Below are 72,089 nucleotides of genomic sequence, written 5' to 3'. Positions count from 1 at the left end.
CGGACAGACAGACGGAAATGGGAGACCTATTTCTTCGTCTTCTAGGGGTCATGAAAGATCGAGAAAACGTAAAAGTAGAGAGTCGGCCGACGGACTCGATTACAATACTTCCTTTGCTTACGCTGGGGAAGTAATAAATTGACTCAGTGATTAATTTTTTTGAGACACCCCCTATAAGCAAAACTAAAAAATATGAATGGAATGATAAAATCACAAGTATAGTCTCATCCTATTCTGAATATTTTAGATAGGACTTATTTGGCAAAATTTTGGGCTGATGTCATCAATTTTTTGGAGGGGATAAGTAAATATATTTTGAATAAAAATTTATTATGCTTATCATGTGTTTAAAACACCTGCAAGATTTCAAAGCATTCGGTTTTGCAGATTCAAAATTAAATTGTAGGTGAAACGAAGTTCACGAGGTCAGCTAGTACTAAATAAATCACGAACAAAATAAATAAATACGAAGTCCCAAAACAACAATAAAACATTCTTCACGAGCTAGATTATGAAAAAAAAAATTGTTTATTTGGCCCCCAAAAAATTTTGACATTTTTACTTCCCGAGCGTAAGCAAAGGAAGTATTGTAATCGAGTCCGTCGGCCGACTCTCTACTTTTACGTTTTCTCGATCTTTCATGACCCCTAGAAGACGAAGAAATAGGTCTCCCATTTCCGTCTGTCTGTCCGTCTGTCCGTCTGTCCGTCTGTCCGTCCGTCTGTCCGTCCGTCTGTCCGTCCGTCTGTCCGTCCGTCTGTCCGTCCGTCTGTCCGTCCGTCTGTCCGTCTGCCGTCCCGGATTTTTATTAGACAGATAATCTCCGAAAGTACTCGACCGATTGTTGTGAAATTTTGTACTTATATTAAGAATATCATGTAGATGGTAAAACGCTAACCAAAATTTGTCTAATCATCCCCACCACTAATGCGATGACGTCACTTCAAAATTGTACATAGTAAATGGTTTTTCAATTGTATAAAATAACATAGTCCTACACATGTAGTTTACAACTCTGAATCGACTTTTCACCCGAAACGTCCAGATTTTTGGAAAAAAAATCAAAATTATAAAACAACATTTTGAAATTTAATTTTTAATCTGCTAACCAGAATGCTTTGAAATGTTGCAGATGTTTTAAGGCTATAAAGAGCATCATAAATCTTTAGTCAAAAAATATTTGCTTATCCCCTCCAAAAACTTGATGACGTCAGCTCAAAAGTTTGTGGAATGAATCATATCTAAAATGTACAAAATATGATCAGTCTGTACTTGTGATCTATCACTCCACTCATATTTTTTGGATTTGCATATACAGGGTGATTCAAGAAAATAAATGAAAGCGTAAATTTATTTTACTGATTTACTCAGGAACTACAAAACCGAATGCTTCGAAATCTTGAAGATATTTTAAAATTATCATAAGCATGGTAAATTTTTGATCAAAACGTATTTGGTCGTCCCCTCTAAAAAATTTATGATGTCACCACAAAATTTTGCTGAATAAATCCTATCTAAAATGTACAAAATATGATGAGCCTCTTCTTGTGATTTATCATTCCATTCAAATTTTTTCGATTTGCATATACAGGGTGACTCAAAAAAATTAATGAATGCGTAAATTTATTTTATTGATTTAATCAGGAACTACAAAACCAAATGCTTTGAAATCTTGCAGATGTTTTAAGGTTATAAAGAGCATAATAAATTTTTAGTCGAAATATATTTGGTTATCTTCTACAAAAAACTGATGACGTCAGCTCAAAAGTTTGCCGAATAAATCGTATCTAAAATGTACAAAATATAATGAGTCTGTACTTGTGATTTATCATTCCATTCATATTTTTGGATTTGCATATGCAGGGTGACTCAAAAAAATTAATGAAGGCGTGAATTTATTTTATCGATTTAATCAGGAATTACAAAACCGAATGCTTTGAAATCTTGGGAATATTTTAAAGTTATTATAAGCATGGTAAACTTTTGTTCAAAATGTATTTGTTCATCCCTCCTAAAAAAATTGATGACGTCACCCTTAAATTTTGCTGAATAAATCCTATCTAAAATGCAAAAAATATGATGAGTTTGTACTTGTGATTTATCATTCCATTCATATTTTTTAGATTTTCTTGAGAGGTGGTTCAAAAAAATTAATGAAGTCAATTTATTTTATTGATTAAATTAAAGGCAACACTTATTATTAGTATTACACCCGAACCAACCCAATTTGGTAGACACAAAATTTGTTAAAGGAAAAACTCGGTTGAAACATAAGGGTAGCACGCTTATTTACATCGACTTTAACATTACAGACCTGCATTTGTTTTATGCGCTCACTTGGTTCCGCGAATGTGGAATAGACATGTTTATAATCAACCAATTGTGAATTTCACCGTCAAGAATTAAAATAAAACCCAATGTTTTATATAATAAGCGGAAGTCGAAGCAATAAAACCGATGGTCGTTTTGTTTACAGTTTCTCTGTTTGACTCTCACGTATGCTGTTACGCCTGTCATCTTAAATTAAGAATGTTTATACATACAGGATTTTCAGTTGCCTCTGATACGTATACGTGAGTAAATTGTTTCGTTATTTTATTGATTATTACAAATCAATAATCAAAACGACCCAATTCATTTTCCCGAAAATTTGAGAATATAATAATTTTATTATTAGTATTACACTACATCTATCCTAACTGGTATAGGTGTCCTTGCAAAAATGTTGATGACGTCATCGCAATTTTTTTTTAAATTCCCACTACAAAAATGTAATGAGAAAAAAAACACAATAGGCATGCAGTCGTCAAGTTTCCGACAGCGAGGGAAGTACTGTCTAAACTCTTTAGACCAATTTTTTAACTAACAACTGCTATAAAAGTATACAATGGTATGGAGAGAGAAGGATTATGTCTATATACCTATTGCATCATGGAATAGGGACAGAAATACGCAAGAAAATGGTACCGTGTTTGTCGTTTCTGTCGATTTAAAAGCCGCATTCGACGATGTAGATAGAGAAAAAAATAGTCAGAATCAAAGAACTGTACTACGTAAAACAGGACGACCAATGTAGGACAGAATGGGAAAAACAGTGAACATTTTGATACGATTTCTTTGGTCTACCTCTTCCTCTTTTAGTTTGAACTTTAGCGTCCCATACGTTCTTTTGTATTATGTTACTCATTGGTTCAATTTGCAGTTCCTCCCTGATTGTGTTATTTCTTACTCTGTCAGATTTTGTAATTACCTTTTTTTTCTTAGGTATTTCATATCTATCGCGTTTATTTTGCTTTCCACCGACCGTGTTAATACCCAATTCTCGCTACCATATGTCAGAACCGGCCTGAAGATAGTTTTGTACACTGTCATCTTTGTTTTTTCGGATACTTCTTTCTTGTTTATAAACGTTCTGCTTAAGCTGTGATATACATGTGATGCATTAGATATTCTTCGATAACTTCATCTTCTATGTTTGTATACATCCACTTGTTCGAGTTTTTGATTCCTAAATTCTATGTTTAGTTCTTTATTATTGTTTCCGACGGCCATTACTTTGACTTTGTTGGATTTATTTTCATCTTCCGTTTTTCCAGTTCTTCTTCACAAATAGACAAGTTTCTTTGTAGGTCGCTATCTTTTTCCGCCAATATTACTAGGTCGTCTGCAAATGCACATTCGGAACATTTTTATTGGTTGCAATTTATTGTATCCTACTTGAAGACTTTTTAGCCTCTTTTGCGTTGCTTTTAGCATTATTATTATAAACAAAAGAGGGCTCAAAACACGTCCCTGTTTCAATCCATCTTTTATTTCGAACATCTGAGACTGCGCCTTCTTTTCGGATATAACATTTGTTCTGCTCGTATAGACTTTTTATTGCTTTTTGTAACTTTGATTTATTTTTCTCTGTTCCATGCTTCTCCAAACTTCTTTTTGTGACACTCGGTCAAACGGTTTTTCAAGATGTAGAAAAGCAATATATGTGTATCTTGGATGCTTTTGGCTTTTCTAAACCCACTTTGAGATTCAGCTAGTGTGTTTTCTACTATAGTTATTAGCTTTTTGTTTAGTATATATTCATATGCTTTGGAGACAAAACTTGTGTGATACCTCGGTAGTTTGAACAGTCTCTTTTGTCTCTTTTCTTGAATATTGGCATGATAATACCAATTTTCCATTCTTCTGGTATTCTCCCTGTATTTCAAGCTCAGTTGAAAATTTCTTTTATTAGTTGTAAGCCTCTTGGGCTTAGATTTTGCAGCATTTCTGATGTTATTTTGTCGTGGCTGATTTTCCCTTTTTAATTTGTGCTACAGATTCAATCACATCGTTCATACCGATTTCACTGTTTTCTTTTTTTCGGTGCAATTTTCGTCATCATATGATTTCCCATGCTTTATTAGTTTTTTGAAACCATTTTTTCTAGATGGCAGTTGACTTTGTTCCACTCCCAGGTGTCTTCGTTTATTGTTAGTTTGTTGTACCCAATTTTTACGGTTTTTCCTTTTCCTTTTTCTTCCTTTGCCCTTAGTCGAATCTGTCTGTTCTTTATTCTTTCTTCTGGAGTTTGGTCGTCGTTTATTATTCTTTTTTCTTTAACGTTCTTTAATTTGTACTTGTTTTGCATGATTACTGTTTTGTCCTGCTCTTCTTCTATTTGTATTAAAAGTAATGAGTAACTGTAATGAATTCCTTTAAAAAAAAGTAATTTGTAATTGCAATGAGTTACTATTGGTACTGAATAATGAGTAATTTTAATGCATTACTTAAAAGTAATTGTTCCAATCACTGACTATAACACAGCCTTAACGTGCAGCTCAACTTAACTTTTATTAACTCATTTCTTCTGGAGAGTTCGTAATCGCTGCTTCGAGGATGTTCTGGAGCCCTCCACCGAGACTTCCGGCGAACCGCTTCTAGGCTTTTCTATATTCGAACCCGCTCTCGCATCTTGACAATAACAAAGTGTAATTTTTGACTCTCATAACGCCTAAATGTAACGACGATATAACTTACATTTTTCATTTCCATGGATTTACAAAATTTAGATAACAAAACTTGTTGAATAATTCAGTAGTTTTTTTTTTTCAATATTAACAATAGAATTTACCTCCAAAATTAGACCCACATTTCATTAAATAATGCGTGGCAACTTGTAAGATTTTTTAGGAATCACTATTACGTCCTTATAGTCGCAAAAAAAATCGGCTTTACTATGCTGGAATAAATACCTTTTTAAAATTGTTCCAGGAACATAAGAAACCGGGTGTTGAAGCCCTCGAGTGTCACTGTTTCTGTTGTTAAAATTCTGCATTTCTTTCAGGTTCGGTATCGCAACAAGCCGTATCGTAGTGGACGCTGGTAGCGTACATCTCTCCAACCTCAATGGCTCCCGATACAAAATTGCCGAATATGTGATACACCCAAACCAGTCTGAATCGATCCTAATCTATAAGCACGATTTATGTTTAGTTAAACTAGAAGAACCCCTCAAATTCACAGAAAACATCCAACCTTCCCATTTAGGCACAATCGAAGACCAAAAAGAAGTACCCGTCCTCGGTGGTGGGTGGGGCCGGGTTTCCCAGCATGGATCCCTAAACAGAAAACTACGTTTTCAGAATTTAAAAACCATGGCATACGACGAATGTCAAAGGATACATAAAAAACGCAAGAACATTGTGGATAGGGTGTTCCATATTTGTGGTTATGGAGGTATCGGAAAGACTCTCTGTTTTGGAGATTCTGGCGGTCCTTTGGTTGATCCTAGCACGGGGTATCAAGTGGGTGTTTTTTCCGCACTGGAGGACTGTTCCGGGGAGTATCCGGTTTTGTTTATGAGGGTTGAAACGTATCTGGATTGGATCAACGACGTTACGAAACTGAATCTCAGTTTAAATTAATGTGATTAACTATTGATGTCAATAACATATTTTAACGTTAGTTTAAAGAAATGCCAAAAATGATCCATATGTTAAATATTTATTTTTATAATTTTTCACGAAGATGTTTCAAATAATAAATACTCCATTCGTAGTATTATTGATATGCGCATGGATTAAAACCGTACTATGACGAAACGGTGAGAGAACTTTAATTAGGTATAAGTAGTTGTGTTTAAAAGCCATGAAACATATTTGTGATAATAATTGTTACTTTATATGAACATTTTATGTAAAAGTAAGTAATAAAAGATATGTGAAATTTCATGCTTTTACGGTTATTTGAATCTCCAGCACAATGGTAATTAGGGTTACAATATATTACGTGACTAAGTTTTTATGGGGATATTTCACTTTTGATTTATTTTCTAATGCTTGAGTGGTATTCGTTACGATTATATAACGAATATCAACATAATTTTTTTATTATTTATAAAAATTGGACGAACAATTATTACAATACACATTGTTTGCATACAAAGATTCCTGCTGGTACAAAGAAGAAGTAGATGGTTCTGATGATGACGAAGTATCTGAATGCTTTCGAATCTGATTTATGATTTTAGCATGATGTTGTTTAATTAATTTTAAGTAATTTTGTTAAATTAAATTTAATTCTGCGTTTATTTGTCTTCTTTTTTTGCTAGTTTATACATCATGTGTCAATAGTGAATGGTTCATAAATAAAATAACGATCGCTAGTTAAATTAATAATTTTTAAAGTTGAGTTTTGGGAAATTTTTCAGGGTGGCCGGTTTTTTTTGACGGTCAGTGTATAATCTATATCAATTTCAGCAGTTAACGACTTATGCACTAAATTAGATAGAATGCGTTATGCTCTAGCAATAATAATTATTACCACACGGAAGTATGCACTGGGGACTCTCAGTGAAGGCCAGTAGAGCTTTTAAATGCAATTATTATTTCTGGAGTACATTTTCGACAGACGTGTAGGTCAAACTGCAGAAATAATTACAATGTATTGTACCTACATTTGTGATGGTTATGTTGTGTCCACCACGGGGTGTTCAATTGAAAAAGTCATCAAGTTGACGTTGTGTCAACGTTATGAAGTCTGTTTGAAATGAATTTAAAATTAAATCGATGACAGGTAGCGTGGAATGGTACAACCTAACCTGGTTATTATTTAGTTACAAAACAACGCGTAAATACAATATAACCTACACCAACAACACGTCACTCACGATTACTCACAATAACACTCGATAGCTTGACATTGACCTGTTGCATATGAATAGGTGCTGCATCCCACTGGCATAAAGTAAACATGACTACATAAATCTTTCATTGTAAAACTGAACACTCGCATCCTCAAAATTTCAGAAATAGTAGAACGACGATAACTTTATAACAGTGGGGGGCATATGTGAATTTGAAGTAGTACCAACAAACATAGACTTACTTCCACACTGCACAGGCGGCCCACATTCGGATAGTTCCCTTGTTTGTTTTGTTGAAGTAGAGGTGCATCCTTGGAGTCTCTTCGCGAGGTCAACTTTAGAGGAAGGTGAATCTTCTATGTAGCCTTCTGCAACTGAAGTCGATTTCCAACCTCCCAGTTCTTTCATTTTTATCATGTCGCCACCAGCATTAGCCAAAAGCGTGGCAGAAGAGCGTCTCATATTTACAGTAACCGGTATAAGAGTCTGCCTCTGGCAGTTGCAAAAACCTAGCAATTGAACGAAGTATTTCTGTCAGTTTATTTATTCCAGCAGGCTGCACATTTTTCAAACTGATAATTCTAAAAAAATCTGTGATGGGGTGTTTTTTCCGACCTCAAAGACAAATATTTTTTTATTAAATCCAAGGGATTCACGGGATACCCTTCTTCAATAATGGTAAATCTTCGAGAAGTGTAGGTTTTCCTATCTAGGATACAAACATAAAATTCCTACCCTTTTCTTGTACATTATCAATAGTTAATTTAAACAGCTCGTCACAACGACAAGCTCCAGAAATTCCCATAATTACTGCCACCTAATAACAATAATAAATATTTATTATTCAGATATTAAACTATGAAATACCATACTTTGATCATCTACAGTTCCCTTTGTAGAACTTTAGTTTTCTTGGGTTTATAACCCTTTGATATACTTTTAAAATATGCATTGAGTCGACCATACTTTGATATATCGATCCTTTTATATTGCTTCATTATTAATTTAAGCATTGAATACTTGGTCCACGTTGAAGAAAGAGCGACTCTTTGTGAAACATCAAGAAAATACGCCAATAAAACGTCCTCTTCCCGGTCATTTATGTTCACTTTTTTCTCTCTGCACCATACAATGAATTCATTAAATTCTTTATCGTACACTGTTTTGGATTTTGCAGGAATAATCTTCGAAGATGCTATGACAGCTTCTTAGCGAATTTTCTCCATTATAACTTAAGAAACAGAAACACAGTTTTTTCACAACAAATATGGCAACAAACAAGCTTAGCGACCATTCCAATACCTTCTCACTAATTCCAGTCCATTCATAACTTTGACACAAAGTGTCAAAATAATTTAATTAAACTGTCAAAATCAGTGTTTTGCGAAGTAATTAATGTCTTCGATAAAATAGTCCATAAAAGTCGCGTGTTAGGGCTTTAAGTCACTCGAGAAAATTAGATATAGGGTTAATGCGCCCGAAAGTGTTACGTGGGACACCCGGTATAATAAAAGTTATCATTTATAAATGGGCCATAAAAATGCGTTCCCACACTCCCTTTGGTTTCAATTAGTTGTAACACAGAAACTGACTATTGTAACTTACCATTATTTATAGTCATACTTACCACCTCTTTCTCTTTCACAACCGTACCTCCTTGAACTCTACCTTAAAACAAAGGCTTTAGTTACAATTTTATGAAGTTTTGAGAAGTATGTACAAAAAAAAAAAGGAATTGGAAATGGTGGTATTTGGGAAGAAAGTAAGAAAGAAGAAGGAAGAGTGGGCATGGAGAGGGAAGAAGATTGAACAGAATTCCAGTACTTAGGATATACATAGTAATAACTCAGATAGAGAGCATATTCAAGAAATGGATGAATAGGAGAGAGAAAATTTGGACATGATTATAAGAGAAGAATGATGATGTTTGATAGTTTGATCAAAAGTGCATTTATGTACGGAACTGAGATTTGGGGATGAAGGGAATATGAAGAAATAGAGAGAGTGCAAGAAAAATACTTAAAATGGACATTGGGATTGGAAAAGTATACGCCGGGGTAGGTATATAGTGAGAGAAGAAACAAAAAGGTAGAAAATGAGAGTGGAAGCGGGTAAAAAGGCGGTTGGATTTGAAGAGAAGTTCTGTGAGACAGGTGATTGGAAAATATTGCAAGAATGTTGGAAAGAAATAAGAAAAGAAGCGGAAAATCATGTTTGGAAGGAAAGAGACAAGTATTATGAAGGAAAGGGATATGCATGTGACGAAATAGAGTGAATGAGAGAAATGGGGAGGAGTATGAAAGAAGAACTGAGTGTAAGAGATAGGGATATAGATAAGTAAGAACGCAGATCGAGAATATCGGAGTCTAGATATAATGCAGAGTGTAGAAAAATGCTTAGTAAAGGAGGAAGTACAAAAGTATACACAGAGAGAGAGTTTAAAGGAGAAAAGAGTGATGGCGACATTTAGGTGTGGAAATGAAGAAAAAGAGAATAATTTCTGGATGGATGAAACTGACAGAAGGTGTAGGATATGTTGGAGAGAGGGAGAAACAATAGAGCATATGCTGGAAAGATGTGAATGATTTAGAGAATCGCAGGAAAATAGGGAAGAAGTGCAAAACGAGGATGGAAGAGGACTGGACTGGATGAAATTAGTACGGAAGATAAGGGAGCTATGGCAAGGGGTGGGCAAGCAGAAAGAATAGGACAATTATTATTAGATAAAACTCAAATATTTATTTTATTTATTTATTTATTTTATTGATTTACTAGCTGAACTTCGTTTCACCTACAATTTAATTTTGAATCTGCAAAACCGAATGCTTTGAAATCATTCAAATATTTTTAACATATGATAAGCATAATAAATTTTTATTCAAAATATATTTACTTATCGCCTCCAAAAAATTGATAACGTCAGCCCAAAATTTTGCCAAATGAATCCTATCTAAAATGTCCAAAATAGGATGATTCATATTTTTTAGTTTTACTTATAGGGGGTGTCTCAAAAAAATTAATCACTGAGTCAATTTATTTTATTGATTGAATCAAGAATTGCAAAACTGAATTTTGAAATATTGCAGACGTTTTGAAGTTACTGTTTGACATGGTAGTTAGGTATTTAATCAAAATATCTGTTTATCAAGCCCAAAAACTTGATGACGTCATCGCAAGATTTTGCCGAATAAATCCTATCTAAAATGTGCAAAATATCATCAATATATTTTCGTAATTTATCATTGTATTCATATTTTTTAGATTTACTTTGACAGTGACTCATAAAAATGTATGGATCAGTCAATTTATTTTAGTGAATAACTCAAGAATTGCATAAATGAATACTTTGAGATATTCCAGAAGTTTTTAAGTTATTGCAAGCATGGTAAATTGTTAAAAATATTTATTTATCCCCCCCAAAAAATTCATGAAACGGCTCACTCGATTTTCGCAGATAATTTTGGGAATACAATACAGTTATTTTTATTATTACACTGCACCAATCCAAGGTGGTATACGTGTTGATCGTAAATGTTGATTCGGACATCACAAAATTGTGTGAAGAAAAGACTCAACCCGAAAATGCTGAATATGTTTCATTATACTTTTGGTGTGAAGGAAGTTCTGTCCAAACAACGTTCGATCAATTTTTTGACAATGGTTGATATAAATAAAACTCAGTAGATGCTCATACTCGAAATACGAAGTATCTACTCGAATATCAAATCAAAATATTTCTATTTTTTCTAGATGATGCTAATATTTTAGTAGGTAACAGTTGATGGTCAAGTAGCATCTCGATACAACAAAAAAGGAAAACAGTGCCAGTGTTCAACCATCAAGACAAAAATCGAGTCACCAAAATATAAGTTAGTATGGGGTAAACACCTTGAGATCGGAATCTCTATGGCCAGTGTTAGAAAAAACGCACTGCACAATTTATGCATAAATAAAAGTTAATTACCTGAAAAGTTTTCGATATTCCCACTCCTAATGTGTTTTTCAAACTGAATGCACCTTTTGACGACGTTCCACGTTCATGAAAGTCGCCATGTTTAGTCAAAATTCACTCTTACAACGATTCTATTCGTTTTCTAAACTGCTTTATAGACAGCTCAGTCATTTGCCACGCCGATGCTCATTTTCAGATTAAATAAATGCTCACAAAACGCGTAGATGTTCAATTTGTGTCCGGGGAGATACAATGTTTCCAAGTAGGTACTCAGTACATAGAGTAGATGCTCAGGTATATAAGAGTAATAATGAAGTAGGTACTTCGTACTTCGAATATGAGTATCTACTCACTTTTATTCATACCACCCAATGTCTCGCTTCAATGTTTGATTATGTTGATTCTGAGCACAACGCTGATCAAGTTCCATATCCGAATTACCCATGAAATAAATTATTGCGGTTTGCACCTGAGGTAGTTTGTCGTACATTTGATTGACTTCGTGGACCTATGTCAGCTTGTCATCTTCTCGGCATTGTAATGAATTTCATAAAACGACACAGAATTATTTTCACAGTCAATCAAATCTGTAAATTTTGTCTTGAGAATTTTAAAATGTTGAAAACTTCATTTTAAATCCTCGAATAACGGAAAAGTTTGAGGTTTTGTCGAAACCAACAAAGTGAATATAGGTAAATAGAATCGCAGATCAAAATTAATAAAAAACTTTCGCAATATGTAACTAAATTCACTTTAACCAAGACTTTTCTTAAAATAAACGACGTTTTTTTTTACGAAAAAACAAAGAACGATTTGAAATGCAATATACTTTTCACAATCCCACGGAAGAAATAGTTTTGTATGACACGTCAGTTAGACGAGAGGACCGTCAGGAACGCCGACTATTGAGATTAATTCGAAGTGGCGATTCCCATACAAAATTTTTAGAATTTTTTTATTTTTTAGCTGTTCTTTTACGTTTTCCCTATTTTTTTATTTATAAACCATCCCCGTAATATAAAAAATTCTTCAAATCGGTCAAGCCATTTTTGAGTTTTAGCGAGACTAACAGGAACAGCAACTGATTTTGATTATATAGGAAATTAAAAAATGGGGGTTGGTGGTAGAAAGGTGAAAATTTAGGGTTATATGTATTATTTGATGCCAAATCTTAAAAAAATAAAAATAAAAAATTTTGTCCAAAAATAAACAAACATTTTTTAGGGTGGGTCACCCTTATCACTTAGGGGTATAAAAAATAGATTGCCACCTATTCTCAGACCTACTGAATATACATAAAAAATTTCATACAAATCGGTCAACCCATTTCGGAGGAGTTCGGTTACAAACACTGTGACGCGAGAATTTTATACATAATGCATTATTTTAGAACAAATTTCATTACCATAAAAAAGGTTATACTGAGTCGACCTTAAACGATAGACATATGCTGTCGCGGACTTTTCTTTAGAACTTTTAGAGGGGAACAATTTCGTCACACATGATTTTTACGTAACTTTAACCGCTTAAGCAGCGTAAGTAACGGAAGCTGTCAAAGGAGGAATAATTTTCTCGTTTTTCCGAATTTTTCATTGCTACTTCGCTCCTATTGATCGTAGCGTGATGTTATATAGCCTATATGTAGATACGATAAATGGACTATCCAACACAAAAAGATTTTTGAATTCGAACTAGTAGTTTCTGAGATTAGCGCGTTCAATTAAACAATCACTTCATGGGATCGACATCCGAAAGATTGTCTGTAATAAATTCGCAAATACGATGCAGTCCATAAGATAGACAAATAATCTTAAGTAAGTTTTTTTTATCGCTCCTTCAAAATTCTGCCTGCTTTTTTCATATACTGGGCTGTATCACTAACACATAAAAGAACTCTGTTATATTTATTTTTTCTTCCGCATCGTTAAAAATGTCGTTTTAACAATTGTCAGTTACCGAGGAAATAATTTGAGTATTTACAGATGTGGATATATGGCATTCAATGACGAATTGTGTGTATGCTATTGTAGGACGTAGTATACCGAAAACCACATTAACTACACAACGCCCTAAAATATCTGTAGTTTCGTCCGATGAAACCCATACATAGTTATCGGCAGTCTGCGATTTGATTTGTCCCATGATTGCTGTATAACATTTAGGCAAATGAATTTTACGCAATGTCTACTGGTCTAATACATGCCTGCTTGTATACTTTTCTAAAAACTGCTTAAATACAGGATTTTGAAGTTTCTGCAAAGGTGTATTAGCAGCGGCAAAAGCACGGCATAAATCCGTATTAATAGTAATTTACGCAACTAGTTCGGGATAGCCTGCTTCCCGCATGAACGCTTGTTTGAGGCACGACCGAAGGGAGTGCCGCATTTGCGTGAATGCGGGAAGCAGGCTCACGAACGTGTTGTGTACAATATTTTTTGCGACGAATAAACCTTTAAACTGAAGAGATTAACGGTGAGTTATTTATAAACAACGCCATTGACAGCGCCGTCAACACGTCACAATGTTGACACTACCCGAGTATTTTAAGGTTACCATGGCAACGGGAAGTTAAATGCACGTGTGCGGGAAGTTCGACGTCCCGCACTCTGGTGAATGCGCGAAAGCTATCAAAAAAGGTCATGAGTGCAAAAAATCGCTTCCCGTGGCTTGTTCATCGCATTTACATGTTTTTTACAGCTCACGTATTGCGTAATATGTCCTTTGTTTGAGCAATGTAAATTTACATTGCAAATGGTACAATACGCTATTTCGTTCTCTATCCAGGAAAATGTATCGCCAAAGTCGGCGATCCGCCCAAGTTTGGTTGCTGAAGGCATTATAACGTAATTCAGAATTCATTTCCAATAATAACTTTCTAAATACAAATTAAACTTTTAAATAAAAATGAAAAAATGGGAACAATCAAATAGCTGAACCCCTTTAACAATACAATAAATACACTTAAACTCGACTTCTTTAATTAATAAAAAATTAAAACCGGAAATACAAATTCTTTTCAATTAACAAAAAACAATTTATAACGTAAAGCGTAAATAATGCCAAACCTTCATGTACTGATGAATCAAACACTTCGATTACGCTGCTTGCTATCTCAATCACCAATAATGAAAACCGAACATGTAGCGATTGGTGAAGCGAAACGATGTTATCGCGCGCTACTGAAGGAAAGTGGTGGGAGTGCCATTAACTGCACGTCTCTACACATAACGTTAAAAGACTCAATGATGACTGACCAGTGGCGTAACAACCAAAGTACGGGTGTGTGTTCTACGACACTGTGGGGCCCCTGATGAACAGCGAAATAAAAATTATTCAAAAATACGAGTACATATAATGAGTAAAGTATGAATAGGTATATTGCAATTAGGGCTTACATTTTTTTCATAATATAAATACAAAATTTGGCAACAATCGGCCCAGTACTTTTGGAGATCCGTGACGGCAGGCAGACGGACAGACAGATAGACGGAAACGGGAAACCTATTTCTTCATACTCTAGGGGTCATGAAACATCGAGAAAACGTAAAACTAGATAGTCGGCCATTGTACTACTGTCCACCTCGTTATTGTCAATAAAATTAGGGTAGAATGAAATTTCCAAAATTATAAAATAGGTGAAAAAGTTTTTCCGAAATTTAAGTCGGTTTTAGAAAAAAATGTAGGTTTTAATACCTTGTCACTTGTGAGTAAAATTTTGGGAGGAGAATTTGTAAATGTGGATGGACATCCAGATAATAATAGAGAATTTAAAATTTGCTCCAATAACCTCGATATTGAAAGATCGTAGTTTCTAATGGAAAATTTTGAAAAACATTTAATAATAATCAATTGGTATAATAAAAATAAAAGCTAAAATACAAAAAAGCATTTTCTTACATACCTACTTCATTTAGCGATAATTTTTATTTTTATATTGCAAATAAACGTGACAAGATATACTTTAACAATAAATTAATAAAAATATCATTTTTTTTTATTAAACATATTTAAATTAAGTATTTGCATATGCATATTTTGGATATAACTAGTAACTACAGGGCTTTTATAAATGATTCTAAGGGCGTATTTGGCCATGGATTACAAAAATCCCGCTTCGCTGAAATTATGCCCGTGATTATGCATCATTGTGACAGTTTTCACTTGTCACATTAATGTCTAATGTCATTTGTAACCTGTCATTTAAAGTCGTCATTTTTATTGTTTTAATGTTTTTCAATGGGACTTCGTAAACGAAGAGTGAGTGTATTCTTTAACCGCTTGTAAGCAAGACTATCTGGCCAAATACCGTGATTTCATAATTCAAGAAACATCGTTAAAGGCGCACATTCGAGATAAAATCAACAGATTTCAAAGACTTCATCTGAGGAAATTGTTGATGATTTGAGACGACTTGAGCAGAACTGAATAATTGAACAACAGGTCGAAAGTATTAACGAAAGGATGTTACAGAACATTTTTAAAATTAAAATAGAGTGAACATGTGCCTTGAACAGAATGATGAACCTTTTCAACATTGACTGTGATGTTTAACCGCAATAAATTTGTTTCTTTTTATCATAATAAATTAGTTTTATTTTTTAAAAACATATGAAGCAACCAGTTATACACATGTGTAATCTTTGTCCTACGTCCTTGAGCATTTAGTACGGATCTCCGTACAATTAAATCTGAGAGGCGGCACGTTTGCATGACTTACTGGGACTTATAGTCATGAAACATAGAAAAAACATGAAAGTAACTAGTCGGCCGATGGACCCTCTATTACAATACTTCCTTAGTTTACGCTCAGTAAGTAAAAGTAAATATAAAACTTTCTGATTAAATGGTCCTCATTCATTCTCACATTCCCTCATGAAATATAAATTCTTAATATGATAACTAATCGATACCTTGTAAAATCGGAACATCCACAATTTACAGCGCGATTTCATTCAGTATCTCACAAAAATTTAAATCTATTTATTTTGTCTATTACTTTAGGAAAAACTTATCACAATTCCCTGTATGTTTTTATTAATGAACAATAAGATAAGATTAAACATAGGACTATGATGTAGCCAATATTACTCTTTTCTAAGAATTTTGGAGAAATTAGATGGACCGTTTCTGAGTTAACAAAAAAAAAATTAAACATACTAACTCTGCTTATAGACCGAACCGACAATGAAATAATGATAAAAAATAAATTAACTATTACTCATTGTGTAAAAGATATTCGATAATAAATGGTGATTTTTAATTGTGTAATCTATAGATATTATAATGATTTCTATAAAAAAAGCAGTAGCGATTGTATGAATTTGTTATAAATAGACAACAAATATCGTGTTTTATTTTAAAATCAGGACTCAAATTCATCTATTTTAAAACAAACCGAAAATTCAGCAATTATCCTCGTTTCTCCTCCGACACCAAAATCTAATAATTATTCAATACCACAAAATAATACCCTCCTCCACATCCTAGTTTATTTGTGACTACAAGGAAATAGAATTTGGGCCACCCCTAATCGATGTCCTCATTACTAATTATCCCTTTTCATGAAAGAGTGATGTTTTCACACATAAAAAATTCATTCTTTCGAAAAACACCAAATTCGTTCAGACCACCCGATCAGATAAACAGGTGCTGACGTGTCGAAAAAAATCCTAAAAGTAAATATCTCCATAACGATGAAGCCATTCGATACCATACCATTTGACAACCATACGATTTTTCCGATAGCATCGATGCTAATGTCCGTTAGAAAATTGATTTTGCCCAATGTTGATATCTAACGTTTCTATGGCGTTACTTTATTTATTATTAACTTGTCTTTCCGATAGAATCACCATTAGACGTCAGGGCTGATATACACAGATAAGTGTTTAATTCATGTACGGGTGCTAAGCAACGTCATACATGACTGACCGAATTCTTCGGGAAAAACGTGACCAGAGATGTCGGATGGCGGTGGCAGTGCATGTGTTTTTGAGTGTATGCGAATGTGAGATTTAGAAGAGGCAGATGGATAATAAGGATTTTATTAACACGGTTTTTCTTGAGGAGGAACGCAGGAATAATGCATCGAACGGTGAGTTTGAATAAACTAAAATGAGTGAAAATATTATCTGCTTCCTAGTATTAGCAAATTTGTTACACTAATATGAAGGTGTCAAAACGTATTTACATCTAAAATTTTAATTATCTAAAAATTAAATTGAATTAATCGAATTACTGGAAAGTACTTCAAGCTTGTAAAACTGAGTTTCAGTTAGTGAATTTTTAATTCAGGGTGATTAAATTTTTACATTCCATGCCTCCTATTACTTTTTTTAGTGTTTAAAATTTACAAATTATACATATATTTTGACGTTTTTACAGAATTTTCAAATATTTCAGGAGACTAGAAACCCACATACATCTCAAATATTATTATATTTTTTGCAATTACATTATTAATTGCCTCAAGAGACGACTACTGAACTTTGACACACTATTGTTTTTTTGTAAAGCAACCAGTCTTTATATTTTTATCAATTAATATTTGACTCATTCATCGTTCAAATAAAAACGATATTCTGAAATGTCATGAGGATTACATATTTATACTTGTAGTGGTCAATATTGATTAACAGTGATAAAAAGTCCCCGTTTTTAATAAAAACTCGAGGATCAAAGAATGAAACATCATAAAATTTTGTATTATTTTTCTTTCTATAAATAATTTACATATTTGTATATTTGAACTTAAATTTGTTTACCAAGTCATAGATTATTTGTTGACTGATAACAACGATACAGATAAACAGTGAAAACCAATTTTAATAACAATAGTTGCTCCTCGTAATTATTTGACGTCAGATAGTTTCTTAGCTTGTAAAACCCGAAAATCTTCTGTTTCCGTATGAAGATTATTTCCATAGAACTTCCTTCGCTCATAAAGTACAAGACATCAAATCTAGTTGTTATAAGATTTGATTTCGCGAATTTTATTTTTTTTTAAGATAACCCTTCTTATAAGTTAAAATAAATATATATTTATTTTAATTTATAAGAGGGGTTATCATGTAATGTAAACAGTTTGGATAGATGCAGTGTAATAGTAATAATAACAGTAGTGTAATCCTAAATTATCGGGAAAATGGAGTGAGTCGTTCTTGAATATTTGTTTAGTCAATTAAATAACGCAACTATCTGATAAAAGCATTTACAAATATTCGTAATTTAAGAAATATAGAGTTAACGCTTGTCGGCCCTGTCTAGCGGTTGTGAAACGTCAAGCAATTATGAAAGTACCAAGTCACCTGATTGACTTGATTACTATACTTCCTTAGCTTACGCTCAATAACTAAAAACGGCGTCTTAACAATAACTTGAAGCCTTTACCTTTATGCATTGGAAGAATGTCACGTAGAAATTAATTCCATTAAAATTATTAACTAAGCCACAATCGAACAAAATATTCTAAATATTATTGTTATAATTGTTATTATTATCTAATCATTATTAATTAGAGACGTGCGTAATCTCACGCTTTCAGAAAACGGTGGTTAATTTTATTAATAAAATATTAGAGAGTGATTAATTTTATTAAATTTATGTTATCTAATAAAGAAAAGGGGGTAGATGGGGTGGTTAAATAATAAATGACAAGTGACTCATCATGTTTTGGATCTCTTAGATGGGATTTATTCGGGAAAATTTTGAATTGACGCCATCCATTTTTTGGAGCGGATAAACAGATACATTTTCATTAAAAATTTACCATGCTTAGATCAACTTTCAGCCTTTATAAACAAATCTAAAAAATTCAGTGATAATCACAATCACTCATCAAATTTTGCGCATTTTAGATACGATTAATTCGGCAAAATTTTGAAGTGACATCATTAATTTGGGGGGGGGGGGGGTACCATGCTTATGATAACTTTAAAATATCTTCAAAATTTCAAAGCATTTGGTTTTATCATATAATTTTGATTTTTTTTTTCGGGTAAAAACTCAACACGCATTCATAAACTGGTGGTATAGGACGACGTTATTTTATACAATGTAAAACCCATTTTCTATGTACAATTTTGAGGCGATGTCATCACTTTATTGGTGACAAGGTTTAGTTAGGGTTTTACCATCTACATGATATTCATAATATACATACAAAATTTGACAACAGTAGTTTCGGAGATTATGTATCTAACGAAAATCGTCGCGGACGGCGGACAGACAAACAGGCGGAAACGAGGGACCCATTTTTATATATCTTTAATTGAAATTTATATTTCTGATATTTATACAAACCTACTAAAACTAGATTGTAGTGTAGTATGGATCCTGGACCACACGGAATTCCTCTTCGATTGCTAAGTCACTACCGTTTTATTATAGCCAAACTTGTTTTCATAATTTTTAATAAGTCACTTCAAGTCGGTTACTTTCATGAAGTATGGAAGAATGCATTTGTTATGCCTGTATTCAAGTTTGGAAACAATTCTGATGTTAAAAATTATACACAAATTTGTATATTACGTATTATTTACTGCGACTACTTATAGTAGACGAACAATTTGGGTAACAAACTAATAAATCTACTGAGCTGAATCTCAGACTGATGTTCTAGAAAATAGGTTACACTATATATACAGGTTTTTCTAAAGATTTTGACAAAAATAACCACCAGGTATAGTTTCCCCAGTTCTAATTCGGTTTTAGGATAGTACCCCATTGTGTAAAAGTTAACTTCCTTCACAATAGATTACTACTGCCGGTAGTTGCACATCATAAAACCGAATTAGAACTGGGGGAACTATAGTTTGTAGATACAGTAAACTCACTTCGCATACACCTTGTAAAACTTTTATGACTTAAGGGGTTTAAGCCAAAGCACCCTTATAAGTCAAACTGATTATTGTATAACTTAATTTAGTTCACAGCTCCATTATGGCAACAGTGAAGAGTAATAATCCTTGCTGTTCGGGTCCATAAAGCTTACAATAGCCAGTTTGACTTATAAGGATGCTTTGGCTTAAGCCGCTTAAGTCAAGTGAGTTTACTGTAAGTTGAAATTTTATGGCATTCATGGCACACTCCTTCAATGGCTTAAAGGGTATTTAGAAAATAGTTCTTTATACGAATTATTATGTCACTGGTTAATTAAGTATTATACATACTTTGGTGATAAAATACTTTTTTTCACGAGTAAATTTTGAAATTAACGGTTGTGGAGCAATGTATCAACAGAATCTACCTATTACTACTATTCACCATTAAACAATCAAGTATTAAACAAACGGAAGTCAATACTTTACAAGCGTTCAGCCTTTTCCAAATTATATGTACAATGTAAAAGCAAACAGAGTTAAAGTGTTTTTACAACTTGGACTGGTAATGTTTATTTGTTTACTTCATAATACATGTACATGTTAATAAGTTAAAGTGAACTATCATGTTTACAAGACTAAATGACATTTCAATCAAAATTGTTGATCAGTTTTAATCTTAACTCAACTTATTTAGCTAAGATGACCCACCTGAGTGACCATTTTAGAGCGGCACCGCAAAATACGGATTATACCTAGTTGTGTCTGAATTTCAATAATAACTATTTATGTAATTACTAGATAAACCAGGGTTTTATTGACGAGGGAACGCAGCGACCACTCGATAAAGAATACGAGTCAATAAAGCCGGTTGATGTACGAATTACCTACATACAAAGTCCGACTACAGCAATTAAATATTTTATAAAAAAAAGATTGCGTTGACCCAGGGACGCACGAATGGAGTTTTAACTTTGCGTTGTCAATTTATATAAATTAAACACGTATACGTGGCGAAGTCATTAATTTTCTCTAAAAAAATAATAAAATACCCATGTTGCATTTGTATTTTTTGACAAAATGATGATTAATGACGATGGGTTAGTTCAACTAAATATCTATGTATTGTCAATTGTTCTTTATTATAAAATATAATTTTTTTATTTATTTATCATATAGAAATATCACAATTAATTATTATACTAATATTGCATACAAAAATTAAAGTACAATGTGTAATTTACCAATTAAAGTAACAACTAAATATTTACAAATGCTACAGCAGTATTTATAACTTATTCGATTTACAGTAGAAATTACTGTTCAATCATAGCGTTATCGCCTTTGGTATTTTTATCCCTATCATTTAATACAGTTATTCGTGGCCTACGATGACTAAAATGAGTGATATAAAAATCAGTTCTTAAATGAGTAATAAAGCGTGTGAAAAAAAAATGTTGTACCTAATTTAGTCGCTGGAAGAGTCAAACGAACACATTTTATTAAATAGTTTAATAAACAGTTTATTTCTCTCTCTCTTTCTACAGCGCGGCGTTACATGCCTGTTCAGACTCAATTCACACCGGTCTCGGTGACCTCGACACTGACATCGACACCGACACTTAGTTCGAGCTCGTAGCTTATTTTTGGCTTAGCAGGAGCCGGTAGATGACAGAATTTAGCCTCTTTAACTACTGACAATGTTAAAAACCAAGAAAAACACTTTTAAGTTCAGCTAGTCGACACAAAAACTAAAAAAGGTAGCTCTTTTGATATTATTCCAGGGGAAAATGATTTGTTGTTAGTAATTAGAAAACACATAGCGTTCGGATCAAGAATAATGGTCCATCACAGATTTTTTTGTAAATTATCAGAAAGAAAAATGTACAAGTCACCCTGTGGGAATCCATCAAATTGATAGCGTTCCCTGTATTATCGCCAAATTTTTGGGTTTACCTAATTCGGATTCCTTCACTGGCCACTGCTTCCGCAGAACATCTGCTAGTCTTTTGGCAAATTCTGGAATTAATAGGATCGATATCATGTGGCATTAATATCATTTATACTGCAACAAAAAGTTTTGGGGCAGTCAAGTTCTTCTTGATAGTTTCTGTAGTTCCCCGTAACTACCGAAGCTATCAAGCTAAGTACTTGATTTTTGGAAAAAATAGACCTAACGCTAAAGCGCGAGGTCTAGAAGTGGCTTTACAGTGGTTAATATACTATTTTTTCACGAGCGGAAACCATAAGACAATAAATTGAAAAAATAAACCTTCAATTTTTTGACGCAACATGATTTTGTTTTGATTTCTAATCAAACTTAACCTAAATCTTCAACACAAAGAAAACCGTTTACACTTGTCAATGAATTAATCAATTTATCTTCCACCGTCTACCAACCATCATGCGTATACTCCAGTAATGTTAGTACACATTTATGTTCGTTTTTTAAGAAATAATCAGATCAAGTATTTCGTACATAACCTCAATCTTCTTTTTGAACCTTGGTCGCAAAAGTTGAACTTTGCTACCTCTAAATAAGTCGACATTTGCATGCTTTATGGCTACTAGTGAAGAAACATATTTGTTTACAAGGCACAAACTACCGAATTACATGCAGGCAAAAAGTATTTTTTATTTTATTAAACCAAGTTAAGAAACTGACAAAAGCGATTCTCTTGGACAGATTTTTATTCTAATTTTTAGTTATTTGAATTTCATTTTGTTTCATGTTCAATTCATGTTTATTTCGTTTGCTATTAATTTTCTCCGTTTTTTTCTTTCCTACATTAAGCTACATTTTCATATGTAGAAAAATAAGCTTTATCAAATAATGCGATCAAAAAATCATTGATGACCTCATCACTGTCAAAAGATGGAGAGTAAAATGAAATATGTCAAGCCTTTCAAAAAACAAATGCTGCTCTTTTTATGAATTTTGTGCATTACTTTAGCATAACCCTGTAGGTATAAGAAAATCTACTAACCAAATAATGTATTTCTTTTGTATTACAAATGACGACTAGACCTGTCAAAACGAAATTAGGTATTATTATACCTAAATCGTTTCTGTCAATGGTCCACACTGTTACTTCAAAATTGTGTTTAGTAAGAAGGTAGACCTATTATTTCCCAGAAAGTGATTATTTTAACAAAAGATACGATGAAAAGTGTGAAATACATTAACCAATTTTCTACCTCAACCTTGTGAGTTGTATCATAGTGCTTCTGTTGACTAGCGCCGGGTTAACGTGCGATTTAATAATTTTATGGCAGGATGTTAGTAGTAAAAAAGTATGCAGGTAAGCACTTATTTTTATTTCTATTGTTAAAGTTCAAGTGCAAAATGCCTCTAGTTTAACTATGAATAGAATGAATAGAAAAATATTTATTTTCACTTTTGTGCATTTCACACTTTATAGTTTCTATAAAAATATAAATATAATGGTGGATCGCGCGTACTTGCAACACTAAAAGGGGCAAGGTTCCTACTTTTAATTATCTTTGTTAAATTTTCGTCCACCTTGGTTGTTATCGTGTACACATTTCCTCTAATTAATTTTACTTTGTCATGGAAACTCATTTTCTTTGTTCTCAATTAGTTGCACGAAATTCATGTTAACGACAATATTAAAAGCACAATTACTTAATACCTCACCATAAATTTTAATAAAATATGCAGAAGCCAACGCTCCATGCACGATTTGTTTACACCCGTGTCTTACTAAATTACAGGTGTTGCTATGTCATTTCATATTTTACCTAGCAATCTATGACACAGTTTGGCAAGAGTATTTTTAGGTGATTATTTATCAACGTTTATTGTAACGTATAACAAACGTGAGATTCTCGGTGTAAATTGTACCAATTGACGCACAAACGAATTAATCAATCATTGGTGAATGTTTGCTTCCTTTTTTATTCATTTTCGTGCATTAAAACCTATATTCTTTCATAAAAAATTTGTATGATTAAGGCTTTCACTTATGAAAAACCGGCTGTGTTATTGTGTCAAAATTTTCTATACTATATTCTTAGTATGTTCATAAAAGCAATTATGCTGATAATGGATTACCATTAAACTAAGCTCGACATTGAAAATTTTACGTTTCTAGTTATAATTTAAATTATAGAACGATAAAATTAATAAATATTAATGAAAACGAACAAAGTTTTGAGTAGCTTTTCTGTTATTACGTATACGTAGATATATTGATGCAAATAGATTAACTTATGCTGGCTTATGATCTATTGATTATTGCTTTACGATAAGAGCGTAAACGAGTTTTTACGACCCCAGGGCTTCGAATTTTACAGAAATAGAGTTATTAATATAGAGAGACTAATAAATGAATTTTGTCCATTAGTAACATTTCCAATAATTTATCTTCTGATAAATTTTTGACGACTATTCTCCTATAGAATATTAATATCTTCTATGTTATTTTATAACAAAAATGACGGTTCTCACTTTCTGAAAGACGAAGAATGCAAATTAGGCATTTTCACAAAGGTAACTACTTGAACAATAAATTATTAGAATCTTTTTTTCCAACAAACTAACATTCTACAGAGTTACACTTAGGTCATGGAAGCGTGCCGCCTATCACTTTATATGTGCTTTACTAAATGCCCAAGGACGCAGGACAAATACCACATACATCTGCAACAACTTTTAAAGAAAAATTTGCATTGGTGGGAGATTTCAAAATATCTTACTGGTTACGTGTAAATGTATCGTAAAAATTAGTCCACCGATAATTACTTGTGGACGCAAATCTTTTAATTTTTAATAAAAAGGATGTTCCTAAATACTTAGAAGGGGGCTACAAGATAATGTAAACTTAATTGCCTCTTATTTGACGTGAGACTTACAGATTAAATTTAGAAAACCTTAGAGACTGCACACTCTCATGAAATTTTATTGTCGGATTATAAGGGGTTTAAAAGGACGGGCTGTATCGGTTACCTGTTATATATTTGAGTGGACCAGAAAAATGGCTACAGTTTGTTTGACCACAAATTTTAAGTATTCTGTGCGTTTACTCAATCATTTATTGCGATATTTTATTTTTGTAAAGCGCAATTGATTTTTTAGCACAATTTCTACTAACGTACCTTTTTGAAAATTTAAAATTGATCCATAAATAGCGAAAATAAGATAATCTCATACTTATCAGAATTTTCACGCGTTGTAGCTTTTGAGTTTATTGATTCATCTCCTGTCCCTTTAAAAATTCAATTAATTGTGAGGTTTACTAACAGGTATTTACGTGATCGTTATCGTTATCACGTAAGCGTTATTAACTGTTATCACTAATTAATTTTTAGTTCCTTTTTGCTGTGCTAATCAGACTAGCCGTTATTAGCATTATTGTACTTTTTAACTTGTTTACGTATTGTACAAAATTATGTAAAGGTAAACAACTTTTATGCATATATTTTATGTTCAAGTAAAGACCTTTATAGGTAAATGTTATTGTTCACTGACTTTTTCTAATTTTCAAAAGAATATTTTTGATAATGTGTATAACTTATTCATAAACCCGATGTACGAGTATTGTTAAGAACATTTATGGATGTTAAACACATACATTATCGTGCTCGATCACATGAAACTACACTGTGTTATTTAGACACCTAATTTTGTTTTCTAGACTTCCACGACCTATAGAGTATCAAGAAATAGGTCTCCGATTTCCCTCTGTCTGTCTATACATCTGCCGTCTGTCCGAATTTTTATTAGACTGAGAATCTCCAATTGTCCCCACTACCATTGAGATGACGTCATCTCCAAAATTCAGAATAGTTTTTTTTCAATTTTATAAGATAAAGTACTGCTGTACTTATCATGTATGAATCTGTGTCGATTTTTCACCTTCGACATCCAGATTTTTGAGAAAAAAATCAAAATTGTATAATAATTTGTAATTTAACTTTGAAAACTTAAAACCGACTACAAACATTTTAAGATTATCATAGCCATTGTAATAACCCAAACTTCCAGCCTTTAATTGACCTTGAAAAAGTTTGAAAGGCCCGCGAAAAATTCAAAAATTCAAAATTTGGCCTTGGCTGTGATCGTCTAACAAATGGGAACCTACGTTGTGTGTGTTTTTTTTGAAAAGTGGCGGGAAGACGTTCTTTCATACAAGTGAGCATACACTACGTATGATTCGAGAGCGCAAGAAATAATAGACAAAATTGTTTTGGAGGGGCTACCACGGCACCCCCTCGCAGGAGGAAAGACGCTGCGAAGATTTACTCCTCAGCCGCAAAAACCCCCTATCGTATATTCCCGGACATATTACATTTCAAACACCTTAAGATATATGAAAAAAAAACACTCTCGAATTGACAGGCATACATAATATGAAAAACGAACAAACGCAAAATCCTATACCTACATCTGTTTGGAATCAATGTAAATATTTGAATATCACAAACTTAATAAAAACAAAGCAAAATCTGAATTAAGTAACTGGATGCAAATACACAAGTTATTACGGGCGTGTGGCGGCAGATTTTAAAGTTACGGCAGTTAACAGGAGCACAATAAAAGTATCCCTGGGGCGTTCTAGTATAAGTGGAGTTTGGGGCTACTGGTCTGAGGCTGTTCTCCCCCCTCAACGGTGATTCGGTCTATCGCAAAGCCTACCCGGACTTACACCTCCATTACGATCACGCTGTGCGCAACTAGGCCAGTACGGTCGCCAGACCCGTAGGCGGATCTCGGCTAAGGACAGAAGCCGAGAACGTTACAACATCAGCGGCCGCCCCTGAATCTATCCAAACCTATGGACTTGTACAGGTGACACGATAAATCTTGCCAGTTCGACTAGGAACCGAACTTCGCTTTTGCCACGTTTTCTGTGTTATTTAACCTCAATTCCATTTTTAAATATTCAATATCTTATAACTCTGATATTAACAACAACTGAACATATGCTAAAGTTTCAAAAGAGCAATAAACAATATTTAAATTCGCCATACAATCTTGTGAAATTTTAAACAACAAATAATTCTTATATGAGATTAAAATCTGTCATCAGATAATTTATACGATGGAAACATTCATCAACAAAGTATTTACAAAACAAAACTAGTAAAGATTTATGAAACAGAAGATCTGGTGTGAAATAAACTTGTGCAAATAAAATATTATGTGAGGTTAAAACTTCAGAGTATGAAATTTACGTTCAATGAAAACTATACAACAAAGGAAAATTACTGAGGTTAAAATTGTGAGATTAAAGAAATATTGTATGAGGTGGAAAATTGTAAAGTTAACAAAATTTACGTGAGATTAATACTTGCTACATTTTTTCAATGATTCAAACAAAGAGTTTACATTAGGTAAAATTATATCATGATCCAAGTGATTGGTTACTTCAAAAAACAATTTACTTTGAGAGTTTAAAGTACCGCGAAGTGGTTACCCCAACAAAACACATAATAAACAAACACAAAAATATCCAATCATCGCTCCGAGGGAAAAAGCAACTCGGTAATGTAAATTTTAAATCGTTGCGAGGAATTGCCTAGATGATGTAATCAATCTGTAGCGCTGTGAGGACATGCCTCGATGATGTTATTAACCTGTAGCGTTGTGAGGGCATGCCTCGATGATGTAATCAATCTATGGCGTTGCACGGACAAGCCCCGATAAAGTAATCATGACAACGACGATAATAACGATGATAACCGCCTAAGGGAGGAAATTATTGTTAACCCCCCGCCAGTTCGCAGTATAATAATCTTGTTTAAGTGCCGTAAATGAACTATTAGCAATCTTGTGTGAAGAATTAAGAAGTGTTATGATGTAACACTTACGTATATGTATCCAGAAACCTATTTGTAATTAAACAACAAGGTGTTTTCCTGACTAAGTGAATTTCATGAAATCTTCTAGCATGTGGTTTATTTAAATAATCCTGATTGTTAAATTGTGTTAGCACGAGCTGACGATTAAGAAAAACTAACTTGATTGGTGAATTTTCAAACAATAAAACAAATTTATAGCACGTGTTTCGCGTTGAACGGAAGTCCGCAATTTTTCGATTAAAAGGCCGCAAGGATTAACCGCGCGGGTTGGGGACAACAGAGTGACGTCGGTTATGATTGATTGTCGTTAAACTATGGCTTCCTCCCATTTTATTAACTACCGAACCAACTAATTTAAACCTAGCTCTTACCACGTGTTTACACTCATAAAGACACATTCAGACTGAAGCTCCGCCATGCAGTGTTCTGTCTAACCACCAACTCTAACTCTAACTAAAAATCCCTTAGCGCTATTAATTGTCCGACTACCCAGCAAGCGTTAACGTGCACCTGGTTGCCTATGTTTAACGATTTCTGATTTGATTTTTTTTTCTTTTTCAAATTCAAATTATTCAAATGCGATTTCGCGCCGCTGTTAATTAATTTCAGCGCGAAAGTTTTGATTTAAATTCGGTCACCACACCATGCTAACTCGTTAATCAAGATTTATTCGCTTACCCCATTTTAGTGGATAAAAAATCAAGTAAAACTTTAAAATGGAAAACGATAAACAAAACACAGAACACAATATTAATAAATAAGTGAATGCTACACACACAAACACTGTGATTTGATTATCGCTTTTAGAGTAACTATCCAAGGGTTTTTTCTTATTCGTTCAACGTAGCCGTAAAGTATGAAATTCTCTCCCTGTTATTACATATTATTTACAAACTCGACATCCAAGAAAGTTTTAGTGGTATTCGTAACGCAAGTCCCTTCTTCTATTGAGTAGATAAAATATTAACCAATGAATAGGTAATTCCTTAATTTCCATCATTCAGACTGCTCAACATAACTAGGTTACTAAACTGAGGGCTAATGAAAGATAATAACTCATCAAAAAATTAAATACTTTCGTCAAGTTTACTATCTGGTATTCCATAAATAAATTCAAGTACTAATGAAGTAGTATTGATTTGTCCGTTTAACCAACTATCTTCTACGTTACCAGATCAGTCATTAAAGAATCTTTTACATATTATATAGCAAGACTGCCACAAATCTTTAAATATTTCAAAAATTCCAATTATATCAAAATCATTGTCATTATTATACAGTGATGATAAAGTTCTGTACAGAATTCATAATTCCGTTAATTGACAGTCTACAGTAAGTACAGAAGTTCCTATTGCAAAATGGCTTGGAAGGAAAGAATTCCGAAAGTACACTGGTCATTGCTATCAGAGAAGTTCGGCTACTCTTTTGACAAAAAGACCAACTCCACTTCTACCGAATAACTGCTAAATAATGATAAATCCTAAGTATTTATTTACTTCCCACACAAGTCATTGCCATGATCCCAAATATTATCTACACATTGCTCGAATACTGTTTTAACTTGTCAATAATAAAATCTTTCGTATAATACGAAACATTTGTGAAACTGTTGTACTGTTTGTCGTCACAACGTTTTCCAGGGAGAGTGTAACCCACAAGTCCAACTGCAGTAACATAATATTTTCCATTTTGCTCCACATTGACAGTTGACCCACTCAAACCTTGACACAACGATAATTCTGTAATCATCGTAAATGTGAAAAACAAAAGAATTAATGTTTTGATTACACATACCATTCTCCCTCTCAAAACTTGCGCATAATTTGTCTTCGGTGATGTGTTTTACAAACAGTTTTGGCACTTTATCACGACATTGTTCGCTTGAAGCCACAGTCACTTTTACGGTTTTATAATCGTCAACGGTTGGTTTGGGAAGTCGCCACTGTTCCCAGCTCGTCATCTATATAGAAATAAGCACTTTGGACACGTTTGTTGATTGTTACTTACGAAAACGCGATCAGAATTAAATGGGTCAACTGTTCCTGTGGAATCTAAGCACACTGGTTGTACGTACTCGTTAAAAACGGCTGGTTGTTGTGTAACCACAAGAGCAATATCACCATTGCTAGTACTGACGTTTTTGTACTGTTTGTTAACGAGTATTTCTTGCACCTGGAAAAATGTACTTTAGTAATCTGTTAATTGGTGTGACAAACGTACTTGTAGGAACTGTGCAGTAGCGCTATCTCGCGCATCATCATATTTCCGATAACGCTTTCCTAGCGCCAAAACTAAGGAGTTGGGTTTGCGGCTTGTTACACAATGAGCAGCTAAAATAAAAATGTGAATTAGGTAGTTACAGAAATACAGAGTTTTTACCTGTGAGAACCACCCTCTCGTTTAGCAATGTACCACTACAAAAAAAACTTCGGTTGTAAAACATAGCTACCTGCCAAGGCTCCCTATCTTCGGACGACTTTTGCCCACACACTTAAACAAATTATGAAGAAGTAATATGTCAAAATTATGTCAAACGTAGAAGTTGTACTAGTACCTGAAGTCTCACTAGTAGGAACATTTTCAGACTCAACAGTCCAAATTGTTACAAAGGTAACTGAAACAATTACACGCGATATTTTTATTTAGATTTCGGCAAAAATAAAGGGAAAAATTTACCCAAAAATGTTGTGAAAATAAAAAATAATAATCTTTCCAGAAGATCCATTGAAATTAACGGTTAGGTCGTATACATTAGGCTATACAACCATTCTTTTATATTCTTTTCCGTCGCCTTGTCAACAAAACATTATTTATACATTACATATATGGGTTCATTAGGTAAATGATGATGAACCAATAATTACGTTGATATCTTGCGAGTAATAACACGGAGTTCAACATCGATTCTAATAATGTTGGCCCTAATTTACTTTTTATCTTTCTATGTTTAATAGCACGCTATTTTGAGTCGCTCACAATAAATCCGGAAATGTTTATTTTGTTTTTTTTTATTTGTACCTATGTGTAAGTTCCAAGTTTATTATATTTACTTTACTTAATGTGTAGTTATTTGGGCGTTCGTTTCTCCATTACATTTTAACATAACCTTTAATTATTATTTCTCTCGTTCCAGCTTGTTTGAGTTCAACGTCTATTATTCTAAAAGTGTTTTTTTGATTATCGCTTTTTATGGTTTAGACTCAGAAATAATACACATATATACAACCAAACATACAGTTGACAGATAACGCTTAATCGTACATCAATCAAGCCGTCTAATTGACTATCACGTCAAAAATTTAAATTTAACTGGTAGAAAACAGCAGACCATTATATGAAAAAATGTACAATGAGTTCATTACATGGTGCCCCAAAAAGAGCGTCACGATTTTTAGTTTATTTTTCTGATCCGATCCGATTTGTCGCGTAATGTTCCGTCGCATTGTCAAAGTTCGGCGATCGCGTCTTTGGATTAACCATGCAAAATGGAAAAATCAAAGTGAATTTAGAAATTATTTTCAGAAATCAACGAACAACTCAAACCGAATTATTCTATCCAGTGTGATTGTAGGACAAATTAAACGGAATGAATGCACAAATTGATCAATTCATTCGTCATAGTGCACGACCCCTTCAAACGAGCCATCTCGAACTACACTCGTATCCAAAAAGCCCGAGATGAAGACTTCGAGCAGCTGGTCTTCCTCAAAACCCCATCAGCATCATTCTGACATGTCCTGGGAGCCCGTCAAGCTTGGAATGCACTCGCGTTGCCTCACGCAGTAATCAGTGAACGACTCAAATTGAATTATTTTATCCAATATGGCAATTATTGTAGATCAATTTAAACGGACAAAATGCACAAACTGACGTTGGATGATAACAGACTAAAACCGGATTTATAGTTTGTCCGTATACGCAAACGGGCCCGGATGACGCAACGGAAGAAAGTTCAACATCAGGTTTTGATAACATGCATTTATAGCAACTTCGCATCCGGAAGCAGGTCCGTAACAGACGCAAGTTCTTGCGATGCTTACGTTTGACCGTGCGTTCGACCAAGACGGGTGACTATTGTGCTGAAAGAATCCGAATAAATGCAATGAAAATCGAATCAAATTGCATTAGCTGATTATGATTATGTACAGCAAGTGACATAACCAAGTGACAGAGCAGAAACTACAAATAATAATAATTTGACAATTTGAGACATACCTATGTAGTGTTGAAATTTAATAAAATAGTTAAAGATAATATTCTTATACTAAAAAATAATTATGAACATGACAAATTAAAAAATAATATTAATAATCGGCCATTTAATTAGTATATTGGCAACAATTTATTTTTAAATACTTTTCGAAATATTGTAATTTTACTGGCGATCCGAAAGCATATATTTGTAAACAGAATTGCGGTTTGAAGCAGGTGCTAAAAAACACAGTTTCCTTCTTGAAGAATAAGTTCAGGAAAATATTTAATCTATAAATTATTTTGACATATTGACAAACGTGTACCGTTTTAAATGTTTTCAATGCAAACTCAAGATGAAAAGTAACAGGATAACGTCCCTTTGACCACCAGAATATACTATTAATACACTTAAATAACGAACAAAAATATTGGAAATTAACGGAATTTCCAGAAGTAATTAGGGGCCGAATTTACCTAGAAGGACGGCTTAACACAGTGGTTTGCTCCAAACTGTCATAAAACACAAACCCATTTCCTGGTTATTTGAAGCTCAGGACAAAATTTGCAACATGATTCATGAAATTTCGTCTTTCTAGATAAGTGCCGACAGAATGACAATGATTTTTTTTTAACTAGCACAAACAATTATAAAAATGCAAAATATACCACATAGCTATAGTGGACCAAGAGCTATAAGGTTATATGGCCATCATAAAATCATCCCATTGTGTCAAAGTTAAGTTGTTTACAATAGAAAAGGTTTTAGGGTCGTAAATAACGTGTCCACTGCAGCTCGATCGGCTGTTGTGGTTTCGTTCAGGGGCGGCTTTCACTAACTATGAAAATCCACCACTCCACTATTTCTTTACTACCTGCAGCCGCTGAGGGTTCCGAAATAACCACTCGCTTTGAAAGCCGGTCCTGTTAAATGTGAGCAAGAAATGTTTAGAAGACGATTTATTGCCAACCGTTAAGCTTAGTGCGAACCACACAAAGGGGATATTTATTTGCGGTCAACTACTTTTATGATGGTCATATAACCTTATACCTTTTTGGACAAGTATATGTTCATTTCTAACTAGCATAATTCGTGCACATATTAAATATCAAGACTTATATGCAAAAGATAACTGATATGCAAATTTCATAAAATCCGCTCCCTAATTAAACTCTAAAAAATTAGAAAATTGCTATAAAGAGTTTAGACAGTACTTCCTTCTTCTCTCGCTGTCGGAAACGTGACGACTGCATATCTATTATGTTTTTTTTTTGCAGTAGATTTTAAAGCATTCGGTTTTCCTGAGTAAATCAATAATAGTATATTATTAGCCAAGTTTGCAGAGCCAAGCATTCTAGACCGAGCGCAAATTAGAACCCGAGACGCGCAGCGTCGAGGGCTCTAAGTGCGAGGTCTAGAAGTGGCTTTGCAACCGTGGTTAATATACTATTTTTTTCACTAGTAGAAACCATAAGACAATAAACTGAAAAATAAACGTTCAATTTTTTGACGCAACATGATTTTGTTTTGATTTCTAATCAAACTTGATCTAAATCTTCAACACAAAGAAAACCGTTTATACTTGTCGCTGAGTTAATCATTTTATCTTCCACCGTCTACCAACTACCATGCGTATACTCAAGTAATGTTTGTAGCACACATTTGTTCATTTTTTAAGAAATAATCACATCAAACATTTCGTACATAACCTCAATTTTTCTTTTTGAACCCGTGGTAGCAAAAGTTGAATTTGCTACCACTAAATGAGTCGACATTTGCATGCGTCCAGGCTGCTAGTGAAAAAAATAAATTTACGCATTCATTATTCTTTTTGGGTCAGCCTGTATATGCAAATCCAAAAAATATGAATGGGATGATAAATTACAAGTACAGACTCATCATATTTTGTACATTTTAGATAGAATTTATTTGGAAAACTTTTGAGCTGACGTCATAAATTTTTTGGAGGGGATAACCAAATATATTTTGACTAAAAATTTATTATGCTCTTTATACCATTAAAACACCTTCAAGATTTCAAAGCATTCGGTTTTGTAGTTCCTGAGTAAATCAGTAAAATAAATTTACGCATTTATTAATTTCTTGGGGTCAGCTGTATATGCAAATCCAAAAAATATGAATTGAATGATAAATCACAACTACAGACTCATAATATTTTGCACATTTAAGATAGGATTTATTCAGTGAAGTTTTGAGGTGACGTCATCAATTTTTTTAGGTGGGGATGCGCAAATACATTTTGACTAAAAATTTACCATGCCTATGATAACTTTAAAACATCTCCAAGATTTCTAAGCATTCGGTTTTATAGTTCCTGATTAAATCAATAAAATAAATTCAGGCATTCATTAATTTTTTGTGGTCACCCTGCATATGCAAATCCAAAAAATATGAATGGAATGATAAATTACAAGTACAGACTCATCATATGTTGTAGATTTTAGATAGGATTTATTTGCCAAACTTTCGAACTGACGTCATAAATTTTTTGGAGGGGATAACCAAATATATTTTGACTAAAAATTTATTATGCTCTTTATACCCTTTAAACATCTTCAAGATTTCAAAGCATTCGGTTTTGTAGTTCCTGAGTAAATCAGTAAAATAAATGTATGCATTCATTAATTTTTTTGGGTCACCCTATATATGCAAATCCAGAAAATATGACTGGAATGATAAATCACAGGTACAGGCTCATCATATTTTTTATATTTTAGATAGGATTTATTCGACAAACTTTTGAGCTGACGTCATCAATTTTTTGGAGGGGATAAATAAATATATTTGGCTAAAAATTTATCATGCCTATCATAACTGTAAACCATCTGCAAAATTTCAAAGCATTCGGTTTTCCAGATTCAAAATTAAATTGCAAAATGTTGTTCCATAATTTTGATTTTTTTTCCAAAAATCTGGACGATTCGGGTAAAAACTCAATCTGGAGTCATAAACTACATGTATAGGACTATGTTATTTTATACAATTTAAAGCCCATTTACTATATACTATTTTGAAGTGACGTCATCGCATTAGTGGTGGGGCTGATTACACACATTTTGGTTTAGCGTTTTACCATCTACATGATATTCCTAATATAAGTACAAAATTTCACAACAATCGGTCCAGTACTTTCGGAGATTATCTGGCTAATAAAAATCCGGGACGGCAGACAGACGGACAGACAGACGGAAACGGGAGACCTATTTCTTCGTCCTCTAGGGGTCATGAAACGTCGAGAAAACGTAAAAGTAGAGAGCCGGCCGACAGACTCGATTACAATACTTATTTTATATATTATACGTTTGATAAGTTCCTATGTCGATTACAATTAATTTCATGCATTTTAAATCTTCTTTTGTGCAGTCGTTGTTTTTGACTTATATTGTGTCCATTTTTTATGCAACTTTTTTATTAAAACTGATCACAGTCACAAATTATTATTTACAGTTGTCACTTGGTTACGTCGATTGCTGTACATAATAATAATCAGCTAATGCAATTTGATTCGATTTTCGTCGCACGTATTCGGATTCTTTCGGCACAATAGTCACCCGTCTTGGTCGAACGCACAGTCGAACGTAAGCACCGCAAGAACTTGCGTCTGTTACGGACCTGCTTCCGGATGCGGAGTTACTATCAATGCATGTTAGCAAAACCTGACATTGAACTTTCTTCCGTTGCGTCATCCGGGCCCGTTTCCGTATGCGGAATAACTATAAATCCGGCTTAAGTTTTTGATCAAACCATACACCCAAGTCTCCAACCATACTATATCTGGAGAGTGATTCATCCATAATTTTATAATCAAGCAGAATTTTTTTTCCTTGTGAAAGGCATTAATTTACATTTATTCAATTTTGACATGTAAACAAACGTTTATTTTGCCGTCAGTAGGACACTAAATCTTTGGTTTATCCGGTAGCACCATAAAATTTTTAAACCGCTAGCGAAATAAAATTTTTATTTTGCTGTTTTGAAACCATGGTTACCATTTCTGTAATTTCTCCAATGCCTTGCTGCTCTTTCCATCTAAGGAACTTTTGATACAGTTTCTGATTTGCTCTTTTTTGGGAGCAAGTTTTGCCGTTGGAATCTTGCATGATTTTGCAATTTTTCGATAATTTTAGTTTGTTTAAAATAAACAAACACCGTCGCTAGAGTCACATACTACACACACACACCTGATATTGTAACCTAAATTCTACGCATATAAAACTTTTATTTGGTCGCTGTCAATTCTGACGTTTCTCGAATGTGAACTTTGAATCACCAATTTTTTCACAATTTGGGACTTGGGGTTGTCAAAATTGAATAAAAGTTTGTATTACACTCGCGGTTAAAATGAATGTGTAACTCGCGGTCTTAAACTGACCGCTCATTAAACATTCACTTTAACCGCTTGTATAATAAATAACTATTAGATCTATTAATTTCAAGTTTATTGTCATTGAACCACGTTAATAAACTATCTTTATTCTCATTTAATTTGCAACAATCTTCATTTGACTAAATAGTATGATATATTTTCAAATCATCAGCAAAAAGCAGTACTTCTGAATTTCTAATAGCATCAACCACGTCATTAAGGCAAATTAAAAAGAGCAATGGACCCATTACCGATCCCTGCTGAACTCCCGACGTAACATAAAATAATTCCGACCTAAAACCGTTGTACTCCACTTTTAGTTGATGTCGATGAAGATAAGATGATAGGAATTGCATTAAGCTATTAGAAAAACCCCATTGATCTAATTTATTAATTAGTATTGAATGACACACACGTTCAAATGCCGCCCATTATCTAGTTCTTCCGCAATAAATTGTGTAAATTGAACCAAATTAGAGATGGTCGATCTACCGTTAATAAACCCATGCTAGAATTGAGATATAGTTCTATTTATTGCTGGAAACATACCATTATTCATAACAATTTCGAAGACTTTTGAAAAATTGGAAATAATTGAAATCGAACGATAATTGACAATAAGGGATGGATCTCCTTGGTTTTTCTCATATTTTTTTGATTTGCATATACAGAATGCCTCAAAAAAAAATAATTCAGTCAGTTTATTTTACTGAATAAATCAAGCATTGCAAAAAGCTTGCAGATGTTTTAAACCCATCGTAAGAATGGTAAATTATTAATAAAAATAAAACTGTTTATTCCCCAAAAAATTGATGACGTTATCTCAAAATTTTGCCGAATAAATTCTACCCAAGATGTGCAAAAGATGATGAGTTTTTATTTGTGATTCATCATTACATTCATATTTTTTATTGATCAATTTAGGAACGAGTCACCTCATTTTCCCGAAAATGTGAAAACGCAAACGTCTTTATGTAATAAGAATTATAATAATGATATTTAAAACATTTTGTCGATTGTAGCTTACTACTCAATAGTTTTGATCCTCTGTTTTGAGTGGACGAACTCATTAAAATCAAACTAATTTCTACGTGACATTATTTCGATGTAAACATAAACACATTCAAGTTGTTTTTTTATCGAGGATAGCTAAAGACGTACGCTAATAGAGTCCATCGGGTAATTTGGTACTTTCATATTTTCTCGGTATTTCATAACCCCTAAACAAGGCCGTAGCTAAGGGGAGGCTAGGGGATGCTGAGCCTCTCCTAGATCTAGACTAGTTATTATTAACCAAATGTGAATTACAACATCGAAAATCAAATAAAATGTAGTGTTTGATTCAATAAGCGGGAGTCAGATCAATAAAAAAGTCTGGACCGTCGGCATTGTGATCTGGTTATTGCAGTTCTGGAAAGCAACTCGAAAAAAGCAGCTTACTCGGGTACTTTCGTGGGGATTAAGCGCAATAACAGGCAGTTGAAGGTTGACCAGGGACTATAGTGATTAACTCTGTTTCCAGATATCTTTAGAAATACTTTAAAACGAATGTACATAAAATGAAGACAAGACCAAAATGACAAAGAACATAGTCACAGAACAAACAAACTCTGTTATGATTTATGATCATTTGATTCTCTAATGAAATAATGAAATACTGTCATCTTAGATCATATAATAAATAGATACCAATACTTAAACTGAAAGCTGTGACTAGACATGAAGCTATCTGTTGTCGTTTTCTACGTCAAGGGGAGTAGTATAATGCTATCCTTGTGTGATCACCACATCTTCATCTTTGTTATATGCATTTCATCTGTATATGTCTATTTCACTTCCATCCTTGTACCGCACCAGCGCAACAAATCGCTTTTGACAGATGTTTCTTCTAACCTCTCTTTCGAGTTGTTGTACAAAAAACAATTTTAGAATTTAGAACAAAGATCCTATTTTAAGTGATGTAATCATAAAGGATCACAATTGCTGCCCAATAATTTACTATTCCTTTCGTTATCTACTGTGAATTATTTATAAAATCAAGCTGTCAACATCTTTCGTACGAAGTTAGTTCAGACATACTTCCTAAAATTTAGGCGCGCAAAATTCAAATAGTGATCAGGCAAGGATAGCTTTATTGTAATCCCTCCATGCACGAGAGAGATGTGTGACAGGAGGATGTCGTCACAGGCTCCCCTAAGGAAAGAACACGGCATGGTGGTATCTATTTATTATATGATCTAAGACTGTCATACACTGTTTACTCGGCTAGATTCATAGTTTGCACAAGTGGTCGATGTAAAATTTATAGCAGTTGATACAGTCAATAGGACGTTGTCCTTTAGTTATACGTCAAAACATTTTCTCATTTTTCACGATGACTTGAATGGATTTAGCACATTAAATTAAAAATAATTCCATCGTATTGAATACCGAAAACAAAAAACGCTCAATAACTGCTTAAAAAATATATTAGAAGTAAGTTTCAATTCATACTTATTCCGTCGTGAATAATTAAAATATTGGCAATTGCACGCATCCATAATTGATAATGATAATAGTCTTTGAAATGCTAACATCGATTAACCCCAACCCTCATACACGATTCTACTTTCTTCTATTTACATGTAGGTCACAGACCTCAAGGTCTCTGTCAATAGGAACAATCGTCGATAATTTCCCAGCCTACACGTGCACGGAAATGTGTCAATTCTGAAACAAGTTATTCGAACAAATCAATCATAATAAATTTTTAATCCTCCATTCTAATAATACGCTGATAAAATACCACACCATCTCTCCACCCCACAATAAACCTTTAACATTCTAGCACAGCGTGTAGGCGGCCCATTATTTTCAATAACACCTCGATAAATAATTTACATGAAACGATTGACACAGTAATGACAATCGATCCTTAGGTTCTTCGCGGAGGCCCAGCAGCAATGACAGTACGTGCAGTCTGAATGTGCCTTTCGACCGCCAGCCCACGCCACAGGTGTTCAGTATCAGCGGCAACACTCTGAACAACAGCAGGTCCAAGTCCTTGGTCAACATCCCCAAGTGCCAAAAGGGCGGATCTGACCAAGACAGCAGCCTCAATGGGATCGAAGAAAGTCCTAAAGATATCTCGGGGCTGAATTATAGAAGAGGATCGCTGCAACCAGAAAAGGTAAAAATAGGTATTGGTAATCGATGGATTACATTGATGACGTCGTTGTAGAAGGGTAACTTTCCCGCGGTTAAGGATGCCTTCGGTCCACAGTTGACCAATGACTCGTTCATGACGTTGCCGGGAACCCCTATACCGTCGTTGGTGCAAGACGATTCGGACGATGAATTTACGGAGATACCACCACCCACACCTGCCGAAAAGGAAGAGGTAGGAGAACTGTTGCGTCATTTCCTCCATTTTCATTTTCTTGCTGAACAGTTTTGCTTAATTACGTTCACACCATCATTTCTTTCACAAAATGCTCTTACCTCTTCTATTTCTTCTGTACTGTGAAATGTCTGCCTGTATTTTTTCTCTTTTATGTCTACAAATTTTCAAATATTTGTCACTTTATTCTCATTTCATTACAACATCAAAACTATCGTTCCTTACTGGATCCGATAAATGACAAAAACTCTACCCTCGATCACTCCGCTTATTTCTGCTACTATTAACAACACCTTAAGCTTGACCTTCTAAATTTTTCCGCTTTTAGCCTTCCTTTTATGTCAGTACTCTTTATTCGTAAACAGTTTTGTGTCAACGCGTCTCTGTATCCTACATAGTTGCCTCACATAAAGTTGCAGACACAACTTAATGACAAAGTGGGTTTATCAGAATTCTGAAACTTAACCTCTACATTTAAGCAAGACCAAAATAGAATGTCGGTAAAGTTGTAACCTAAGTTTAAATTTACTAGTTTTGAAGGCGGTATTCTCATAAACTGTCAGGCAATGAATAAGTGATGTTCGAAAAAATTCATTTTATATGAATGTTGTCCATTTCGTTCCAAACACATTTGATTTCGTGATTTAGCTGCATGAATTTTGTAGTAATCCTTCGCCTTGATTCGTTTGCAGTATCAGTGAGGTTCTAGTAATTTGAGTTTTTCACAGATGGCCTTAGGAAAAAATCTGCCGGTATAAGATGGTGGCCAGAGGTTTTTTGCCTTTCGAGTGATGAGATGATTTGAGAAAAGCTCTCGTAACAAAGCAGTTGTGGTTCAAGCTGCATGGGCTGTGGCACCATCTTGTTGAAAATACCCCATCGCCTATTCATCATCGTGGAGTTGATTTATAAAAGGTGCCAAAATACCTTGTTGATATCGTGTGGTTGTGAGGTTACCTTAGTGTGATTGAGCAGTTGTAAATTAACGTCTGAGTACATGAACTACGTACTTTAAAAAAGTGGCCCTATTATAAGGAGTCGATTAATTCCTGTCGAAATTCCAACTTTCTGTGAATATAGCGGTATTTTTCGGTAAACATGTGGATTTTCCGTGATCCAAGTCCGCATATTTCGTGCGTTAATAAAGCCACTGACGTCGGTATTTTTTTTTTCTAGTAATTCTGACAATATTCAACCCTTAGCGGAAAATCACCTTCTTCGACACATTTATTTTTATTAATGTAGGTCTAAATCACTTTTGAATATTGTTTGACAAGTGCCATAAGATAACATCGCTTGTTGTGCTACATGTCTTATAGAGGGTTTCTATAAATGATTATAGGGTCGAAGGAGGAGACGGAAGCTTGCCGCCTATCACGTTATGTGTATTTTACTAAATGTCCAAGCACGCACGAGAAATAACACACGCATCTATATAACTGCTTGCCTGAATGCTGCTTATGTTATAAAAAAGTAAAAGTAAAAGTTACAATACAAAAAAAAATTGTTGTAGTTAAACATTACAGTAAATGTTGAAAATATTTCACATTTTGTTCAAGGCACATGTGCGATCTGTTTATATTATTTTCAAAAATGTTTCTGTAACATTCTTCCGTCATGGTTTGGACCCACTGTTCAATTTCACTCTCCGTTTACGAATATCCCATTGCGATAATAAGACAAGAAACTACAGGCTTTCTATAAATGATTATAGGGTCAAAGGAGGCCACGGAAGCGCACCGCCTATTACTTTATGCCTATTTTATTCTTTATTATTTATTTTATTTAGATTGTTATAATAAACCACAATTTATTTCATTGTAGTTGATAATAAAAATAAAATATATAGACATAAAATGACGAAAGTTGAGTGAAATAAACAACTACCACTATTTTACGACAATTAGAGAATAGGTTAAAATAAGCTTTGAAATAGGCCTTGTTGATTATAAAATAAAGTGCAATTTTACTCAAATTGTATTTTTTTAGGTTTATAAATTTTATTTTTTATCAACTGAAAATGAAATAAATATCTAATATAACAATGGTCTTTACAGAATTTCAATATCTCTATCCGTTCTCGAGATATTGGTCCGCGGACTTCTAGCTTCTAGTTTCTCTGTTTACCAAAAAACAAATTTTCAAAACAAAAAAAAATCATTCTTAAGGTTTAAAACTTTACCATTTCGGTACAAAGCGGGACGATAACGAAAAATCGGGACAAATCGGAACGGTTGGTCACCTTACTTAAAGTAGTACTAATTTATGGAGATTCTGCATACATCTACGCTGTCATGGATGACTCGATTACAGTGAATTAATTTTGATCACCACATTAGAATTACCTATAGGTATAGCAGTTAATGAAAACGAAAAATTTCCAATGATTTTTCATATACAAGAATTCGCAAGGACTTATTGAAAAAACCAATTTTGCTCTGGGTACCTAGTACCAAGTCCTTAAATTTCGTCAGTGAAAGGATGTATGAAAGGTCAAATAGAGAGATAAATACGTAAAAAAATAATAGGTATCCCTTTAAAAGAATTGATACTAACTTTTAGAAATCGATCAGTCTTTTACTTACAGAAATTTGCAGGTACTATGACATTTCTGGGCAGCCATACAGCACAATATAATGATGACTCAGTAGGGACAACTGATGTTAGCGCCTTTGATGTGAACTATTAGACCTGGGTACTAATAACTCAACCGACACTCACACGAGAGATAATAATGAGTCTATTAAGATAGTTGACTAACATAATAATTTAGGTGTGACCAAAACATCTGATCTATCTAGGTCTAGTCAAGTGGCCCACAATATACATAATGCGAATTAATTATACAGGGTTTCTATAAATGATTTTAGGGTCGAAGGCGATCATGGAAGCGTGCCGCCTCTCACTTTATCTTATGTGGACTTTACTAAATGTCCGAGGAGTCACGATAAATACCACACGCATCTGATTCCCGAAATGCTTCATATTTTATTAAAAAATTAATTCATTACAATCAAAAGAAACAAATTTATTGTGGTTAAACATCACAGTAATTGTTAAAAATATTAACCACTCTGTTCAAAGCACATGTTGGCTCGCTTTTCAATTTCAACAATGTTCTGTAACATCATTTCGCCAACATTTTGGACCCATTATTCAATTTCAAGTTGCATCAGGAACTCCTGAGTGCTGAGGAATTTTGCGGATTCTACTCAAGTCATCCCAAATCTACTCCCAGATACTGGAGGTCTGGTCTTCCAGGAGATTTCCCTTCGTCGACACTGCCAGTTCGAACAAATCTGTTGATTACATCTCTAATGTGAGCCTCTAACGGCGTTTCTTGTATTATTAAATCATAGTATTTGAGCAGATATTTTTGCTTACAAGTGGTTACAGAATACACTTACTCTTCGTTTACGAATGTCCCATTACAATAATAAGACATAAAAATGAAAGTGTCTTGTCCAACAGAATAAACCATTTTCAAGGTATTCGCTTCCTTGCATAGAAACAAAATTTTCGTACGCAAACGCCAAGAGTTTTGAAGAACGTTAAAACAATAAAAACGAAGAACCTAAATGACAGGTTACAAATGACATTATGGACAATTGAGAACTGTCAAAATAAGGCCTAATTTCAACGAAGCGGGATTCTTAAAATCCATGACCCACTACGCCCTTAAAATCATTTATAAAGACCCTATATGTTATTTAATGCCTCTAAACACCCTTCTAGGACTATAAAAAAAGTTTTGGATTATAAGAAACTAAATTTTATTAGACTCGAATGAGACCCCCAGATCGTACGTCATTTGATCAAAGACGCAAGAGAGGAGACTTAATATTGGTATTTGAAAATTTTCACAACCCAAATATGGGCAATCTCAAAGCTCTTTTTTGTTAAATACTAATTAACATTATTGTTCGATGCTATTTCATTCCCAACAGTCTTTGACAAATGGAATTATTTAAGTAGTGATATTGTAAATGCGACAAGTGTCAACATGTTTCAAAACAACTTGGAGCAACAGCTGGAAATCTAGCATAATAGGTCTCTGACCTCTGTTCCATAATTTTCTAATTATAATAATAAAAATAATAAATTGATACAAATATTTGAACATCACATACTTAGACACCCAAAGAAAACAAGTCGCCCGATGGACTCGATTACAGTACTTCTTTCGTTTACGCTCGGGAAGTAAAAATAGAAATGTGAATAAAGTAACAGGATGGTCATACTCAAGCTGTTATGACGGTGTGGCGGTAAATTTGATAATAGACTATAAATAATAATAAACACAAACATGTGATTTTTACTAATACAGCAAATTCCCTACAACTATCAACCTATAGGGGTGGCATTCCAGACAACATTTTCTGTTGGCAATTAAGTAACAATAAACAATAAACACGCATGGTTGTCTACGTTATTGAATGATTTTGTTCAAATCGGGACACCACAACAACAATAATGTACTTAATTAATGTACCAAGTGCTCAAAATACTGCCCACGATTTTTTCACATGCCCTAACCCAAGTTTTGTCTGCGACTTTATTTGCATTTTTCTTGAAACCTAAATAGTGAGACCTAGAAGGCATCCAAGACGTGGCCTTAAAACCATTTGTAGCAGATTAGTTACATGGAAGAACTATTAATCAAATCATGTATGACTAATCCAAGTGTTTTTTTAGATCTTAGATCCAGAAAGCCTATACTTCAGAGATGGACGCAGAAAAATCGACATGGTTTTGGTTTACGAAGAAGAAGAGTTAGGTGTGATGACTGAAGCCGAGGCAAAACGACGCGACAATAGAAGAGTGTTCCAGGTTGGTTACCTTTCAAGTAAAACTAACCCTCTTAACGTTTGCATCCTCAGGAAAATCTCGTCAAGGAAGGTCTAGAATTAGAACTGGAACACAAAGACATATCCTTCGACGGAAAAACTTGGTTTTTGAAAATACACCTTCCATGGAAGACAAAAACAAGATACGCCGCTGTCATGGGCCTAAAGCTACCAATTAAAAGATTTATAACTATATCAGTCAAAGCTTGGGTGAGTGGTATTCCAGATTTTTCACTAACTAAATTCATCGTTTCTTGTAGGACGATGAAAAGAGTCAAAACAAGAAGGAGTCTTTTTGGTCGAAACTTCAGAAAAAAATTAATGATTTGACGCAATTCAACACCGACTTGATCCGGGAAGAACCGTCTTTCTATGAGTCAACGAAGGGAGGAGATCGTGAAGAACAGTAAGTGGATCACATAAAATATGGTTTGTTTTACTTTCAATTTACCATTTTTTAGGTTCGTGGTTAAAGATCGAGTCACGAGTTACTCCAGTGCACAAAGAAGCCTCGTCGTCATGCAGATTCTACTCCGAGTGAAGTTTGATGAAACGGACAAAGTCGGAATAAGACGTCTTCTGAATGACAACACATACTTAGCATGTTTTCCTTTACATGAGGGTCGATGGGAGAAGGAACAGAGTGATGGAAGAATTTTGGACCGTCGGGTAAGAATCAAACTTACCACTCTTATCAGTCTTAAAAACTGTTTCATTTTTGCAGAAACTATATCTTGAATGGGCGAGACCTGGCGTATGGATGAAACGACAACCACTTTGTCTAGTCAGGAAGTACTTCGGAGATAAAATAGCTTTGTACTTTTGTTGGTTAGGGTTTTATACTAAAATGCTCATAGCGCCTGCTATCGTTGGAACTTTATGTTTTTTGTATGGACTTTTTACAATCGATAGCCCTGACAACATACCAACGTAAGTAGAGTATTGCAACCAGGAAGCAAATAATGACTCGTTTTTAATATAAGGAAAGAAATTTGCGACCCTATGGGTCCTGGGAACATAACCCTTTGTCCCTTGTGTGACAAAGCCTGTAAATACCAGAAGTTAATGGACAGTTGCAAGTTTGCTCGACTGACGTACTTATTCGATAATCCAGCGACTGTTTTCTTTGCCATATTTATGAGTCTTTGGGGTAAGATCGTCTTGATAAATTTTATCATCGCTCATATTGTACCTATTATGTTAGCTACCGTTTTCTTGGAACTATGGCGTCGAAAACAAAGTGTAATCCAGTGGGAGTGGGATCTGCAAGGTTTTGAGAGTGACGAAGAACCTCGACCAGGTAAGTGTACACAAAGACTGTGATATTCTGTACCAACAATTCTTCAGAATTTGAAACAAGTGTCAAAACCTTTCGAACAAACCCTGTAACACGAGAAAAAGAACCATATTTGCCAACTCGGTCCAAAGCGTTTAAGTTTGTAGCTACAGGCTCTGCCGTATTTTTTATGGTAAGATTTGTTACAGAGAATTTTGACATACTGTGTATATTTTTTGCAGTTAGTGGTAGTTTTGTGTGCCGTCTTAGGGACAATAATCTATAGACTATCTCTCGTGTCTGTCATATACGGAGGTGGAGGAACTTTTCTCAAAAGACATGCCAAAATTGTAACGTCGGTCTCAGCTGCATTGATCAACTTGTTAATAATAATGTGCCTGACGAGAGTGAGTACTTCAATTAAATAGTATGTCTTATTTTTCTGTGTTTAGTTCTATCATAGGTTAGCCATATATTTGACGAACGTGGAAAATCCAAGAACACAGACTGAATACGAAGATTCGTACACTTTTAAAATATTCCTTTTTGAATTTATGAACTTCTACTCTTCACTCATCTATATAGCTTTCTTCAAAGGAAGGTTTTACGCTTTTCCTGGTGATACGGCCATTAGGGAGACGATATTTTCAAGAGTAAAGGGAGATATTTGCGACCCGGCAGGTTGCCTGAGTGAGTTGTGTATCCAATTAGCTATAATTATGGTTGGGAAGCAAATCGTCAATAATATCCTAGAATTATTTAATCCGTGAGTTTCTAAACTAATCTAATTTTTTCGTCACTTGTGTGTCTACAAACCCGCACTTCAAGTCTTTGTCTAGGTGTAATTTGTAACTCTGATTTTGTACGTCTAAAATCTATTGGGTTGTACTTTCTAGAAAATTTTACAACTGGTGGAGGTACCGCACCCACCGTTCCAACACCAAAGATTTATCACGGAAGCACACTAGATGGGAGGAAGATTATCACATGCAAGACCCCGGAAGGCTTGCTCTCTTCGACGAGTACCTGGAAATGAGTAAGTAGTACCTTTTGTGGTTGTGGTACGAAATACTACATGCAACTATTAGTTTTACAGTACGGCTTCGTGACACTATTTGTCGCAGCCTTTCCGTTAGCTCCATTATGTGCCTTATTAAATAACATAGCAGAAATTAGACTAGACGCGTACAAAATGGTCACACAAGCAAGACGACCTCTGGCAGAACGCAGCGAAGACATAGGGGCTTGGTATGGAATACTAAGAGCCATAACTTACACTGCTGTTGTCTCAAATGTATATAAATTTTCAACGGAACTGTAAATTCGTTCTAATCTTGACGTGATTTTAGGCTTTTGTGATCGCCTACACCAGCGACTTTATTCCGAGAATGGTCTACCAGTACAAGTACTCGTTAAGTGAGGATTTGGTGGGGTACATAGACTCTTCTCTGTCTTGTAAGATTAAAAAGAATTATAGATTTTAAAAGACAAGTCAATCTTTGTTGTAGTGTTCAACACTTCGGATTATCATCCAGGTATGGGTGGAGACGATAATGAAGAACCACCACCTCCAGATTGTCAGTACAGGGGTTACAGAAACGGACCTGATCATGAGGATAAATATGGCTTGAGTCCGCAGTACTGGCATGTTTTTGCCGCCCGTTTGGCATTTGTGGTTATTTTTGAGGTAAATAGTTGCAGTTACATACAACTGAACATTTATTGAATGCTACTTTTCTTACAGCATATAGTATTTGCTCTGACTGGAATTATGCAGTACGTTATTCCAGGCGTCCCGTCAGAGGTACAATCATTTAACTTAACAAACACACCATTAATCCTATGCTTTCAGTTAAAAACACAAATCCAAAGAGAAACTCTCTTAGCTAAAGAAGCCAAGTACGAGCACGGTCTGAAGAAAAGCGACAACGACATGTACGAAGACTTGATGAATAATCTCAAAGAAAATAATAATCCACGATTAGAAGGGAGGCCAGGTATGTACTCTTAGTGAATTTTGGCAAAGAATAAACACAAAAACCATTTGCTCTGTTGCAGCCATACGCGGTTCTTGGGCTAGAAGATTAAGCCGACTGTCAGATGGTTTAGACGCTCATGTAGAAGTCACAAGTAGAAAAAAAAATTCTGTTAGTTCAACTGTGTGGGAATGACACAAGTTTCCCCTTTTGTAATTTTTTAATGTATCTATAATGTTATATATATGAATGGAAAAAATAAAGTTCTAGTTTTGATTAAAAATTTGACGAATATTGATTCTGCGATGTATATTAAATGAGCAAAGTATAGTTCCATTACAAAAATATTGACATACGTATCAGGCAATAAATTACTTATGAAGCAGCTCACAAAGCTTGTCATACACAGGCCCAAAGATTTTCGTATAGGCGGAGTTGGTCAAATGCAGATAATCGTGCATGATGTGGTGCGAAATCGTCTGGTCATTTTGAACAATGTTGTGATGAATCTCCACGACGTAAACATTGTCTGTAACTTCATCAGCATTCGCCTCATTAGAAAACTTATCGATCAGAAAAGTGTTAACGTGGTCGTTTCTTTCTCTGTAAGTGTTAGGGTATTGTCCTCGAGGCAACAAAGTCTGAAAAAGAAATACACAATGACTTGAATTTTTTGTAAGACAGCCCCCTTACCGGCAGTATAATAAACACACTCCCTAATCTGTGTTTAATTTCCTTAATAATTTCCAAAATTCCTTCAAAAATTTCATGAGGGGTGCAATCAGTGTTGTTTGTCCCCACGAACAAGACCACAGCCTTTAGCTTCACATTAAAATCTAATTCCCCATTCTGGATCCTCCATAAAACGTTTTCAACCCTGTCTCCTCCTATCCCAAAATTAACACAATGCAAAGCACTAATTTTTTCTATCCATAAGTTCGAAAACTGTAGCTGTTCCACGATGGAGTCTCCAATGAACAAAATTTCGGATTCGTCTGTCTTGGCTTGTTGGACGAAACGTTTGTGCTAAAACATAAACTAAAGTGAATATTAAATAGGTAGAGTGTTTGTTATTTAGCAGATTGAGCAATTGATATCAATGTAAAAATAAATCGAGGGTTCGCTGTTGCGAAGATGACACATCTTGCAAGTCATTTAACGATGTTTTAGTTACTTAAATGTAATTAGTGGATAAGTGGGGTTCAATTCGTTAATTGCGGAAAATTTAATGTGGTTGATGAGCGGAATGACTGTGGATTTAAGAAAATTGAAACTCGTAGGCTGACAAGAAAAAGGTCTTGGTTTTGATTTTTGAAATTTTAAATATGTCTCAGTATTTCATTTATATAAAAAAAATATATATATAAGTAAAATAAAAAATATATATACAGAGGCTCATAATTATGGAATGGTTCATTTAATCACAAAACACAATTTCTTTCCATAAACGTTTGAGCAAATACTTCAATAAATTACCCTCACTTTAAAATACTTGTTCTCGACTTTTTTAATCGGATTTTTGAAGATTTGTCTTTGATGGAATTTTAGTCTCGTCAGATTATCGTTAATTTGAAAGTTTCAGTTGAAAATGCAACGACCAAGGACAAAGTGACAAACCTTCAAAAATTTTAGTAATAAATGCCTTTTATTAGATCACTGTAGAAAGACAATAAAAAATACTAAATAAACTTAAGTATCCCCACTTATTTCCAAAAAGAGATTAAAATTGAGAAGACAAGGCTGTGCTGCCCTAATAGTTGTGTCGTAATTATAATATAAAATTATCATTTTTTTAAATTTCAGAAAATTTTAAACCATTAGACCGGCCGCAATATTTTAAGCATTCGTTTCGTTCAATGCAATATCATACAGTATACGAATGATTTCTGATGTGGTTGCATTTAAAATTAGCTTAACAAACATGGGCAAATATAGCATCAACGACATAAACATATTAGTTTCGCATACGCACTAACTGGAATTAAATTATGTTTTTGTAATAAAATGTACAAAAATAACTTGGATGCTTTTTTAATATTTCTTTAAAGTGTATTCATTTATCAAGTTGGTGTCTTCTTTTAAAATATGATGTGCAAAAATAATCTTACTAATGAAAATACATACTAAAGTCGTATGAAGCGGGATATTCACGACCATTTTAGACGGCAGCAGGCCATGGAAATCTAGTAACTTGGTTGGTATCTTTTATGTCGATTTGGGTTGCTATTTATTTAAGGTTATGAATTGTGTCAGAAACCTAATCATTGTTGCCAGCTTAAATAACATCAAGATTCAATAAACATTATTAAAGTAAAAATATTTATAAAAGTTAGAAATTATTTCTTTTTTCTTCCTTAACTGAAAAAAAAATTACGTTAATTTGAGCAATTAAAAAAAAAATAAAGTTAGAAATCGAACTGTAACAACGCCGGATAATGAAGCTGCTCTAATTGAAATTGTAGCAGAAAATCCCCACGTGAGTGAAAAACAGATTGCAAGACAAATGGAGATTAGTTTGGGTCCGGTTTTCAACATCTTAAAGGCAAACCGATTTCATCAATACCATGTGACAATTGTCCAACATTTAACAGAACGCGTTTTTATCCGACAGTGTTTTGCCAATTCGTTAGGGCTCAATTACGAGACAATCAAGATTTTTTATTTAACGTTTTGTTTACGGATGAAGCCACATTTACCAATAACGGGTGTGTAAACAGACACAACTCACATTACTATGATCAGCAAAATCCCCATTGGTATCAAGAAAAGCACTTCCAAGAAGTGGAATTGTTGGTAACCACGTCAGTGGTCCACATTTTTTTGAAGGAAATTTAAACGGACCTATGTATCTAAATGTTTTAAATAATATTTTATCTGAACTGTTGGAAAACATACAGCCAGACATACGAAGAATAATTTGGTTTCAAAATGATAGCGCTCCCGCTCATTATCAGAGAGACGTTAAGAACAATTTATACCGAGCGTTTAGAAAAAGACTTATTGCTAGAGAAGAAGAGTACGCTTGGCCTGCACGGAGCCCTAATCTAACGCCATTAGATTTTTTTCTTTGGAGGAAGGTGAAAAACGATGTTCATAGTGTCCCAATCGAAAATGAAAACCACTTGCGTGAAAGAATAATAGCGTCATGCCGATCTATAACTCCCGACATGTTAGATAGAGTTCGTAGAAATTTTGAACGTAGGATAGGACTTTGTGAAGATAGTGGAGGCACGCATATTATAAATTCGTTTCCGTTGTAATCTGAATCATTAATAAATTGAGTATTGTAGCGGAACTTGGTTTTGATTAAAAAAGAAGAGGGGGTTGATTAGAAAAAGGGTTGACAGATAGAAAATAGTATCTGAATGTTTAATTTTGTTGATGTTTTGTACATTTAAATAAATGAATTATATTATATTTGGCGCCCCCCTAGTGGCCCATTGTACATTCGCGGTTAATTGTGTGCAAAATTCCATGATGCCGCCGAAACTTAATATTCCAGCTTCAGTTACTCTATTGGCTGACCAATTTAAGCAACTACTATCGACAATTAAGGAGCAAGCTGCAACTACACATCAGTCCGAGGCACGACGAAGCGTATCACCAAATTCTTACACTCGATCTGCAGGTAGTTTTGCTAAATGTAGTGCCAGATTTAATGAATCAGATGACGCCGATGTAGAAGCTTTTGTAGACAACATCATAACATATAAAGACTGCACCAATATCAGTGACGAAAATGCACTGCGTGGTCTTTCAATGTTGCTCGAGTCTAGCGCTGCTACTTGGTGCCAAGGAATCAAACCGTCGTCGAAAGACTGGCAGAGTGCAGTAAATATCCTCAGAGAAGTGTACTCGAAGAAATTACCCCCTCATGTAGTCTTCCAAGAACTCTTTGCTCGTGAGCAAACACAACACGAAGTCACTGATATCTTCGTTGCGAAATTTCGAGCTTTAATCGCTCAATTGCCATATAGTGTCGCAGAAGAAATGCAGCTGGATATGGTGTATGGACTTTTAACTCTGAAGATTCGAAAGAGACTTCCGCGTAGTGAAATAAACTCTTTCAAAGATTTGCTTAATTGTGCCCGCGAAATCGAACAATCGTTTCGTGAATCCGCGTTCCGCAAACAAGAAAGAAACACAAACCAGGACGGAATGCAAATAAAGAAGTTACGACCTCGTTGTGACCATTGAAAAAAATTTGGTCACTTAAAGAATGAGTGTCGCCAACTGGAAAAAGAGAACGATGATAAAGAACTGTCAAAGTCAACATCAGCAAGATCAAAACCTGAGTGTTATGGCTGTGGTACTCCTGGCTACTACAGATGGAACTGCCCGAAATGCAAAGAAAAAACAAACGTCAAAGCTAACTTCTTTCTTTCAGGATCAAAATGGAACATAGCTGGTCACACCCTCTATAAGGTGTTACAAGATAAGGGAGTTAAGTTTGAAACAATGGATGCAGTGGTAACATTAGCTGACGGAATTCCTAGAGATAAGAAACTACTGGTAACAAATGTAGACGTTAAGATAAAAGACAAAATAACTCCAACCAATTTTGTTATAATGCCGCATTTAACCGAGAACCATACGCTCTTAGGGCGGGAATTTTTGAAGAAGGCTAACATTGGTATAGATTTCCAAAACGAGTGTTGGTTTTTTAGAGGTAAACCAGAACATACTTTCAAATATGGAATTAAAACAAACTCCGTAAACATTAATCCCATAACCCTACGCCAAAATGAAGCTCAGAAGATTAAAGACACGGCAAAAGATGAAATAAACACCCTACTTCAGAAGAATAGCACCATCTTCTAAGAACGGGGAGAAACTACCTTTGCTACGCATCGAATTAACACACAAAATCCTGTACCAATCTCCGTACCACCGTACCCGCTGAACGGAAAGAAGCAATTCCTGCGTGAAGAATTGAATCGATTAGTAACACAAGAAATTATAGAAGAGTACGAGTCACCATGGTCCAGCCCTGTGGTTTTAACTCCAAAAGGAGACAGCTATCGTCGTTGCATAGATTATCGTAAGCTAAACTCAGTAACGGTCAGCGATAGTCATCCAATGCCGCGAATAGACGATATTCTTCACACCGCTAAACATACACCATTCATGTCTACAATTGATTTAGAAGCAGGTTACTGGCAAGTTCCTGTTGCAGAAGAAAATCGTGACAAAACTTGCTTTGTGACTCCATTTGGGACGTTTAAATTCAATCGAATGCCTTTCGGGTTGAAAAACGCGCCCGCGACATTCCTTCGATGTAGGACAAATTTAGATCCGGTTTGAATGACACTGCAGTGTTCGTACATATAGACGACATCTTGCTACTTTCAGAAACCTTTGAGAAGCACATAATAGACAAACAGTGTTTTCGCGTTTAAAACGTTTTGGTCTTCGTGCTAGACGTGAGAAGTGCTCGTTCTTCTGTGACTCGGTCAAATTTCTCGTACATATACTGACCAGTGATGGAATTAAAACTAACCCTGACAAAATAGCTGCTATCAAACTGTTGAGACCTCCAAGCGATCGCAAACAGCTGTAAAGTTTCATTCAGACATGTAGTTGGTGGCAAGTTTGTTTCAGAGTTTTCCAAAATTGCACGTCCCTTAACTAATCTTCTTAAGAAAAATGCGTCTTTCCAGTTTGGTGAAGCCGAATTAAGAGCCTTCGAGTCGTTAAAAGAAAGACTGACTACTGTTCCAGTCCTTGCTCAAGCCAACCAGACTAAGCCGTATATCCTTAGAACAGATGCAAGTTGTTACGACTTGGGTGCAGTTCTACTCCAGGGGGAGAAATACGACGAACATCCAATAGAATACGTCAGTCGCTTGTTAAAGGACAGCGAGAAAAATTATTAAACTACCGAAAGAGGGGCGCTCGCCGTAGTATGGGCTGTAGAAAAATTCCGACATTATCTAGAAGGTGCGAAAGTGGTTATAGAGTTGGATCTTCCACCATTACGGTGGTTTTTGATTTTAAAATCGCCTTCGGGTCGTTTGCCTCGTTGGGCGCTCCGCCTTCAAGGCATGAATATGGACGCTGTATATACTCCTGGTAAAATCAACGTAGTAGCTGATCTGTTGTTTCGACTTTTTTCCTCGGATGAAGAAGAAAAGGTACTGAGCTACTTCGTTAGTGTTGACCTACCGTCATACGATGCTAAATCTATGCGACAGAAACAAATGGAAGATGATGAGATCAAGATTATTATATTATCTCTCGAAAGTGAAGATCCGTTAGAGATGTCTGGATGGTCTGGGAGGGGATACGTGATGAACAATGGTGTTCTCTTCCGTTTCAACTCATATGTGGACTCTGAAGATTCCCAGTTAGTGATTCCCAAAGAATGGCGTGAAGATGTTTTGGCCCAATACCATAATTCGCCTACAGGGGGACACTACGGTATCGAAAGAACCCTTCAAAAGATCTCTTCAAAATTTTACTTCACAGATATGAGAAAATATATTGCTCGCCATGTAAAAGGTTGTATGGTATGCCAGAGATATAAACCAGAGAATCGTTAACCTACGGGCCTACTTCAAACCCCAGCCCCTTCCCAGAGATTCGAAGTTGTGGTTGTAGATCTATTTGACCCTGTACCGGCAACTCCCAGGGGAATCGATGGATCCTAATAATTGAGGATGTTGCTTCAAAATGGGTAGAACTTTTCCCATTAGTAAAAGCTGACTGATATAGTCCTTTGTTTCTCACATTTGGTAGGGAGATACGAGCTCCTTATGATCCTGTATATGATCTACACAAAGTGATTGATGCAGAAAATTTCATACCAAGAATAAGTCCTTACTTAAAGAAACTAGCTACTACTCTGTTTGAGGCAATGGATAGAAATTGCAAGAAACAAGATGTTCAGAAAACTCGCCTAGATTCCAGATGACGACCAGCTGTATTCAAGAAGGGTGACAAGGTTCTCCTGAAATCTCATGCTATCAGTAGCTCCAAAAGTGAATTCTCTTCAACGCTTGCCCCAAAAAGGGATGGTCCTTATATGATCTTGCGAATTGCTTCTCCTACAACCTACGAGTTAGGAAACTGTACAAATCCTCCAGAAAGAATTGGACGCTATCATGCCGTGGACCTCAGCCCGTTTGTTGAAGGGACTAGAAGTGATACATTAACGCCCTTAATACCAAAACGGAGGAGGGGTCGTCCTAAAAAGAATGTTTCATCCTAAACAACACCGGAGGGCCGTTTGTGTTGTTTAGAAGGGGAGTTTGTAACGGAATTTAGTTTTGATTAAAAAAGAAGAGGGGGCTGATTAGAAAAAAGGTTGATAGATAGAAAATAGTATCTGAATGTTTAATTTTGTTGATGTTTTGTACAGTTAAATAAATGAATCATATTATAGTATTAATTTTTTCAATTTTGTCATTATTTGGCATTGGGATCTTTGTCATTTTTCTGTGATTGCTTATTAAAAAAAAATTAAATTGGACGAAGTCGTCTCTGGGGTGTATAATATGTTGCCTATGCAAAAATTGTCAACCGTGAACAGATAAAATGAACACCTTGTAGAAGACGGATACAAAGTGCTTTTTTCCTAGGACTATTGAATTTTTTATTAACATCATTCCCCATACAGTAAAGTGGTGGTTTTAGACAGATGATTGTCATTAATAATTCAGTGTAATAGCGGAAAAAAAGATATAATATAACTGTTATTTCTGCAGCACAAAACTCCAAATCTTCAAAAAATGTGGTCAGATAATATATATTTACTGTAATATACCAAGTATTTATTAAGGTTTCTATTTCAGGTAAAAAGTAGCTTGGAAAACTTTTTTACAAATTCGGAGTAAGTAATGACCAGAGGAATGCCACTATTACAGTTTATATACACTCAGCACATACCAAAGCATGACCAAGATCTCATTAAGGTCGATAGTCTATGCATTATTTCTCAAGACAAAAAATCTCCTTCATTCTTCGTACTAACTATGTCTACCAATCAATGACTGGTTTCCTAATGAAGCCGTTTGCATCGTTTATGTGAATAATAAAATGAACAACAAAACTAACAACAGGCAACGTACGTTATAATAATTCTACGTTCAACTTTTATAAATAATAAGAAATACATTATGTTGACATTCATTATATAATCGTAACGAATAGCACTCGAGCCTTAGAAAATAAATCGACATATTATCAAAATCACCACTCGTCTCGTTAATCGGTTAGTATTTTCGATTATTTTCTATGCTTTATAACTGATTGCATTTTCAGTTCGAATAAAATGTCATAGTCACTTAAATGATATACGTCGTCGGATGACCCAAGGTAAATGATAACCTCAGGTACGGTTGGAGATAAATAAATATATAATTCCTCGATCGATATCCAGTGCTTAATGTAATTTTACCAAAGATCTGTGCCAATCTTATTCACTTCCTTTCTAGTAATTACATCTACAACCCGTGAACTCATTATTGGAAAAGTGTTGTTTCTCCTAATTGCTTTAGTAAGGTGGTGGATGAAAAACTATATGACTCTTTTATTTCATTAGATTAATGAAAAAATACGAGCACTAATACTTATTTAACAAATGTATCAAAAGTTTTCAGAGAGGAAAATGTAAACAATTATACACAAGTGTTTTAGGAAGTGTGTGCCAAAGCTTGGACATCACTTCTTTGGTAACACCGAAGAAAAATGTGCATAAAAGTTTTTTTCTAACATGATTCCTTCTCATTAGAAAACAGGCTCGAACGATTGGAAAATGAGAAAAGAAAAAACAACGTAGTGTTACAAGGGCTAAAAATAGATACTGATGACCGAGAATAGTTAAAAAAAGGCGCAGAAAGCTTTACAGACAAGTCATTAAATGTAAATGTAGAAATTAAGAGCGGGGAAAAAACATATTTAATCAGATTGGCAAAATACGACAAGATAAAGGTAATGCGGAACAAAAACAAATTAAGTACGAAAACAGCGGAATAGATATTTATTCAAGATGATTTATCGTAAAAAGATAAATACAAAAGCAAATTATAATAAGAGTAAAAAAAAGAGAAAACGGTCAAGTCACTAAAATAGGGTATAAAAAACTGTTGATAGGAACTGAAGAGTGGAAATGGGACACTAAAAAAGAAAACTTGATCAAAACGAAGCAGCTTAAAATTAAAAAAAAACTAAAGAATGAAAACACTCAAGTCACCAACAAAGGAAATGGACCAGGCAATGAATACGGCAATGAATATGGTAAAAAGCAAAAAAAGAAAAGAGAAATAAAGAATAGAAGAGGGAAACAAAAACAGAATATATACTCATCGGAACATGGAATGTAAGGGGTATTTATGAAGAAGGAGCTATCAAAAACCTTATTAAGGAAATTAAAAGATATAAAATACAATTAATAGCTTTATAAGAAACACATCTGGCAGGTAGCGGAATACAAGAAATTAATAAGTACAATCTGTTTAAAAGTGGAGGCGCAACCAGACTGTTTGGGCCAGGTTTTATAGTGGGGCAGAGGCTTAAAGGAAAAATAATAGACTTTATGCAGATATCAGATAGGATCTGTGGGATAAGGGTAAAAGGACAAAACCAAAGTCTATTCGTTCTAAATATACATGCACCGACAGAAGAAAAAGAAGATGATGTAGAGGATGCATTCTATGAAGAAATGGACGGAGTTATCGACAAAATACCAAAAATAGATATCATAATTATAATGGCAGATGCAAATGCAAAATCAGGGAGAGAAGAATTATATAAAGAAATAGTAGGAAACCACAGCAACCTTCAAGAATCAAACAACACTGGTCTAAGATTAAACGAATTGGCTATAGAGAGAAATATGAAAATAGTAAGTACTCAATTTCAACGAAAAGATATATACAAAGGAACATGGATCATTCCAGGAAGACAAGAAACAAACCAGATTGATCACATACTGATCCAAGAAAAACACTCTAGGTTAATAACGTCAGTGAAAACCGACACAGATTTAGAGCACTTTTTGGTAAGGGCAAAGCTAAAGGGAAAGACAAAGAACACAGGAGAAATTACGAAGTAAGTTATAATACAGAAGAATTGCAAGCACAGGAAATCAAAACAAAATATGAAGCAGACATAGAAAGAAACCTCGAAAAGCAAAATCTTTCAAAAGAAAAAAATATAAATACAAAATGGAACAATATAGAACGAATAGTAACAGAAGCGACAAAAAGACATGTGAGTAAAATAAAAGCAAGAGAAAGGAAAAAATGATTAGACGAAGAATGCGAAGCAGAAATAGGACACAGAAAGTTAATCAGAATGAAAATACTTAAGATAAGAAACGAAGAAAATACAAGGAATTATAACAGTCAAAGAAAGATAGTAGCAAATATGTCGCAGGGGGAAAAAAGGGATATAGAGGAAGCATACCAGAAGAAAGAGATAAGAAACTTGTATAAAGGAATACAAAACGTAAAATCCACAAAGCACGAATCTACGCAATTTACAAAAGATATAGAAGGAAACTGAATAGGCGACGATGAAGGAAAATTAAGAAGATGGAAACAGTACTTAGAACAAATTACATAGCAAAATCAGAGGAGGTCAGAGAGAAGAGCAAAAACAAGTACCAAAAAAAAAAAAAACTTTAAGTAATGAAGGTATAGCAATGCCAGCAAGAGAAGAGATAGAGGAGATCAAAAATCAGATGAGGAATAACAAAAACCCAGGGAGAAATGGAATTACAAAAGAAAACCAAAATATGGAGGTGAAAAACTGAAAGACAATATCCAGGTGTTAAAAAAGCTAAAAAAGGTGACAGAACAAGCTGCGAAAACTACTGTGGGATTGCGTTATTAGACATTACGTACAAACTACTGGCATCGATAATAAAAGAAAACTTGAAGGATATATGGAAGAAACTCTAGGATAATATCAAGGAGGCTTTAGAAAAGGAAGAGGGAGAATCGATCAAATATTTATGTTGAAACAAATCATGGTAGGAAACTACGAATATGAAATTCCTACTCATTTACTCTTCGTGGACTTCAAAAGAGCTTGGGAGAACTAGATATTCCCGAAAAATTATTAAATTTAATAAAAATGACATTGAAAAACACAATAAGCAGAGCAAAAGTAAAAGAAAAAACTAGCGACAGTTTCAATGTTAAACAAGGATTCAGACAAGGTGATCCGTTGTCAACAACTCGATTCAATCTGGTTCTAGACAGTATCATAAGGAAAAGGGATATAAATAGGAAGAGTCTACTGTTCAATAGAAGCCATCAATGTCTAGCCAACGCAGACGATTTAGTCCTACTCGCTAGGAACAGAAAGGAACTAGAAAGGATAACATCAAAGCTAATGAGACAAACAGAAGAAGCAAGCTTAGAATTTAGTATAGAAAAAACAAGATATATGGAACTAAAGAATAATGTGGGAGTAGAAACAAAAACAACCTACAAATAGACAGACAAGAAGGAATAAATGTAGAATTTGAAGAAGTAGAAATGTTTATGTACTTAGGGGTGTTGATAACCAACAAATGCCAAGAAGACAAAGAAATAGAACTGAGATGTGCTAAAAGTAACAACTGTGCAGAAGGATTAAGAAAAATTATGAAAAGTAAAGAAATATCAAGACTAACAAAACTACGAATATGTATATAAAACCATAATGAGACCAAGCCTAACATACGCGTGTGAGACATGGATTATGACAAATAAAATGAAAGAAAGACTGGAAATTTGGGAAAGGAAGATACTTAGAAGAATCTTTGGAGGGAAACAAACAGAAGCAGGATGGGAAAGAAGAACTAATGAAGAAATATATGATTTATATAATGACACAGTTGTAAGCAATTTCATAAAAATAAAAAGACTGCAATGGTTAGGACACTTAGAAAGAATGACCCAAGAAAGAGAAGTTAAGATGGTGGCGTCGAAAATTCCGGAGGGCAAAAGGAAAAGAGGCAGACCAAGGAAGAAATGGAAAGAAGCGATAGAGGAAGATCTAGCAGAAAAACCAATTCAGGACTGGAGGAACAACGAAAAAAACCGAAGGGAATGGAGACGCATCTCAAAATTACGGACCTAAATAACTTGCGAGAAGCTTAATATAGATATATATATATAGATTCTTCTTATTCTTTAGCTCTTTAGAGTTTAACACTTACCTGCACTGTTAGGATGAGTACCTATTGTCTACATTTTTTGCATTCCATAGCAATGGAAAAATTTTACTTATTTATATCATTACGTTTGGGGTCCTTGACAGTAAAATTTATTTTTTATAATTGTCAAAATGCTTGAATTTACTACGGTAAAGCAGAAGATAATTCTCATCTAGCGGTTTGTCTTTATGTTCACCAATTTCCGAATCGTAGAGCACCTAATACAAAAAAATTCTGAGCTACTAGACGACTTATAAATGTCTCAAGCTTACTTTCATTTACATTATTAATTTGAATATCTTATCAAGAGTGGATTCCTTTAGAGATTTAGACTGAGAATGTGTTCTAACTAACGGGTGATCAAAAAGTTTTTAGATTAGAATTGGTCACGGAAATATTTGTCATGTCTTTGATTAAACTGCAAATGCAACGTATCAATAAATCATTGTACAAATGTCATGCATAGCAGCATAACCTCATTTGTGATTCTGTAATTTGGATTTTTGACACTCGTTATAACTCCCATCGAAACATGTTAGGCTTATTTACGTAAATAGTCCTGGCTGTCCTAATTTCTGAATACACTGTGATTTTTGATCCAACTTGATATTTTGGCTATTACCTGTTAGCCAACTCACACATAATAATAATATTAATAATATTTAAAGAGCTATTTTAGAGGCCTATTATCAGGATTTTAATAATCCTGACTGGAACACTTTCCGCTTCAGTAAAAAATTGTCACTAGAATTTTTTTAGTTTTTGTATTAAGTAAGTAATTGTATTTACTACTTCCGGTCTTTTATAACTAAAGCAGCAAAGAAAATCTCTAAGGGTTAATAGTTCAATGACTGACGTATGAGCAAAACATGACATTTCACTTACCAACGAAACGTATAGTGTGTTACTATTATCCGAGCGACATGACAACATTTTACTTAAATGTTACTGTACTAGAAACACATTCGACCCATACAAGCACTAAATCAAAATATTTTCATAATTTATGGGCATTAATCAGCATAACTAACTACACGTAATTACACCTAGGTATTTCACGCGAAAATCGTGACCAAGAATTAATGGTAAAAAGGAAATTTATTTAAATAAATTACGTCATCACATGAAGTAAAGTAATGCAAACAAATACAAAAATCGTTCGCATTTTCTCTATTATTTTGATGATGTAATCGCTGCGCTTCCGTACAGATTTTTATGACGATGTTGTGTTAAAATAACAAATAACCTCGGATTGCATCGGAAATTTGTTTTTAAATGATGATGAAATAAACAATTTGCTGAAGGAATTTCTTTCACAATTTTCTTACACACTTTTAAATTTTTAAATTTTCGCTTACCCCCCACCTCGAAACATAGCACGTCGAGCTGTGCGCACCAAAATGACATTGGTCATCAAATTTAAACAAAGTCGGTTTCAGCAACTCTGTAAACGCATTCCAACAAACTTGAATTGAAATCGCATTATTTTTAGATCGATTTCAGATAAATATTTTCTTTATTTTTTTTAGCTTGCGTTCATACTTCATATCGTTGAAAAAAAAAACGTTCAAATCCTGTGAGAAAAAGTCGGCAATAAACAAAAACAGGCGATAAGCCGAAGATAAATATGTCATGATGGATTTAGATACCTAATTCTAATATAAATATAATTTTATAACAGCTATTGTGGGAATTTAATAATTTGAAATATGCATTATTAAAAAAGTGGAGAATAAAAAAAACATACCATGCTCAACTTCCGCTCGTCGCCATCGTGATCTTCTGACAGTTTGGGAATCACACAAGGATTCATCCTTAAAACGACAAATCAAATAAATTAAACTCAAACAGGATGTTGTGTCGTGTTCGTGGAGCTCTCTAACCTAGCTCTATGTTATTATTTTCCGCACAATTTACAGAGGTATGAGATAGGGTTACAAGTGAGTGATTAGAGCAGAGAACTGTAGAATTTACGCGAGTAACCGCTAGATGGTGCGTGGATGCACATTTTCGATCAAAGCTGCTGGACTATGGTCCAATCAAATTTGTCTTGCTGTCAAAGTCAAACTCAGTAAAAATTTGTGTACATATGCCATTAACGACTTTTCTGGATCTGGAAGTTGGCAGCTTTTTTAGCATGCAACCGAATGCTTTGAGATCTTGCAGATATTTTAAGCTTATGATAGGCATGATACCTTTTTAATTAAAATATATTTACTTATTTCCTCCAAAAAATGTATGACACTGGCTCAAAATTTTGCCGAATAAATCTTATCTAAAATATAGAAAATATGATGAGTCTGTACTTGTGATTTATTATTCCATTAATATTTTTTAGATTTGCTTAACAGGTGGCTCAAAAAAATTAATGCGTGAGTCTGTTTATTTTATTGATTAAAACAGGAATAATTCACTTCATTTTCTTCATTTCTTTATTTTGATTTATGCTAACCGTTCCTATTAGGACCCACATTCAGAAAAGACTTCATCATTACGGGTATTAAGACACCAAAAATTACACGACGTACAGCACACTACAAAAAAAGCAGTCAATTATTTTGCTCTTGAAATGTTCACATATTTATGAATTGGGTAACGGTGATGGAGGGGAATTTTTGTGTATTAAGATATGAAAAGGAACAATGAACTTCTTTAATGAATTCCACTTGATTCAAACAGCATATTTTAATAAATTAGTAGGTTTGCGATAATGAAAGAAATCGTCTCTGGAATATTTTTAGATCCATCATTAACCGGAAATGACTGGCATTTATTCAAGACCTCTATCATTGTGGTACTAAGACCATGTATTGATATGCATAGATTATATTAATAACATTATATTGTTTTAAAAATTTCAATTTACAGTAGAAATATTGTTCCTGTACAAATTTAGCCGCCCAAACTTAGACACCACTTTTCACCCTCCTAGGGGTCGAATCTCCGAAAAAGCTTAAATACGTATTTCCTTATTTGTATTGAAGAGAATTAAAATGTACCAGGTTTCACGTGACGATCTAAATTTACAGTAGATACATTGGCCCTAAACAAATTTTATAACCCCTTTTTAACCCCCTTAGGGCATGAATTTCGAGAAATCAACTTTCTATCATTAACGGTTTAGGCTGGGCGTTGATAGGTCAGTCGGGACATTGCCTTTTATATATAAAGATTAGGAGCAACAATCCTTATTAGACTCATTTTGTCCCTCTTATATTAAAATTTGATTTTTGGTTCTATTTTCTGTGTAAAAAAAAGTGAAAATATGAAAAAATGACGACATTTACATTGCTGTTACAACGTATGTACATACACTTTGTAGTGCAAAAAAAATTAAAAAAAGAGGTGTCTACAATGAACCTTTCTTAATAGATTGCATCAATACGTTTTTAAGTGTTACACAATTCATATACGTCAGTTAAGTAATTGCTGCAGATGAAAAAATAGCTTCAAGTTTTCAGCTGTACCTACTGCTATCTCTGTCGCACAGTGGGTCGGACCTTCGGTCGGAAGTTGACCGTGAAATTGGGAAGGTGCAGATTATGCAGGGTAAAATACCTACCCTGACAAAAAAGGCTTCAAATTTTACTCGTTTTGTATAACTTTCCAAGTTTCGATTCTTTCGTCAGTTTGTCAAAATAGAAAATACTGTTGGAATTAAAAAAAATAGCACAACACGTTCAAAATTATCGGTGTTGTATTTTTGATACTCTATGCAAATTGTTGAATTATAAAAATTGGTCTAAAGTTACTTACACAGTACTTTCCTTGCTCTTGAAGTCCGGTATAACATATTCAGTTTTGTCAGATAATTGTAATATTCGATATAGAGATTTTTTTGCTGATAGTACAGTAAAGAGATCCATCTGGCGAATGACTAATTTTATGTTTTCTCGACGTTTCTCGATTTTATATCACAATTTTTGGTTTCTTCATTTCCTTTATTTTTTTTAATTTTTCCCTTTTTGTTTTAATATGTGTATATTTCTTTTCACAACATGAAACATGTTTAAAATGGTAATTTGTATAGGGAAGTATCGATTTTGCAATTACGCTCCGCCCCTCGGTCTGACAACGAATGAAAAATTCACCACGATTGAGATCGAAACGGATGGGTGGAGCTTCTTTTTTGGTCTTATTTTTTAATTAATACATTTAGTTTTCTTTGTATAACACGATTACTAAAAAACATATTCCACATCGTAATTTCTAGTAGAAAAATAAGTATTTTACAATTAATCTCGCCCCTCGGCTTACGACGAATAAAAAGAATCATCCGAATTGAGATAGGGCGGGTGGGTGGGGCTTATATTTTGATTTTTCTTTCTTAATTTACATAGCCATCTTTTCACAAGAAGAAACTTAGAACATGATTAAAATGGTACATTTTTGCAAGGAAATATGAATTTTGCTATTCTTGGGCGGAGACTAATTCCAAAATCCATATTTCCTTATACAAAATTTCCATTCTAAAGATGTTTTAAGTTTCATGTGGTGAAAAGAAGTGTACACATATTAAAACAAAAAGAAAAAATGTAAGCCCGCCCACCCGCCCTATCTCTATTGTGATGATTTTATTTATTCGCCGTGAACCAATGGGAGCCGAACTTAACTACAAAATATTTATTTTTTTACAAAAAATCACAAACATGTTTTTGAGTATGGTGTTGTTCAAAATATAAACCCTGCCCACCCACCCCATCTCAATTGTGATGATTTTTTAATTCTTATAAACTTAAAACACGTTTAAAATGGTAAATTTGTATAGGGAAATATCGATTTTGCAATTGCGCTCCGCCCCTCGATCTGACAACGAACGAAAAATTCATCACAATTGAGCTTGGGATGGATGTGGGTGGGGCTTAATTTTTGGCTTGTTTTTTCCTTAATATACCTAGTATTCTTTGAATAACATGATACTCAAAAACATGTTTTTTATTTCTTGTAGAAAAATGAGGGTTTTGCAATTAAGCTCCGCCTCCTTGGGTCACAACGAATAAAAAAAATCATCACAATTGAGAATAGGCGGGGATTAGTAAATTTGTATAGGGAAATATCGTTTTTGCAATTATTACGCTCCGCCTCTCGGTCTGACAACGAATGAAAAAGGCATCACGATTGAGATCTAGACGGATGGGTGGGGCGTCTCTTTCGGTTTTTCTTTTTTAATTAATACATTCAGTTTTCTTTGTATAACACGATTACTTAAGAACATATTTCATACAGTAATTTCTCATAGAAAAATAAGGATTTTACAATTAATCTCCGCCCCTCGGCTTACGACGAATAAAAAAAAAATCATCAGAATTGAGATAGGGCGGGTGGGTGGGGCTTATATTTTGCTTTTTTTTCTTAATATACATAGCCATTTTTTCACAAGAAGAAACTTACAACATGGTTAAATTGGTAAATTTTTGCAAGGAAATATGGATTTTGCAATTATGGGGCACAGCTTAATTGCAAAATCGATATTTGTTTATACAAATTTTCCATTTTAAACATGTTTTAAGTTTCATGTTGTCAAAAGAAGTCTACACACAGTAAAACAAAAAGGCAAAAACTAAGCCCGCCCACCCACCCTGTCTCAATTGTTATGATTTTTCTTATTCGCCGTGAACTAAGGGGGCGGAGGTTAACTGCAAAATACTTATTTCTTTACAAGAAATTAAAAACATGTCATGTACATTTTTCAATTTTTAAAATTTTCACTTTGCAGTTTTTGGATTTCCAGTCTTCCGATTTTCCAATTTCTTAAATTTTCAATATTTCTATTTCATAACAAATATTTCTTTTTTTTATTTTTCACTTTTTCGATTCTTAAGATTTGTCAAGTTTTCATTTCGTAAATTTTCGTTTTTTATTTTTGATTTTTCAATTTTACAGTTTCTCGACTTCCAAAATTTTCAATGTTTCGTTCCTCTAATTTTTCGGTTTGCATCAGTTTTTCAATTTGGCAATTTTTCAATATTACAGTTTTTCATTTTTCGATTTTTCAGTTTCTCAATTTTTAATTTTTCCCTTTTCCAATTTTTTTGTCTCCGATTTTTATTTTTAATTTTCACTTTTTCTATTTTATGTCACAATTTTTCGTTTTTTGATTTCCTTTATTTTTTGTTGTTTCTTTCGATTTGCAATTTTTTATTTATTCAATTTTTCAAATTTTCATGTTTTTTTCAATTTTTCTTCAAAATTTCAAGTTTGAATTTCACTTTTTACATTTTTTAAGTTTTTATTATACACTTTTTCGTTTTTTATTTTTAATGTTTCAATTTTACAATTTGTCGACTTCCACATTTTCCAATTTTTCAATATTACAATTTCCCATTTTTCTATTTTTCACATTCTCGATTTTTCATTTTTGCCTTTTTCAGTTTTTCGTCTCCTCAATTTTTCAACTCCCCGATTTTTATTTTGCGTTTTCCTGATTTTTTACTTTTCATTTACTCGATTTTATATCACAATTTTTTGTTTTTTCATTTCCTTAATTTTTGTTGTTTCTTTCGATTTTCCAATTTTTCGCTTATTCAATTTTTCAAATTTTTAGATTTCCACCCCTTTTTTACTTTTTGGATTTTCAATTTTTCGTTAAACTTTGGATTTTTCAAATTTTCGACAGTTTTATACTTCGATTTCTCAATTGTCTTCCAACTTTTCGATGTTTTAATTTTTCTTTTTTAAAATTTTTAGGATTCTTTGATTGTTCAATTTCTCAATTTATCAGTTTCTCAATTTTTTTTCTATTTCTCGACGTTTCGATTTTTGGATTTCTCGATTTTCCAATTTTTCGATGTTTCGATTTTTCAGTTATTCGATTTTGCAATTTTTTTAAATTCTGGATTTTCGGATTTTTTTTTTATTCTTTGATGTTTGTATTTCTCCATTTTTCAATCTTGCGATATTTCAATTGTTCAATGTTTTAAATTTTAGATTTTTCGATTTCTGGATTTTTTTATTTTCCAGTTCTTCGGTAGTTCTATTTTCCAATTTTTCAAATTTTGACGTTGCAAAATTTTCAGTTTTCCGATTGTTCAATTAATTTTTTTTTTCAATTTCAATTCTTCGATTTTTGGATTTTTCGGTCGGCTAATTTTTTAATTTCTCAATTATGGATATTTGTTTCAGTTTTGGGATTTTTCAATATTTCTATTTTTCGACTTTTCGATTTTTCAATTTTTTTGAGAAGTCGATTTATTGAGATTCGGATGTTTCGATGTTTTGATTGTCTCAATTTTTGTATTTTTCGATGTTTCAATTTTTCGATTTTTTGTTTTTTCGTTTTATTTACTTTTCGGCTTTTCGATTTTTGAATTATCCGATTTTTCAATTGTCCAATTTTTTAAATTTTCAAGTTTTGATGTTTTTGAATTTTCAGTTTTCCGATTTCTCAATTAATCTATTTTTTGATTTTCCCATTTTCGACTTGCCAAGGCTTTGATTTTTTCAGGCTCCAGATTTTTCAGTTTTTCGATTCTTTAGGTTTGCAATTTTTCGGTTTTTCGATTTCCCAAATTTAGGTTTTGGTTTTTTCGATTTCTTTAGTTTTCAGTTCTTGTATATTTGAATTTTTCAATTTTCGAAATTTAAAGTTAATTATAAGTTAGTTTATTAAAAGACACATTAGAAGAGCAGGAACAAAAACAGAGTAATATACAGTAATAAAATTACAGCGGTATGACGAAAACCATTCTGTAACAATTTGTCACCCCCCCCCCCCCACTTAACTTAAAAAAACTAAAACTCACGGGATTCCTACATAAATCTTCATCTCCTCGGAATTTCCAAAAATCCTTTCTCAATGGGTGCTTATGACACAAAAGGAACCTACTGTCCAAATTTCATTTTAGTAGTTGCAGTAGTTCAGGCTTTGCGTTGATGAATCAGGACAAACACTTTTATATATTAAGATTGATTCATTATAATTTTATGTATGTTTGTTAATTAAAAGTATCTCTCTAGAAAAATATGTGATTACAAAATTTTGTTTGTTTTTTTTTACAAACAATTTTTAAAGGACGTTGAACAGTAAGTTGCATTGGGGCGCCTGGTCCCTTAGAGCCGGTCCTGCTTGCACTCTCACTATCATCCGAATTATTAACATCAACAATTTCATGTTCTGAAATATCTAAAATTTTTTCATTTTCCCAAACACAATTTTTTATTTTATCAGTATGTTTAACGTACTTGTTCCAATGGACAGCCGGAATTTGATTAATCATATTTTGCCAAGTTGCGCAAACATCATTAGGGGAAGAGCTGGTTCTTGGAATGATCTTATCTTATTGCTGCATTTTTGACTGGGGCAAAATATCATAATATAATCAACACTTTAATTCAGACTGTTTAATATCTGTGCAGTACTCTCTAGATAGAGGCTTGCCTCCATTTACTACTTCAGACATATCGTAAGCTTTAATTGTTAAAATTATTTGAAATTTCCATAACTGATACCTTATTTGATTTTTCAATTTTTATATTAAATTCACCTCTTCCATCACACCATTAATACATTTCTTATGTCACTGTAATGTAAAGAAAGGTTTTTCTTTTCGATTTTTTTTAAGATTTCAATATTTTTGCTTCTAGTTTCTTGGCGAGTACTCTGGGCCCATAACCTGTTGAGCTTTCGGATTTTACTATTATTTCTTTTATAGTTATATAGTTTTATATTTATAACAAATATTTCATATGAAGTGGACTTACGTTAATTATTCCAGCGAGTCTCCATAATGTCCACCCTTGTAAAGTCTGGCATGTCCTTTTGAAATTGTACAATACACTTTTTGGTCATAATTTTTTAAATCCAAGAATAATTCATGGAATTTTCCAGTTTTATTAAAAAAATTCGAAATACATTTATTTACCTAACAGTACTAATATAGCCTAGCTTTCGTTGGGGAAGTGACAATGACCCTAAATTTTGTTGTTACACATGGAAAGTTAACGCACCTTTTGTTTTGAATACTGTTAAACTCTCACCTAAATTAATGCGATGTTTCTGTAACATCATCATAGACAAATTCCTTTGTCATTTCATTCACGATTGTGACAAAGCTGTTTTGATCTATTAGAAATGTGGCCAAATATTAATATTAATGTTAACCAAATGAAGTTACTGCTTTAAATTAAAAACCATAATTTGTAGTCATCGAATTCAAACAATCTCACACTTTCACAAAACAAACAACAAGCGTTATATGTCTTTTCGTTGCATTATCAAAGAATTTCACATCAGTTACTTACAAATCCGAAAATGTTTTCAAACAGTCAGATCAAAGAATTTTTCAAAAATCAAACCGTCTTTTTAACGGGCGGTTCGGGTTTCTTGGGCAAAATTTTGATGGAAAAATTACTACGAGAATGCGAAGAAATAAAAAAAATCTACGTCCTGCTACGTCCCAAAAAGGGAAAAACTCCAGAGCAACGTTTTAAAGAACTTTTCAACCATCCGGTAAGTCCTGGCCAAAAGTTTTTCTTCCTTATAGCTGTTTTCAAGTGTTTCGACGTGCTCAAGTCTAAACATACAAATCATTTGGAAAAAGTTTTCTTGGTTAATGGAGACTGCAATGAGCCTCTTTTGGGACTGGCTGAACAAGATGTTGCCATTTTATTGAAGGAAACAACTTGCGTGATCCATGCTGCAGCCAACGTCAAATTTGACCAAACTCTTAAAGAAGCCACTTCTTATGTTAGAGCAACAAAGGATTTGCTAGAATTCGCGAAGAGAATGCTGAATTTAAAGGTGAATTCGGACAAAAATTATTATGTTCAATATAATAGACAAAAATTGTAGGTTTTTGTTTTTGTTTCGACTGCGTTTTCCAACTGTGTTCACTCTCATATTACAGAACAATTCTATGAGCCACCAATGAAACCGGAAAAGTTGTTGGACTTAGTGAATATTCTCGACGATGACACTTTACAGGCTATTACTCCTCAGTAGGTGACAATGATGATCCTCGAGTAGTTCCATGTGATACGCTTTTAACTTTTTTTAAACAGGTTGCTAAACACATGGCCAAACACCTATGTTTACACTAAAAGTGTCTCAGAAAATCTTATCAAGACAATAGGTGCAGATTTACCAATAACTATTGTGCGTCCGGCTATTGGTGAGCATTAACTTTTGCAAACTTTTTCACTGTGGGACATTTGTAGTCATCAGCACCATAGCTGAACCCATACCGGGATGGATTGACAATTTTTATGGGTTGGTTGGTGTCAGTTCGGGTGCCGCCTTGGGCGTCATCAGATCCATGAACGCCAACCCAAACTATCGCGCGCCGTTAGTACCGGTGGATTATGTGTCCAATTGTATTTTGGCTGCCGCTTGGAAAAGAGGGAGATCCGATACAACAACCATTTACAATTATGTTGGACACGAAAACAATCAAATCACATGGGGTAAACTTGGCATTTGTTTAATAATTCTCATAAATTCTGAATTGCAGGACGTTATATGAGAATTCTAGAGGAACAGGGTTGGAACGTTCCACCTGAGAAAATCTTGTGGTACTTTAGTTTTAAACTTAGAAAAAACAGACTCTGGCATAAATTTTGTGTTTTCTTTCTACACACAGTGACAGCATATATGGTAGATTTTGTTCTTTTGTGTCTAGGAAGACCTACACTGTAAGTGCAGTTTAATTTGAAGGAAAAGACTTTATTTGTAAATTTTTAGGGCGGTAGAGAAATATCGACGTCTGAACAGAACACTGGATCTGCTTGCTTATTTTGGCACGAAAACTTGGAAATTTGATGATGGTAATGTTGTGGAATTGTGGAATGATATGAACGATGCAGACAAAAGACAGTTTTGTTTTAATATGGAGAATATTGATTTTAATAGTTATGGGCGTCATCTAGTAATGGGTGCTAGATATTACTTATTCCACGAAACGCCAGCTACTATTCCAAAAGCAAAAAGAAAAATGAACATGCTATTTTTTGTCCATTACACTGTTATTGGGGTATTTTGGTATATATTATTTAAATTAATTAAGTTTTTCTTGAGTTTGTTCTTTTAAAGTTTGTTTATTATTCTAGGATGTCTTTTAAACGGTTAGGTTCTCGAAAATAAAAGTTCATTCAAAACACTTTCGGATTTCGTGATTTTAACGATAATGTTTTACGAATTAAATAAATATAAACGCATTAGTAGTCATGGAGTAATTTTGGGACAAATGACTCTATTTACTGAAATTCCTGGAATTTAAGAAAGTCTTGTTATTGTTCAAACAAATGTAGGTGGTGCAAGGTTTCCCTAGAACTAGTGTAAATCTTCAAGCTGTACGCCTTTTCTTTGTCCCCGCATTTTCTTTAAAAGAACTAGACAATACATAGATGTATATACATATAGGATGATTCGCGAGGAATAACAAGCCTGAAAAATTGTTTGATGCAGCCAACAATACTTTGCAGAGCTTGTGTATTAATAGATTCCAAATTCTATTTTTAATAAATGTGTATTATCCGTTCATCTTTATACTCGTAGTAGGGTTGGCCATGAAAATCTAGTGAGTTTGGTGGTATTCGATGCAAAAGAATAAAAATTCCTTGAACTTTTTTTGTTAGGTTATGTTTTATTAAATTAAAGGTTAAAAATTAAATAAATTATGCCAGAAATATAAACATTGTTGCCGATACTTTCAGTTTTCAGTAGCAATGACCAAGTTAATGGTATCCATTTCTTAGAAAGCATAAAACTTTACGCTATTTAAAACAGTTATTCGGCTTTTTGTAAGTGTTTATCTCATATGTAAGGAACAAACACTAAAATTTCACTTAAACATTGTTTTAATATGAACGCAATGGGGGTTCTACATACGACTATTGTCACATGCCACATTTAGCATCTCATCTTTAGTTCTCAGTCATCAGTTCGTTCTACTTGACCACTCTTCTTAGAAATGGAAATTTCGACCTTTGTGAACAGCCTATTTCCATATCTTCCAACTTATTTTTTCACTTTTCTAAGATTACTAAAAGGGTTGGTAAAAGACAACAACCTTGCTCCAGTGCTTTGATCGGTTTAGCTCTTCTGAAACATTTTTCCGGCCTTAAACTGAATGATTTATCTATATAGCTATTACTGATGCTTACGTAAGTGCTCTTTAGTTGCTTTTACTAAGTACTTCCAAACGCTTATTAATAAAAACGTTACTGT

The 72,089-nt window shown here is 33.9% G+C and overlaps 5 protein-coding genes across 5 annotated transcripts in view; 3 read left to right on the top strand and 2 right to left on the bottom strand.

Moving 5' to 3' along the window:
* The window catches only part of LOC135138247 (chymotrypsin-2-like), a 15,138-nt gene extending 8,926 nt beyond the window's left edge, over positions 1-6,212 (top strand). The window contains exon 2 of the mRNA XM_064068174.1: positions 5,327-6,212. Within this exon, the coding sequence (XP_063924244.1) occupies positions 5,327-5,906 (580 nt within the window). The 3' untranslated portion in view covers positions 5,907-6,212. The remainder of the gene's footprint in view (positions 1-5,326) is intronic.
* Positions 6,213-29,225: 23,013 nt separating this feature from the next.
* LOC135139066 (CUB and peptidase domain-containing protein 1-like) lies at positions 29,226-30,450 on the bottom strand. Its single transcript, XM_064069155.1, has 7 exons — positions 30,398-30,450; positions 30,276-30,335; positions 30,101-30,211; positions 29,942-30,051; positions 29,729-29,893; positions 29,516-29,681; positions 29,226-29,460 (listed from the first exon to the last, which is right to left on the bottom strand). The coding sequence occupies exons 1-7, from the start codon at positions 30,444-30,446 to the stop codon at positions 29,255-29,257; spliced, it is 867 nt and encodes a 288-aa protein (XP_063925225.1). The 5' UTR covers positions 30,447-30,450; the 3' UTR covers positions 29,226-29,254.
* A 291-nt stretch (positions 30,451-30,741) lies between these two features.
* Positions 30,742-48,054, top strand: LOC135138604 (anoctamin-4-like). Its single transcript, XM_064068583.1, has 21 exons — positions 30,742-30,745; positions 31,417-31,503; positions 39,219-39,469; positions 39,521-39,679; positions 44,375-44,509; positions 44,560-44,736; positions 44,787-44,932; positions 44,988-45,195; positions 45,251-45,456; positions 45,510-45,676; positions 45,731-45,826; positions 45,874-45,995; positions 46,045-46,209; positions 46,255-46,568; positions 46,699-46,838; positions 46,891-47,096; positions 47,152-47,257; positions 47,311-47,489; positions 47,547-47,606; positions 47,655-47,799; positions 47,861-48,054. Exons 1-21 carry the CDS (start codon positions 30,742-30,744, stop codon positions 47,971-47,973), a joined length of 3,186 nt encoding a protein of 1,061 aa, XP_063924653.1. The 3' UTR covers positions 47,974-48,054.
* Positions 48,055-48,072: 18 nt separating this feature from the next.
* On the bottom strand, positions 48,073-61,854 carry LOC135138765 (platelet-activating factor acetylhydrolase IB subunit beta homolog). Its single transcript, XM_064068777.1, has 3 exons — positions 61,674-61,854; positions 48,472-48,804; positions 48,073-48,419 (listed from the first exon to the last, which is right to left on the bottom strand). The coding sequence occupies exons 1-3, from the start codon at positions 61,737-61,739 to the stop codon at positions 48,150-48,152; spliced, it is 669 nt and encodes a 222-aa protein (XP_063924847.1). The 5' UTR covers positions 61,740-61,854; the 3' UTR covers positions 48,073-48,149.
* Positions 61,855-69,176: 7,322 nt separating this feature from the next.
* LOC135138603 (fatty acyl-CoA reductase wat-like) lies at positions 69,177-70,950 on the top strand. The gene is made up of 7 exons (XM_064068581.1): positions 69,177-69,374; positions 69,420-69,665; positions 69,717-69,862; positions 69,926-70,035; positions 70,082-70,327; positions 70,375-70,555; positions 70,605-70,950. The coding sequence occupies exons 1-7, from the start codon at positions 69,177-69,179 to the stop codon at positions 70,948-70,950; spliced, it is 1,473 nt and encodes a 490-aa protein (XP_063924651.1).
* Positions 70,951-72,089: the final 1,139 nt, after the last annotated feature.

The sequence above is a fragment of the Zophobas morio genome, unplaced genomic scaffold (assembly GCF_036711695.1).
Source record: "Zophobas morio isolate AGI-343-1 ecotype UQ-CSIRO unplaced genomic scaffold, CSIRO_AGI_Zmor_V1 ptg000030l, whole genome shotgun sequence".
Lineage (NCBI taxonomy): Eukaryota > Metazoa > Arthropoda > Insecta > Coleoptera > Tenebrionidae > Zophobas > Zophobas morio.
The sequence above is the reverse complement of the archived record's forward strand: the minus strand, read 5'-3'. Positions and strand labels throughout refer to the sequence as shown.

What these genes read in the sequence shown, in the direction of transcription:
- LOC135138765 (XM_064068777.1), bottom strand. Translation starts at nt 61,739, where the DNA reads ATGAATCCTTGTGTGATTCCCAAACTGTCAGAAGATCACGATGGCGAC. An exon ending in ACGAGCGGAAGTTGAGCATG is followed by an intron (nt 48,805 to 61,673) that starts GTATGTTTTTTT and finishes TTTATGTTTTAG; the next exon opens with CACAAACGTTTCGTCCAACA. An exon ending in GTGTGTTTATTATACTGCCG is followed by an intron (nt 48,420 to 48,471) that starts GTAAGGGGGCTG and finishes TTTCTTTTTCAG; the next exon opens with ACTTTGTTGCCTCGAGGACA.
- LOC135138604 (XM_064068583.1), top strand. An exon ending in GCTCTGCCGTATTTTTTATG is followed by an intron (nt 45,996 to 46,044) that starts GTAAGATTTGTT and finishes TATTTTTTGCAG; the next exon opens with TTAGTGGTAGTTTTGTGTGC. An exon ending in TAATAATGTGCCTGACGAGA is followed by an intron (nt 46,210 to 46,254) that starts GTGAGTACTTCA and finishes TTCTGTGTTTAG; the next exon opens with TTCTATCATAGGTTAGCCAT.
- LOC135139066 (XM_064069155.1), bottom strand. Translation starts at nt 30,446, where the DNA reads ATGGATCTTCTGGAAAGATTATTATTTTTTATTTTCACAACATTTTTG. An exon ending in CTACTGCACAGTTCCTACAA is followed by an intron (nt 29,894 to 29,941) that starts GTACGTTTGTCA and finishes ACATTTTTCCAG; the next exon opens with GTGCAAGAAATACTCGTTAA. An exon ending in TTAATTCTGATCGCGTTTTC is followed by an intron (nt 29,682 to 29,728) that starts GTAAGTAACAAT and finishes ATTTCTATATAG; the next exon opens with ATGACGAGCTGGGAACAGTG.
- LOC135138603 (XM_064068581.1), top strand. Translation starts at nt 69,177, where the DNA reads ATGTTTTCAAACAGTCAGATCAAAGAATTTTTCAAAAATCAAACCGTC. An exon ending in AGAGAATGCTGAATTTAAAG is followed by an intron (nt 69,666 to 69,716) that starts GTGAATTCGGAC and finishes CAAAAATTGTAG; the next exon opens with GTTTTTGTTTTTGTTTCGAC. An exon ending in TGTCTAGGAAGACCTACACT is followed by an intron (nt 70,556 to 70,604) that starts GTAAGTGCAGTT and finishes GTAAATTTTTAG; the next exon opens with GGCGGTAGAGAAATATCGAC.